The sequence below is a fragment of the Silene latifolia genome, chromosome 8, assembly GCF_048544455.1.
Source record: "Silene latifolia isolate original U9 population chromosome 8, ASM4854445v1, whole genome shotgun sequence".
Classification (NCBI taxonomy): domain Eukaryota; kingdom Viridiplantae; phylum Streptophyta; class Magnoliopsida; order Caryophyllales; family Caryophyllaceae; genus Silene; species Silene latifolia.
The window spans coordinates 43413669-43485757 of record NC_133533.1 but is presented as its reverse complement, the minus strand read 5'-3'; the positions used below and the strand labels follow the sequence as shown (position 1 = coordinate 43485757).

Genomic DNA, 72089 nt, shown 5'->3' with positions numbered 1-72089 from the left:
ATATTCAAGTCCTGTTGCGCCTATATAGCTCGATCGAGTTCTTTAGTGCTCGATCGAATGCTTACACACTCAAGGCTGGTCGATCGACAAAGCATCGGAGTCGATCGAGGATGTTCTTCAAGCAAAGTGCTCGATCGAGGGATCTTGCTAGCTCGATCGAGTGACTTAGAGTTCGATCGAGTGATCATCTTACTCGATCGAGAGGATTTCGCGTGTTTTATGTTGATTTCCGCCTAATCTTCTATGGGCTTTTGTAATCAGTCCATAGATTAGGTTTAAGACTATTTTTCAGTATAAGACTGAGGAGAACACTACGTTACTCCCATCTCCTTTACTACGCACATTTCACTTGTTACTTTTGTCACTGTTCTTTTGGGAATTCTACTCTCTACCTTGCTACTTTGATTCGGTATTATCAATTTAATTATTTCTCTATCATATTTATTGTCTTTAATTCCTTTTCTCTCTCTTGTTTTATAATAGTTCAATCGATTAGATCATTCATTATGTTTAGTTTGAATTGTTTGGTTATTGTAATTGTTAATCTGATAATTATGAGTAGCTAAATCCCTCTGCTAAGACTATAGGGGACCCATGATTTGAAGGGAGAGTAATCAATCTACTAGGTCAATACCGGTATCGTCTTTGTTGTTTAAATGCTACAAATAACTGTAATTGCCTAATTGAGTCGACGCAATTAGACCCTTATTCTTAGTGGACCTTGACCTGGACCGAAAGGTTGGAAGAGGGAGACTAGTAGCGTACAATAGAGTATTGCAGCGAGGGCGAAAGTTAAACTGTTTACGCTTTAGGGTGAATTAAGGACCGAAAGGCGACGTTCGCTACCCCTTAGACCATACTGCATTGACCTGGGACCTAGATTACTCGACCAGATAATTGTGGCGAACCGCTTGTCTTAGCTATTCCCTTTTATCTGTTAAACTCCTGCCTTTTATTTCTCTTTCCCCTACTCTGTTAGTTTAGAATTCACAATTTAAAACCCCCAAATTGGTTACTTAGACGAGCCTAGTTTTAGCAGACAATTCCTACCTCTCTGTGGATTCGACCCGACTTCCCTAGCTATATTAGTTAGTTGGAGTCAGTTGGTTTATTTTTGACAGGTACGCGACAGACGTGTCATTTAGCATTATAGAATAAGACAGATTTTTACACTCTGAGATGGTCCATTCTTGCAAAAAGTATTACACTTTAGTAGTAACACAAATTATTGAATAAAATGATCTTACATTGTCTTTTTACTCAATGAAACCATCCAACACAATTATTCACAATATTATAGTGAGGTGGTAAGTCGGTAACTCAATGAATAAGGAGAAGCATGCCAGTTAATGTTGTGGAAAATAGCTTTGTAAGATTGTTAGTATATATAGGTTAATTGGAACATAAAAACTTTAGGAAGATGATATCTTAATAGCGTTATTTTTTATTTCTCCCACTAATTTAGTGGAAGACGGTCACTCAGGAGACCTTTTCTGAAAGAAACGTTACTTTTTGAAAAATAAGGGGCCAAAAGTCAGATATACTAACCTGAACAAATAATATATATATATATATATATATATATATATATATATATATATATATATATATATATATATATATATATATATATATATATATATATATATATATATATATATATATATATATATATATATATATATATATATATAGTCGGGATCCGGTGAGAACCACTAACATAATGAGTATATATATATATAGGAATGGGATCATATGAGTATGGCTCATATATTTGAGGATTTAGGATTAATACCATCCATTAGATCTAAGTCATCTAACGTCCTATATTCGGGTAGCGGCTCATTAAGGGTAAAGATGTCATTTCATCTTTCAGCTATATAAACTCTTTTCTGAGGCAAAAAAATCATTCTCATCTAATTTTTTTTATCTCTCTCTCTCTATATCGTCTTTCTTCATTCTCTCACTTGTTCTTCCATTAAAACCTTGTTCTTCTCTTCGTGATTTTTAGTTTTTTGATCAATTATCAGCTCGATCTCATCTTCAATCGTAATTTGCGTTGTCAGGTATGTTATTGTTGTTAATTTTCAGCTTATGTTCTCTTTAATTTGTAATTTTTCGCTTTAATTCAAATGTTTTTTCGTTTTACCCTACATATATTTGGGATTTGTACAGATCTTACCGCGTTTCTTCAAGTTTTCTGTTTCAATTTTTAATTTTATGTTGCTTTATTCTTATTTTCGCCTTTATTTCGCTAAATTTGCTACGTTTGCTTCTTTATTTCTAGGTTTTCAGCTCAATCTCAGATCATATCTCTTTTTCTCATCACTTATTATTCTATTTCGATCATTATCCGATGTCAGGTACGTTATTCTTCTTAATTTCAGTTTTATGTTCTCTTTATTTAGTAATTTCAACTTTCAATCACATGTTATTTTCTTTTTCCTACATCTATTACCAATTAGTAGTCATCTTATAATTTTCGTACCTAATTTAAATTTTATGCGTATTTTAATTCTTATTTTCAGCTTTATTTGATGTTTTTCGATTTTGTTTGCCTTAACATTAAGTTGTCATATTCATATTCTTCCACAAGATGATAGTTGTCGTATGATTTCTAAGGTTTAGCAAAAGTTTATATTTTTTAGCAAATTGTGTGATATTATTTTGCAGAATATCTGATATTGTTCAGCAGAATGTATGATATTGTTTTACACAATACGTGATATTGTTTTACTGCATGCTTTAGTATAAATGACAAGTTTCACATGATTCGTGTCAAAGTAGGGGATAGTTGTAGAATTTATTCGTAATATAATTTGAAAGCTCAATCAACTCAATTAATTAAAATGTTGCTTGATAAAGCTGTATCTCCGTACAAAGTCAAGAGATTAACTACTCCTTTTACTCGTGGTTATCTGAATGAATCAAATTCCGATCTTTACTTTGTGGAGTATTACTCAAATATTATGCTAAGTTCAAGATCTTTCCTCCACAAATGTGAAAATGAAAATGCGTTATTAATGTTGTTAGTATGTAGTTTCTTTTAATGTCACGTATGTTGTCGTGGTTATTTACTATGCATTTGATGTACAGAGGACCTAATTGCGGAGAAGATGCTGAAGATCATGGACATCAGATCAAAATAAGGCAACTACGATACTTGACCGTTGCAACTCTTAAGAATAGAGGTAGAGGTAGAAGAAGTAATTAGAACGACAACTAGATATGTTGGACAAAAAATTGTAATTGGAAGTACATGGATGTAATGCTGGTAGAACTTATTTCATTCGTTACTCAATTATTTATGGTGTAGTTGATATTGTATCTCGAGATTACAAAGGTAGTTATGGCTAAACAATTTCTTTTGGCTCTGATATAATTCTTGGTAAGGTGTGATATTGTTACAAATATCATGTGATATTTTACTTTAATGGTTGAGATATTGTTACTCTTATAACAAAAGTGGATAGGGATTTAAAATCCATTTTACTTCAATATTGTTTTATATATATTGTGATAATGTTTTATATACAATGTGATATTGTTCCTAAAATTGGAGACTCCTTTTACAATACTTTTAACCGTGATATTGTTTTGTATACAGAGTGATATTGTTTATAAGTACATGTGATATTCTATAACAATATCACACAAGGGGTATTATCTACAATTAAGCGTGATGTGATGATATTGTTTTGTATATAGTGTGATATTGTTTCTAATGACTTGTGGTATTTTATTTACCTGGTTGTGATATTGTTTCACAGTAGCACAAAATTGGAGACTCCTTTTAAAATACTTTTAACCGTGATATTGTTTTGTATACAGAGTGATATTGTTTATAATAAGTACATGTGATATTGTATAACAATATCACACAAGGATGTGATGATATTGATCTGAATGACTCATGACCATAATGTCTCTACTGAGTTTAAAACAACTAGAGTTCGAACTGACCCATACCCAAATTGACTCAATGACAGCACAATTTAAATGATCTGAATGACTCGCTTGCTAAGTCGTCTAAATTGTTGGTAATAAGTGAGGATGTAATATTAACCTCTCTATATCTGCTTTTGGTGCTTTTTATACTTGACCCTCCTGAATCAGTAGTCTGGCTAGTACGACTCCAGTAGCTTCCAACACTACCAGTGATAGGCATGTCATCCGGACTGCGACCAGGTGACTTTCTTGGCGTTGAAGAAGCCGGCATCTGCCTGATTTCCTCTACAGTCAAAGCTCCCAAAATAGGCTTATCCTCAAACTTGTTAGGTGTAATTGGTTTCTTCCTGTCTCACTGAGAATTCCCAACTGAAACTAAACTATTTCTACTGTTACTTATCTGAGATCCTCCCTGTTCTGACCCCACCAGCCACGTCGAAAGACTCGTATCGACTGTTATCTCCTTATTACCCTACAATGTCTCTTTTTTAACAGGAAAGCTGAAATCTTAGACTGAATTACAGTTCTTCTTCGGTTCATCTTTCGACATTACCCTTGACCTAGCTTTAAGATCCTTCCATTGTGTAACATTCTCAACAAGGTTCAACACAGAATCGCCATACTTTCCTCTATCAAACGACATTCTGAAACCGTCGTAATAATCAACATCTTTATACTCACCATCATCAGAAGATAATGAGGGTGAATATAATGATTAGCCTATTTTCTAGACAGAATATAGGGTAAGGAGTTCGTCTCATATGACCCTCCTGAATTGTTTTACATCAATTCTAGACTTAAATCCATCTTAAACTCTACCATAAACAGTTAAACTAAAAAATCTTACAAAATTGAACTAAAAATCGTAATAGAATGGCGATGAATTCAGATTTTGCAAAATCAAACCCTAATTTAAAAACAGGATATTAATTAAATGAAACAAGGAAATTAATAACCGAATTAATCATGAATATTGAAGAACAAACGCAAAATCATAAATTTAAATTGACAAAATGGAGAGATGAGATCCAAATATACTTGTTTCAAATTTTCAATATTGACCTAAAAGATGAATTGCGTCAAACTCAATTTCTTCATCTTTTAATTGTTGTTCTTGATGTTGAACTTAAATGGTTTCTAAAAATTTTGAAGTTTGAATCTCTTGAAATTTTGCAGCAATGAGAGAAAAAAATAAGGAGGTGAGATCAGTTCAGATCTGTTTTTCTAATCCCGCGTATGTTTGCATTGTTGATTAGTTAAAGCTAGTTGACGGCTCACTTTAATCCTCAATCCTCAAATATTTAGGAGTTCTCACCGGATCCCGACTCTCTCTCTCTCTCTCTCTCTCTCTCTCTCTCTCTCTCTCTCTCTCTCTCTCTCTCTCTCTCTCTCTCTCTCTCTCTCTCTATATATATATATATATATATATATATATATATATATATATATATATATATATATATATATATACATATATATAATAAAAACTCTATCGTAAACTTTTGTCCTCCTTAATTTAAAGATATGCTTATGTCATTAATAATGACATTTTTGTTCTGCATGCTAGGTTCTTCTAACTTATACTAGTCTTAAACCCGTGTAAACTGCACGGGTATGCTATTTCAAATTTTGTTATTATAAATAGATATAAATATTTAAGGTTAATTTTTATATTTATTAAATATCTTCTTTTAAAGTTAATTATCTTCATAATAAAGTTTTCAACGAAAACAACAAAATCTTTCTACTTTTTGTAGAAATGTTATTATTGAATTATAAGGTCATTTTTAAGTTTTTAGACTTGAATTTTAAATTTCATGTGCAATTAGCAAAAAATAATGTAATGGCGTCAATTAGCTGAGTAGCTATTATAGTATCATATATCTTCTTCTTAGATAAATATTGTATGAGTTTCTATCTTTTCTTGTTACTCAGACGACTTAGAAAAAAAAAGACAAACTTATATATGAAGCAAACTATTAGGATAAAAAAGAGTAATAAATTAGTAAAATTGCTAAATACTATAAACCCGTGCAAATCGTTGAACCTGTTTTCCAATAAAAGTCAATCTCGTACACGTTTGAAGAACATCTGCATGGGACAAAATGAAATTTTTGCCACGTAGACGTTTGAAATGAAAAGTTTGACACTTTTTTTCATTTAGTATAGATTAGACCTATCAAAACATGACTTGACCCCTAAATCAAACTCGACCCGACCCGATTTTCTAGAACCAAATACCCGTAAATTTTCACCCGTGAACCAAAATGACTTGTTATATTAGGGTTGAAACCCGATCCGTCCCGTTCAATCTGATGGGTCAAAGACAAATTAAAAATATTATTAAAATATTAATATTTTTATATTATATCTGAAATAATAAATATGAAAAATATTATTTTAATATTTTATATTTTAAAATTAATTTGGAAGACAATTTTATATAACTTTTATATCATTAAATAATAAAATAATTAGTAGAATAATGAGTATAATAATATTAGTAATATTAAATATGGTTTAATTTTTAAAAGGGAAAATGCACATGGTGCCCTTGAGGTTTGCCATTTTGCAAGAAATACCCAAAATTTTGATCCGAAAAACTTTAAGAAGTCATAACTCGGGTCTATGAGATCGGAATGTGACAATTTTTTTTTTTTCAAATCAGTCGTCTTTTCGAGAACTATGATTTGAAAAAAAAATCGAGTTTTGGAATTCGTTACCAAGAGATATGGTCACTCAAAGTTTGTTCGGTCAGAAAAATTTTGACATACAAAAACTCCTAGCCACAGATCGTAGTTCTAAAAAAGACGATCGATTTGAAAAAAAAATACCGATTTCGATCTCGTAAAGACGAGTTATGACATCTTAAAGTTTTTCGGATCAAAATTTTGAGTATTTCGTGCAAAATGGCAAACCTCAAAAGCACTGTGTGCATTTCCGTTTTTAAAAAGTATGTTTTTTCGGCTGAAAAATGATAAAATAAAAGACGCCATAAACCTTTCCCTTTCCTTACATGTATTATAACCCTAACCCGACTAGAGAACTATATGACCCGACCCGTTTGACAGGTCTAGTACAAATTGTTAATTAGTGAACATGATAAAATGAAAATTTTAGTTATTTCAGACGAAAATGGTCCGTTTTAAGGGAGACTTGCTGATAAATAACGGCACACTGTATATGGGATACTTGAAACAAAGGTGTTATATGAGGTTTTTAATTTTAGTCATTACTTTTCGTATTATTACTTTCACTTTATTCATTTTAATAATAAATTCTCATATAAGACGAGTCAAATATTAGACATAAGACAAACCTTACAAACTAGCTTAACTCGTACTTACAATTATCAACAAGTCTCATTAGAGACGGAGGATATCCGTCTATAATGAGAGACGGATCAGATCCCTCTCACAAAGAGGCAAGTGGGAGGCCAAATGGTAACCCACTTGGTTTTCCACTTGCCCTCCCACTTGCCTCTTTGTGAGAGGGATCCAACCCGTTTGTTATTATAGATGGATATTCTCGTCTACAATGAGAATTTGTGACAATTATAGTAACAAATAGCTCATTTCACAATAAAAGTGAACTAAGTCAAACCACTCCTACTAATCCCAGTTCCAAGACTATATAACAGCATGTACAATGATATTGTATATCCAAGGTTATTTTACTTTTTTTTTTTCAAATATTTTTGTAAAAAAAAATGTAACGTAATCATATCTTCAATCCAATCATCCTTCTCTCTCTTACTTCTTCCATATTTTTATAAGTCCTCTTCATCTTCCTCTATCATCCAGTTAATGAATCATCTTCTATTCTCCACCCTTATTTAAATTATTATAATTAATTGACTATGCGGAACAAATCATATGACGTGACTCGTGAGCATCATCTTGAAGGGAATTATTTTATCCAAAATTTCTAATGCATGAAAATAGTTGAAACTCGTATTATTTTTACATTAGTTGGTATTCTTATCTTAATAACTCGTATTCTTATGTGCTCGTATTTTTAAGTTCGTGATCCTTTTAAATTTGTATTCTTTTTATATTAGCTCGTATTCTTATCTTAATAGCTCATATTCTTATGTGCTCGTATTTTTTAGCTCGTATTCTTTTAGTAATAGTTCGTATGATTGATGTAGAAATTTACCTCAAAGTTTCGTTAGATGCATTTTTCCTTCTTGATGATGTAAATTGTTTCTCGTTCACCGAAATATGGTTAGATGCGTTTTTCCTCCTTTATGATGATGTCAATTATTTTCCTTTCACCATTTTAGAATCAGGATTATGGAGAAGGGAGATTTTTCGACTGTCGTTTAAGATAAATTTAGAGAAGAGAAAGAGGAGGGTTTGTCGACCGAAGAGAAATCAGAAATTAAGAAAAAAGGAGATGTGTAGAATTTTTTTATAGATAGTTTAATATATAATATATAGGCTTGTTGTAAAATGCTACTGTACAATAGGTTGTATAATCCTATTTGTGTACTAATCCACTTAAACACTACATAAACGGGCTTGGCTTAGTGTTGACAATTGAACCCTAAAAACATATCCCTCTACTCTATGTTTCACTTTATCCCCACTGTCACTGTAAAACCCCCTTCTTACCCGGTCAAGGTAATTGGGAGATGTTACCATCTCGGTTTCCCGAGACAGTGAATCGGAAATACAATCAAGAAACATTTATTATAAATAAAGTATGTAGTGAATTACATAACCATTAATGAAAAATGAAATAAATGATACAACTCATGACTATTATACTCTTCTAATGAGATGACACTCGGCTCCAAGTCCAAAGCTCGTCCCGTCTCCCAGATGACATCAACTCAACATGCTCCCCATATGATCAAAAATATCATATGGATCGATACAGGCCACCCCAGAAATAGGTGACAATTACACAGACACACAACACGTCAATTTCAATACTTTAAAGACACAACATAATAAATAAATATGCATCATGCCAAGATGTAAATGAGATACAAATATCATGCCGGTACCGGGACACGCCCAGACATACCCATAACCATCGGTGCCAGAGACACGCCCACGACACCCCACCTCACCATAAGGTACCGCGACAGGCTCAGATGTACTGGGTCCAGAAACCAATCGGATCCCCTGTCAGACGTCGTGACTCAACCCACACGAGTCCCTCCTATCTCAAGCCATTAATGTGCACATCCCTCTTGGAGTGGGAAGCTCCAAGATGCGACCCAAGCGTAAGACGGTTTCTCAACCGTCTTACGTCTTCTCAATAACCAAGTACCACCACCAATTGTCTCCAACACAACACAACAATAATCACATTTGACAATGGAATACAACACTAAGCATATGACCAAATTATGAGTTCAATCCCAACATGTCATGAATAACGATCCCTCAAATACTAACATAATATATATACCAATCGATTCACCATACAATAGTGATGAAAGACACACAAATATGCACACAAAATATTGAACCCGAGTAGGATAAACCTACCTTTTAGCATCCTTAACAAGCAACTCGAATCCCATATAATTCCGTCTCGCAAGACCGTCTCATTCCTAAACAAACCATGTAATACTATCACCAAAACATCCTACACTATTATACAAAACAAAACCCTTATTATTATCCACTAATTACCCATATTACACATACTAATTACTAACTAATTAGCCCAAGTGAAAACCCCCAAAATTGAGATTCGCATAAGACAAAGGAGAAAGGTGGGATTTCAACTTACGAAGGTAGATCGGGAACTATGAGGGATGTTTCATATTCAATCCAAGCTTGAAGGTCATGGGAGAGGTTTAGGGAGAATCTAGAGAGACGGGAGAGTGTTTAGAGTAAGAAGGAAGTAGAAGAAGAATGAAAGGGATAAGGGGTTTGGATAAGGTGTAATCGAAATATCATTTATCGGGTACTGCACATTACCACTCGTCGAGTGACCAGTTCACTCGATCGAGTATATGCTTTACTCGACCGAGTGCTAGCCACTCGATCCGTTGGAAATTCTACTTGGTCTACTGGAAGTCTACGAGATCTAGTTTAGATCTTACTTGATCTAGTGTACGATCATCCTTTACTTCTGAGTATACGTGAGTCCCCTTACGTGTCCCGAGGTCCTTCGTAGCCCCCAAAATATCTGGGTATTACAGTCACTCTCCTAAGAACCTAAAAATATGAAGAAAAAAAAATCAAAATCGACCTCATCTCACTCTCATTCTCAATCAAAATAGATCAAAGTTTTCCAACCTTAAATCAAATCTATAAATCAAACTTAATGTGGTGATATATGCAATCAATTATTGAAGTAATTCTTCACGATAAAAAAAGATCGAACTTATAGTATTTTTGTCTATTACTTTTTGAAAAATTTATATAATTCTTTTCGTATTTTACTACTTTTTTTTTCTAATTTCAAATTACTATTTCACTAAGACTCTAATTTTAATTTTTCTTTTGTTATTGAGTAGGTCTTCTGAGAGACGTTCTCTCAATAAATTTATTGAGAGACTATTTTACAATTTTAAGAAAAAGTGGTACTAAACCTAATAAAATAGGTACAAATCATGACTAAAGAAAAAATGTGTACATTTATTATGTAAATAGGTACGAAATTACTATGTCACAATCAACAATAAAAGGGTCACAAAATACAAATAAAAGAGTATGAAATATTGGCCTCTCAATAACTTATTGAAAGATCGTCTCTCCCAAGTTTTAGTGTTTGTTATTTTTGACACCTATTCTATATATTACAGTTTTTCAAAAAAAAACTCTTAATATAATAAAGTTAGATAAATTATGAAGGTCTTAAGGAGATGAATTGATGAGGTCTTAATCAATGTTGAAGCTCTTGATTAAACAAATTATTGAATAATATTTCATTAAAAATTAAAAGTTATTTGCTTTTTCCTTAAGTATAATTATTATTTTAATTTAATTTTGTTCCCTAATATATCTGATATTAGAAAATTGGAGTACACTTGTCTGATTATTTTAATAATTATTTCAATTTTTTGTTAATCATAAATTGATCATTAATTGGGTTTTTAATAAGATCAGGTTATAAAAAATGTAATTTGTATAAACATAAGTCATATCTTATATATATATATATATATATATATATATATATATATATATATATATATATATATATATATATATATATATATATATATATATATATATATATATATATATATATATATAAGCGGGTTGAAACGTTGTGGATGCGCCACGTGTCAACCCAGACTTAAATACACGTATTAATTACAGCTGAAATTAAATACAAACATAATAAATGCTGTATAAATCTCAGCAAAATATTAATTATAATTTAATAAATTTTATTATAAAATTATATTAAATAATTACGGTGATTTGATTCAAAATTTACTAAAAGGTTATTTTGATAAAAATTCTAAAATGTAAATAATTATGTTTATTGTGAAAAATGCTTTCAATTGAGTATAATTTTCATTATATTTATTGAAATATTTATTTTGATATGTAGAGATGATTAAAGTGAGTGACTCACAATGTTTTACATTTACGTAAAAAAATATTTTGAGAAAGTTATTATAAAACTTAGACTATTAAATCCATTAAGAAAAATATATTTGGATCGGAAGAGTCATTGTTTATATTAAAAACACAACTTTAAAAAAACTACTAAGAGATACGTTTTTATAGTCTGGGAATCAAAAAATTATATTGGACAATTGAATACATATGAGATTTTGATAGGTTTCAATAGTGTGATAACGAGTGTTTGTACAAGTGTGTATGTACATAGTGATCGCGAGTGCATTTGAATAATCAAAACAAAAGTAATGATTATTAAGTAATATAGTATTATAAATGATATGAAAAAGTAAAAAAGACGTTACATTTTTCTTTAATATTTTTAATTAGATATGTATAATCAAATATAAAATATTGATTATGACAAACAAATACTCCGTATTACTTTTAGTTAAATATTTTATATGTTATCTTTTAAATACTTTGAAATTAAACATCAAAAAATAATATTTGAGAAAGTTCAACCTATTATATTTACAGGTAATAAACTCTTAAACATCATTATATATAATTGTTTAAAAAAATAAAAGGTGCAAATTTCTTATAGATATGTTTGACACATATCACATGCAAGACACAATCAAAACATTTAAATAAGTTGAGTTTGAACTATATATGTTTGATAGATAAATGTCACATGTTATACATAAAAAATTAAAAATTACATAAAATTATGTTGACATCATTTTGAATAAATATTAATTGATTTGAGACATAAAGTATCATGAAATGATATAATTTGAGACCTTATTGTTGATTGTTGTATTATTCGAATAAATTTTATTTTGATTAATATGATATTTCACCTGTCACAAATTTATTTATAAAACGTTGATCATGCATAATTAATTATCACTTGTTAGTTTTAATTAAAACTCTTATGTATTTTATTTTAAAACATTGAAGTTAAATCTAAAAATATTAAATTTGAGAAAAAATTATTTATAAGAGAAAATATTGAAGGTCATATATGAATCATATAATTTTTCTTCAATTATAATCATAAAATATTAAAACAGGCCACGCGAAGCGCGTAATACTACCTAGTATATATGTAAAACTGGATTGAAACGTTGTGGATGCCCCACGTGTCAACCCAGCCTTAAATACACGTATTAATTACTGCTAAAATTAAATACAAACATAATAAATGCGGTATAAATCTCAGCAAGATATTAATTATAGTTTATAAATTTTATTATAAAATTATATTAAATAATTACGGTTGTTTGATTCTAAATTTACTAAAAAGTTATTTTGATACAAATTCTAAAATGTAAGTAATTACTTTTATTGTGAAAAATGCTTTCAATTGAGTATAATTTTCATTATGTTTATTGAAATATTTATTTTGATATGTAGAGATGATAAAAGTGGGTGTCTCACAATGTTTTACATTTACGTAAAAAAACATTTTGAGAAAGTTATAAAACTTAGACTATTAAATCCATTAAGAAAAATATATTTGGAAGAATCATTGTATATATTAAAAACACAACTTTAAAAAAACTACTAACAGATAAGTTTTTATAGTCTGGGAATGAAAAAAATTATATTGGACAAATTGAATACCTATGAAATTTTGATAGGTTTCAATAGTGTGATAACGAGTATGTGTACGAGTGTACGTATATGTACATAATGATCGCGAGTGCATTTGAATAATCAAAACAAAAGTAATGATTATTAAGTAATATAGTATTATAAACGTAACGACATGAAAAAGTAGAAAACACGTTACATTTTTATTTAATATCTTTAATTAAATATGTATAAGCCAAATATAAAATATTCATTATGACTATCCAAATACTCTGTATTACTTTTAGTTAAATATTTTATATGTTATCTTTTAAATATTTTGAAGTTAAACATCAAAAAATAATATTTGAGAAAGTTCAACCTATTATATTTACATTTAGAGGTAAACTCTTAAACATCATTATATATAGTTGTTTAAAAAAAATAAAAGGTGCAAATTTCTCATAGATATGTTGACTCATATCGCATGCAAGACACAATAAAAAATTTTGAATAAGTTGAGTTTAAACTCTATATGTTTGATAGATAAATGTCACATGTATTACATAAAAAATTAAAAATTACATAAAATTATGTTCACAACATTTTGAATAAATATTAATTGATTTGAGACATAAAGTATCATGAAAATGATATAATTTGAGAACTTATTGTTAATTTTTGTATTATTCGAATACCTTTTATTTTGATTAATATGATATTTCACCAGTCACAAATTTATTTATAAAACGTTGATCATGCATAATTAATTATCACTTATTAGTTTTAATTAAATCTGTTATGTATTTTATTTTAAAACATTGAAGTTAAACCTAAAAAAAATTGAGAAAAAAATATTTATAAGAGAAAATATTGATGGTCATATATGAATTATTTAATTTTTCTTCTATAAACATAAAATTTTAAAACAGGCCGCGCGAAGCGCAGGATACTACCTAGTATTAACGTCAGAAATGTTGTTGTTGTTGATGTTGATGTTATTGTTGTTGTTATTTCTGACGTTAATATTAGAACTGATTTTTACCTTTTTTCCGTATAGGCTTTAGGAGCTCGAAACAGCCTTGTCTTCAAAAGGTATGGCTTCTAATTGGAAATGGATCCTCTCCATTTCCTTTCTCTCCATTTCCTCTCACAATCTATTTAAATAATAATTACTCCTTCATTCTTATTTCTCCTTTATTTTTATGCGTAAATTTATAACCGTTAGATGTTACTAAAATACGATCCGGACCCTTCATAGGAACTTGTCTCTCCATTTCTTTTTAGGAAATGGAGAGAAATTGGGCTCCTTCTAATTATCTTTTCACCTGAGCCAATTTTTTTACCTCTTTGTTTGGGCATTTGTAGTGTTATTATTATTGCTATATTACTACTTTGGGTGTTATCCTTTCTATTACTATATTTTTCTTATTACTATTAGATATGTTATATGGGTGCTAATTACTGTTGTTATTGTGATGCCATCGGACTTCTTGCCCTTCCTTTATTGAGTGGTTTGTCTTTGTTGTATCTGCAGTTTTGTGGGCTGTAGAGGTTAGAAGTACAGAGTTATGACGGCCCCTGATTTGTTAGTGTTGCGTTCTTTGTTAACGAGGAGCGGTAAAGAGAAGTCTAGATGTAACTATAAGGTGAGGGCTCAAACATTATAATTCCTGCATTGTGTACTTTCCACCGCCAGAGGTTTGCTGTTGGTAACGTTGGTAATTGGGTGACCGTCTAACGCTTGTCTGTTTCCTTCAACTCTCCTGTCTATTTTTTTTGCCTTTTTGAGAGTTTTTTGCGCTTTGTTCCTTTGGGTTTCATGGATTTCCAGACAGTTACCCTTTCCAGATACCGGTTTGTGTTGTGGGCACCTAGCGGCGTTGCCGGCTTTCAATACGGCTGCCACTTTTATTGTGAAAATGAGTCTGGGATAGCTTTATTGATATGAGGAGTTAATGCTTGTGTTATTGTATGGCATATCATATTTATAAATTGTGCGAAAGCTGTGCGCAAAATAAGAGGAATGTTTTTGGTGCATTTGGAAGTATTATTGTGTGAATAAAGTTATTGGGTTTGTAGTAGGAAATAGAAGTGCTAGATTTCGATAATTTTTTAGTGGATATTAGGGTTTCTTGGCTTTACATTTTTTTATTTTTTTTATTTTCTAGAAGTCAGTTCTCTTCAGCTCTAGCGGAACTCGTATTCTATTTGACTAATTCCGATTCTATCTTTGTTGGGAATTTTATGGGTATTTGGTTTGTACGAAAATTGTTGAGGCGGTGTGGTGTTGGAATTTCTGATTAGGGTCTCCTGAACAGGGGGATTCACCATTCGCAGTTATACATTTTCGAATAACCTCTCTAATTAATCGTTATGGGTTTACTTAAGATTCCAATAGTGCCTTGACGTAATGCACCTTATTGACCATGTGATTTTTTCCTGTGAGTTTAACCTACACCGCCTTTTACTTTGACGCTTTATTCTTTCTTTTTGGGGGAAGTTTACCGGTGTGTTTTGGAACGCGCAGGGAGGTCGACCCTTAACGTCCGGATCAATGGCGGATGCCAGGCTTGCACTGAACGACTCGCTAACCAAAAGGTTCTTACCTTGTAATAATAGCAACCCAGCGAGTATCCTGGGAACTTTACTGAGGTTTATGTAAGTCAACAAACAACATTCTTCTCCTTTCTATCTCCCATCCCGTCCCCCCCCCCCACGCGCCACCGCCACCGTCCATCTCCATCGCGCGCCTCCACGACATTCAAAAGAGATAAGGATAGTATTGGGTGAAGTATTAATTGTGGCAGAAACTGGTACTTTGTGACTACCTTGCTTGGTAATTGGGCGTGATTCGGAATATCTGTGTTTATTGATGATGTTTAGATGATTATATACATAGTAATTGTAGAAATTTTGATGTTTATTCGTTCTGAGATTGCGCTGTTTAGCTGTTAATTTGTTCTGAAGTTTTAGTTAAGTACCAATTATGGCCGAAACTGTTAATTTGTGAAGCTGTAAATAGGCGATGACTAAAAGAGAAGAAAATTTCAACAAGCAGCATTCATTCAGTTTGCTGCTTGTTGGGTTTCTCGGAATTAGTCGGGTTTGATAACTTGTTTGTTACTGGCTTTGCATGATAATTGGCTCTGATTCAGATTATGAGCTGAAACAATTTATTTCCTCTTGCATTGTTTTCGAAGAGTATTGATTCATTTAGTTTTGTGAGCTGAAACAATCTGTATTTTCTGAAGCTGAATTCCCGTCTTGGATTTCTTTTCAATTTTGTAATTTGACCTTGAATTTTATGCTGTCTGGTTTCATATGTATCACTGAATTGGTGCGTGCAGCGAGTGTAAGATGCCTTATACGATGCATATATCACACTACTAATCTGTAGCGCCCTGTTATTATGTTGCAGTGCATCAGGTTATAAAAGGCATCCTGACAAAGCTTGCTTTCAAATGAGACTATCTTTCAGTCCAGTCGCTCACTTCTGTCTTTTTCTTGTTCAGTGGGCTGATTGTAACCTTGCTGGTGCTCTTGGATTACTCAGAATTCTTATTTACATGGTATTCATCTCTTGCCGGGTTCTGTCTCTTTGATTCTTTTCCTCTACGTCAGTAGCATCCTTTCCATATGCTTACTGTATCGATTATCGTTTTGGTGGGTGCAGACTTATTCAGATGGGAAAACCACAATGTTTGTCCATGAAAAGCAAGCAAGCATTAAAGAATTTTACGGTGAGTTTTGATTTAAGATGTTTACCGTTACCCACCGATAATTTTACTGATGCCTCGTCCTTTTTACTAGGTGTGATTTTCCCTTCACTGCTGCAACTACAAACAGGAATAACAGAATTTGAAGCAAGGAAACAAAAGGAATTATGCTCTTCAAAGTATAGAAGATATGGTCTTCATGAAAGGCGTGAATTCACGAAACTGGAGAAAGAGCTAGAAGAGGAGTGTGGTATATGCATGGAGATGAACGCAAAGGTTGTACTATCAAATTGCTGCCACTCGCTGTGTTTCAAGTGTTACCAAGACTGGCGAGCCCTCTGTTTGTTTTTATACGAAAAGCTGCAATTTTCACAAATTTTCTGCATAGACTGTCAATCAGTTATATAGGGTTAGAAGGTTCGTCTGTCAGACCGTTGACACCGCTTCAGAAGTTTTTGTGAGTCTCATGACAGATCTGTTGCCTGCATTTATATCCTTTTGAAGTCAGAAATTAGCGCAAATGACTGAATGAGACTACGACATGCCTGCAGAATTCAGACCGATAGAATGTTTTCTTTCCTGCAATTAATTGCAGGCTTGCAGCAGTACTATTGCATTATTAAGGTTTTTGACTTATAACACTGAGAGCTGAACTCTTGTACTTTTATTTCAGGTATGCTCGGTCCCAATCATGTCCCTTCTGTCGAGATGCTCTCAAACACGTAAAATCAGATGATCTTTGGATTTACATCGATGACAAGGACATTGTTGAACAACAGTTTTCATGAAGGAGAACATGAACCGCCTATTCACTTACTTCGACAAACTACCACTCACAAATTCCCATCCTTCCTCCATCCATCACGCTGAACAACCATGCTTGGTACATAACTCTATAAATATTTATTAGAGTACCGCTCATTAGTTTCTCACATATTCTTTTACTAGGTCTTTCACAAAGGATTCAGCCGAGCTTTTGTTTGGTTAATCATTTTATTTATAAAAAACGGGAGTAATGGTGCACATTGCAGGTGTTATGCTTTACGACAGATGTTGGACGCAGCACGAATTTCCGCACACCTGCATAGTCTATAAGACTATTGGGCGCGGGGCCCTGCGCCACCCGGGGCTTAAAGTACAGCATAACCCATGCAATGTTTTTGTGTTTTGTTTGGTGTTATATGTGATTTAAAGTTGTGCGAATCGAAATGTCGGAGGATAATGTCGTCTTATGTGTATTATTAGCTGAAGAATTTTTGTTGTTTGATGTGAAGGTTGTGGTTTAACGTTTTGTGTCTGAGATTCAATATTCTGACTGACTTGTCCTCATTCTCCCCAATCTCAGCCAAAATTGACTAAAAAATGTTGATTATAATTATTCTCAGTTCATTGATCTATGAGAGTGACATTAAATAGTTTAGATATATCATATATGGACAGTTTCGAGATATACTTTGTTGTGACTATGTTTGTGATGGTGTTTTGTAAATTGGTTTATTGACTTCTTATTACTTACGTTGGTGTTCTGCTGCAGCTCGTTATGAGACCTTTAAGGAAGTACATTAGAGAATTCTCAGGCTCAACTGGTCCCTACACTATTAAAGCGAGAGTCATCGAAATAACAAATGTGCATTCGGCATCAATTGGGCAACCTTTAGAGCTTCAGGAAATAACATTCGAAGATGAAGAGGTACCTTTTTGAAAATTCAGTTATGCTTAATGGTTATCGATTTTCTTTACTTCCTGACCTATCACAACATAATGCATAGACTGCCTGCTTACTTTAGGCATGCACACAAATGTTGTTGTTTGCAAGAAAGCACAAAATAAATGTAATATATTGCTTTGTTAATCTTTTGTTGAATGCATACGATATTTAGAAGCCTAAACATTTGCGACTTAGTATATAAGTGTTGGACCATTAAATCTGGTGTATACCACCAAATGTTTCTGGGTTTAACTACCCACAAAAAAATATCTAACCAGAATCTGGCCCGATTGCAAGTCCAAATTATCGAGTCAAATATAATCAGATGTTCTTTAACTTGTCCCGAGACATATAGACGCTTCTATCATTGCACGTGTACACTATACTACGTCTATCATCATTTAGAGTTGTTAATAAAAGAACGACTTGCCCTAATACGGACAACTGTACGATAGGTACCTTTTCCGTGGTCTCAAGTGTACATCCTGGCGTCTTTTTAAAAAGGGCCTTATAACTAATCCTGACAAGTTTGAGAACACACTTCCCGTTACTCAAAAACGCTATAATGATACAAATTAATAGTCCTTGCACCATTACGAAAACTGAAATCCGGATTAGTGTACCACAGTACCTAAGCATTAGTCTCCTACTGCAGGGTACTAAAATGAAGACCTACCTCTTCAATGAATCCCTAGAAATATTTGAGGATGTTATCCAGGAAAACATGGAATATGATATTTATAATGCTAGCCTCAAACCAGTCTATGATGATCCCTCAGGGCGTTCAGATCATCCAGTTTACGAATTGTTTTTCAATATCAATACCATCATCCAACCTGTTTCTGATATGGAAGCTCCTGAAATGCCTAATTACATCTTAATTGGATCTATCCCTAGAAAAATATCACTCGATGATCGTTATGGTAAGCTCCAGTTCAATCAGTTGTGTGCTTCAGTTACAAATGTTCTAACACAAAAACACCACCACCAACACACAAAATAAAAATTACAAAATCAAAATAAAATAATCAAAGGAAAACTGTCTGCCGTCTAACTTTGTTTATATTTTCAGATGTCTTAGGAGTGGTCATATATGTGGACCGATGCTGCCAGGTTACTAGCTACAACGGCCTAACCTCAGATGTTTGTGAGGTGGTAATTGTTGATCACAGGTAACCTATATCTAAAACTGCCTGCTTAACCTGTCAAATTTGTAGTAGAGCATCCATACCAAAACCTGACTTTACACTTTGCTCTTTCCGAGAATAGTCATCATCAGGTGATGGTGATAACAGCCTGGTCAGACCTGGCGATTAAAGAATGTGCAGCATTGCACTCCATTGCAACAAGCTTTCCAGTGGTTGGCTTTACAGCTCTTATGCCATCTTACCAAAAAGGTTTATCCCTTATTGTGGGCAACAAATTATAGATCAGCGAAAAACAAATAAATTTGCTGTCATCAAAACGTACTCTTTAAACATGTAGGTTTCTCGCTTACAACAACGCATGCATCATTCGTAATCCTAAATCCGCAAGGCGAACAGGCCGACAAACTAAAGGCTTGGTAAGCGCTCATATACATTACTAAGTGCTAACTTTGCTAATTTAACACAACATGCTATTTAAATTAATACAGGGCCAGGGAAAACAAGGACATGCTTGCTGAAAAAAATCATAAGGTTTTCGAATTGCGTCTGCCAGTCCCCACACGCAGAATAACCACTATCGAAAGCCTCCTCGAAAAGAACGTAAGTTCCCTGTTCAGGCAACCTGCTTATCACATAGACCAATTTATAAAAGCCTATCCATAGTCATTCTGGTTTATGAACCTAACACCAAAAAATCACATGCACGATGAATATCACTAGCACTGCAAAAGGCTGCATTTTTTAATTAGTTTACTCTATCAGCAACGGGCATTACAAAGTCTCGTTTAATGCTTGCTTCAAATGACAGACTACCAACACTTTACAAGGGGAGAGCCACTGGCTACATGTGAAGCTGAATGACTTAAGCAGATATGATGTGCACTTGTACCTTGGCTGTAGCCTATGCGGCGCTAGCAGCGTTCAAGAAGAAGGGGTTGCATATATTTGCATATATTTGTACCACATGTTTAACAGAAAACGTAAAATCCACTCCAAGGTAATAACCTAACAATACAAATCCCAAGCACCCGAAACTTAGATCCTTACCTGGAGAATGGTTTGTGTATACAGAATGACAATAACATTTGAAGCGGTAGATGCGTCGGGAGAGTACACTCTCACAGCATGCACTCACAATGCAGAGAGACTCCTGGAAGTGGAAGCGACCGTCTTGTACGCGATGCCTGCGCAGGTAATCACGGTGGACATTTTATACAATAAATATAACACTTGTAGACCTGGGACACCTATGGAAGGTATAGTGTGCTGTGTATGCACTATGCAAAATGTAGATATGCTGCACAAACTAAATTCAACAATGTACAATATATCTACATGTTGTCCTGCAGGAAAGAGAAAGCTACCTCAAAGATAATGAGACCAAATTACAGAACGCAAGGTTGTATGTACAGGTAGTGTCTAGCACAGCTCTTTCCAGGGCACAACAGCTGGAGTGGGTGCTCAAGCAGATCTCTCTAAACTAAACACCAAGATTCTATTAAGCTACCTTAGCAAGTTTTGAACCGGTTTTGAAGGCGCTGAATACCTACCAGTGTAAGGACGCATAATCTAATGTTAGGTTGGCTTTTTAAAAAACCGCAAAGGAATATGAACAATTGGCTCCTGGCAGTAGCGGTTAATAAGTAACCAACGACTATTAGATGCACCCTAGATATTGTGTATAAGTAACTATCTTTTCTGCAAGACTATGTTGTTCTCTTTATATATATATCTTCCACTTTGGCACATCGTAATCTTGTATAATATGCTAGACTAACGAGTTACTGGGGTCCTTCTTTGGATGATGTGCACCCACAAGAAGGCCTGTCGGCGGAAAAGTAAATTAAGCATAGCCACAACACATACACGAAACTCCTCTCGGGTGTCCGAAAACAGAAGAACAAATTGGGGCTCCGCACCCGGGAGGGCGCGGCGCAACAACTAGTTATATTAAAATGGTAGATCAATTGCGTAAGTGTTTTCAATTGAGGTATTTTGCAATAACCTAAGTGGTTCAGATTAGATTCATTTTTTAGGGAAATTTTTCCTCCCATGATTTATGAGTCATTTTTATAAGAAAGGTATAAAATGTCTAGATATTTGAGAAAATAGAAGCAAAAAACTCGAGCTTCTTAATTCTCATTTCAATCCGCCTTTACTACTAAGAGAATAAAAAGGCATCTAGCTAAATAAGGTAACAAGTAAAAAAAAATCATTACATTATTATCTTTTCAATTAATATATTCTTATAATTAAACTCATCTTTCAATTAAAATTTATATTTATGATTTTTTTCATTAAAATCCATAATTTATTATTTCAATCATTTCCATTTTCATAGATATTATTCTTCATCAGTAACACTCTAAAATTACGCAAATCTGCTTCTTATGCAGTCTTTAACATAATTATTGTCATCACTTACACCCTAAAATTACGTAAATCTGTTTCTTATATTATCAATCATCAGTTACACTCTAAATATGGTATATATTTTAAAGAACGTAACAATTTTTTTGTATTTTTTTTAATTAAAAAAAATATTAGTCTAATTATTCGTAAATCGTCTTTTTAAGTGCGTGGTATACTGTTTTTACCTGTTTTTGTTATAAGTTTTATACGCGTTTTAATTAGATTATACATTTTTACATCACTTAATTGTAATTTAATGTCGTAAATTAGTTTCATGCAATGATATAGCATTAGAGTTAATTTTTATAGTAAGGTAAAAATAGTTTAAGACAAAAATAACTTAACTTAAAGTGTTTTTTTTTATAGTAATAAACCTTCATTTTCTACCTCTTACTAAGATTATATTAGTACATTATAATATTAAAGTTACAGTTAATTTAAACAATTAATTTAATGAGAATGACTCTTTATAAAACAAAACTAAAAAATATCGTGCTGTAGCACAGGGATCTACACTAGTTGTAAAATAAGTGGTTAAGACCGAGTTATTGTGGATAATAGGTTTCAGGTTTGAATCCCCTCCTTCCTTCTATTGTAACGCTATTAAGTGCGCGTTTTGTTAGACCGAAAAAAAAAATATGTACTACTTGCCAAATAAGGTTGGAACAATAGGTAGATATATCGTTTGACTCATTTCAAAATTTTATTAAAGAAAACTATTTAAAAAATTTAAAAACACTTCGGTGAATTTTCACGGGTATTCAATGGGACAAAATAGTATATTTCACGTTAGTTTTAATACACCGTGTGGAGACTACATGTCTACAGGTTATTATTGAAGACGACGATAAAATAGATTGAATAAGCTTGACTCGCAACTCTAATCCTGCCATCCCCTGGGGTCAGTTATCCTTCCAAGTTTTTAGGCCGGTCAGCCTTAGCTTGGTTTAGCTCTGGTTTGAATCCAATATGTACGACACAAATCCTTACTCTCCATCCTTGGTCTATATACCGCAGTGTCGAAGATTCCACCAACATGCTTCAGGTTTATTGGCTAAGCGTCACCTGCAGAAGCAAGAATTGATGCTGGTGATAACCAGGCAAAAGGAAAGGTAAAATTTCTTGGGTGGAGTGGCGGACTGGCGGTGTACTGGTGTTGACAGCATTCAGTCGATAAGTCAAAAAACAACCTTAGCCATTCCATAACTGACTATGCTTCCAAATACATTAAAATTGGTACAATACTGAGAAAACACATACATAGGATAGAGATTACCCTAGGATAGAAAACCCTACTCAACCAGCTGAGAGGCTCGCAAACTTACTGAAAGTGAAGACTGACTTAACGGGAAATAAAGAATGTACTTTGTTCTAAAGGTGTCATCCTATTATTAAACTTACATAATGTGCAAACATATGTACTGAATGTACCAACAGCAGAGTCTCCATCATTTCTGCTATTTAGAGATCTCATTGAGACGACGATCCATGATCTGAGACACGGTTTCCATGAATGTCACTTCAGATATGGCAGGGAGAACGGCCTCGAGCGCCTCTTGAACTATCTCCTCAATCACGGATTTCTTCCTCACTGTCTCACGGCACATGATGCTTCCAATTGCATATGGGGTCCAACCTCTCTCCACCCCTTTCTTAAGCAGCATGGTCGAGATGCGTAGAGTACGTGCACTGTCAACCGACATGTCCCACCCATAAAACTTCAGAAGAGCTATGTCTTCCTTGGCATCCAGCGATTTGATGTACTCAACAGCCTCTCGAGAGTATGGTTGCTTAGCTTGCGGCCAGTACAGCCAGTCAAATGTGCAATCTTCAAACTACATGGAGGACAGATAACTTGGCTTGATTAGTTGAATTATACAGTAGCAAATCATAAGCACCAAGTTAACTAAACAGGACAATATCAGTAGCAAGAGATGAAGCAGCTGGAAAACATTCACGACTTTCCAGACAAAAACAAAAATGCATGCTTCGTAACCGAGTAATAGAGCATCATTATTTATAAGACAGGCATCATTATTATAAGATGTAGTACGCCTTGTGTCAGTGTTGTAGGGCAGGCAATGCTCATGTCAAGGTGAACTATGTACCTACTATCCAAGCAAACACAAACAGACGAACACATTGATTTGCTCCTATTTAATATTCTCGGTGATAAACCGTCCCACTTATATTCCATTGTTCCCAGCAGAATCCATAACAGTCAGCACATAATCTCACAATGCATTACAGCATAACAAGTTAAAAGCACCGGGAAGGCGGGAAGAGGTGCAATACAAAAAGTAGAGAACAATGACACTTACACTCTCTGGCAAGCAATACCCATGATCAATAGGTATCAGGGTGGTTCGCCCGGTTTCACTATTCTTACTGAACAATATATTTCCAGAATGCCTATCTGCATTCGCCAACCTCATGTCCAGCACAGATATTTTGTGCACCTCTTCCACTGGGAAAGCCCCAGGACCAATATCCTCACAGCTACCATTGTTTTTCATGAACTTCTGCAGGGATCCATACTTCTCATTTATCCCATTGGGGTGGTTGAATCCCTCATGTAAACACTTGACCATGCCAGTGGGAGGAACCCCAGAAAAGCCGATTGCCTCTCCAGATTTCCCACGCCTACCGTTGATTGGATGGTCCAACAGGTACGCTGCAACTTCCCTAAATGCTCCTTCACCAACTCTTGTACCCCTCTTCAACCCTTCACCACCTGCGGTTAAGGGTAGCCCACGAGGGTTGTTCATTGCTTTAGGCTCCTCATCGATAGGCTTAAACACAGAAACATACTCTGATCCCGTCGAATCCAACATAAGGTACGCTCCACCTGACCCCTCAGTCGACATGATAGGGAAATGTCCATTAGCTAATCCATCTTTAGTCATCGCTATTACATCCAATATGGCTGTCGGCACATCACTCTTTGGGTTACCAAAAACTGGCACCAAAAAGTCTTTCGCTGGCACCAAATCACATCCATATTCATACTTCTTACTAACAACATCGGACGCATCAACTGACAACTCAAAGTCCTTCCCCACAGGCATAAACCTAACCTTGGCCGACTTCCTGATAATCAAAAGAATCACGCCATGGTCACCATGCTTAACGATATCATTAATTTTCTTCTGATCATCAAGCTGCTCCCCCTTATAAATAAGCTCATGACCGTCCTCACCATCCAACTCCTTCACCTCCTTCGCTATCTTTTTCTTCACAGACCCAACATCCTGAAACCGCCCCACGCAGAAACTCAGCTCCTTGCCACATACCGTCCTAACTTTAATCGCCTGTAAATCCGTCAGCTTAACCACAATGTGAAACACATCCCCATTCGAAACATCATAATCCCGAACAAGCGAATCACAACGAGACAATTCCCTCCCACCATACACTAATTTCTGATTCTTCACCACAAACCCAGTACTAATCTGAATCTTAAGCTTAACGGACTCAACCGACTCATACTTGAAAACCTGCAACGGAGCCCTGAACGTATTCCCCATTGCATTCACTTCTATATATATGGATTCATTCAAATCCAAATCAAGCGCACTACGGTAAAACCTCGGTGAACCTACGGATTCCTCCGTCCTAGTAACAACTAACGCAGCCGACGACATCTTTTCCTCTCAAAGTTTCGAACTTTAATCAATCTATTCCTTATTCACAACTACTTAACCTAATTAAAACTAAAAAAAACTACAAATAAATATTACAAATTCAACATGAACAGTTTCTCTATACTTTTATCTACAGTTACATAAACAGTGAGAAGAAAATCGTATCCCTGAAACCCCAAGAGGGTAAAAGGGTATGGAAACGTTTCTGAAATCAAAGTAATAGCATACCTCAAATCGAATTTAGACGACGAATTAGATCTTGGAAACCCTAAACTGAAGAAATCAGTTCAATTGATTTCCAGAAACTTTCCTCAAATGAGAGAAAAAGGGGTCAAAACCCCCAAATTAAAACCTTGATTTAAGAAATTAGTGGTGTAATTCGTACGATTTAAATGAAGGGGGAGAAAATGTAAGTTAAATTAGGGGGATTTTCGATTTTTTGTTTGATTTTTAGGGTTTGCAATAAAATAAAGGGGGAAGAAAAGAAGAAAGAGGATTAGAGGAAGATATGGTGATGGCAGAGGAGGAAGAGAGGGAGAAGGTGGGGGAAGATGCGACAATTTACGGTGACGAGGAAGTTTGATTTTATTATACGCGTTTATATTTATCGAAAGTGTGACACGTAAATGGAAGGATTTCATTGGTTCTATGATTTGGAGCTTCGAAAGTTTTTGTTTACTTTTTCTTACCCACAAATTCTCGCAAAAGATAGTACTATCTCTTTTAGCTTAAAATGAGTTTAGTATGATAAGGCTTGTTTATATTAAACAAATATATTTCTTTTTTCTATACATTTTTATATACAAAAGTGGTATATATTTAACTCATCTTAATTTTAAGACGGATAGTGCCGTCTTTAGGGAGATTTACGGTTACAATAAGTCTTATTTAAGATGTAATATTTGTCTCAAATCTTAAAACGGATTAAATACTATCACATGATGACAATAAAGACAAAACTTTTGGCATTTCCTAGAAAACTTATCATATGTTTGGTATACATTTAACGCGTATTAAATTTAGTACAGATAGTATCTATCTAAAATGATGAGAATGAACCATTTTAAGTTTAAGAGAGATATACTCATCTTAAATGAAAATTTGTGTTGGTTGAATAGTTTATTTAGATTTAGATACATGAATTTGAATGATATTGTCCTACCTCAAATCGTCTTGTTTGTGACGGATAGTGATCTTCTCATAATACGCAAGTGGGAGGGTAAGTGGGGCGCTCCATATTCGTCTCACTTGCCCTCTCACTTGCAATTGTGTGAGAGGGCAACTATCCGTCACAAGCTACAATATTCCCAACTAACAGGGCCAAGTGAAGCTAACCATTGTATACCAAGCACCATTTCACATCCTTCTAATGGCACTATCATCACATCTGCATTAAATTCAGCTTGTGACGGATAGTGTCCGTTATAAATGAAAAATTGCCATCCTAAAGATATCTGATGAAATCGGAAAAGGTACGTGGAAGATTAGCATGACTCACATGTGAAGGTATATGGATGATAAATAAAAATAGTTTATTGAAAATTTGATTAAAAATGTTATTTGATACATATGAAGATATTTTAATTATTTCTCTATTTATCTATATTATTATTAAATTAGATTTAATGCCCGTGCGATGCACGGACCTATTTTAATGCCCTGTCATGTACAATATAGTAACTTAAAAATATTTTTATGGTTGAACCTATATATTACTTTTGTTGCATGTTGTTCTATCTGTGTATGAGTTAGGCCTTGTTTTTTTGGACTTAAAGTCACTTAATTTAAGTTAAATTCAGATCCTATAAGTTCGATTCGATTCGATTCGAGATCCTATAAGTTTGATTCGAGATCATATAAGTTTGATTGATTCGAGATCCTATAATTTCGATTCGATTCGAATCCTATAAGTTGATTCGAGATCCTATAAGTTCGATTCGATTCGATTCGAGATCCTATAAGTTGATTCGGATCCTATACTCACTTAATTTAAGTTCGATTCGAGATCCTATAAGTGCGATTCGATTCGATTCGATTCGATTCGAGATCCTATAAGTTTAGTTCAGATCTTATACGTTCAGTTAAGTTCAGATCCTATAATTAAGTTCAGTTAAGTTCAGATCCTATAAGTTCAGTTCAGATCTTATAAGTTCGATTCGATTGATTCGAGATCTTATAAGTTGATTGATTCAGATCCTATAAATTTCAGTCCAAAAGAACAGGGCCTTAGTGTTCTTATCGACGAACGGAGGATACAAAACCAAAGCTTAACATCAATTAAATTTGCTAATAAATATTAATATTAAGAAAATATAAATTAAAAAAAAAATATACCCAACCCGTAACAGACCAAAGGTAACACTTATTATAAAGGGACGTATCACACCAAAGGTAACATTCCTTATTTGGCCCACAACATTACCAAGTTATCCTTATACTCATTTGATATTTACAGAAAATGTTATTACATACCCCACCTACCAACCCACAATTAAACTCACAATTACATGCCCCGCCTATTTTTTCCCTCTTTACCCTTACTTTTTCCACCTTTTCTTAAATACTCCATTTTTCCCTACGTTACCTTTGGTGTGGTACGGAGGGAGTATAAGACATGCACATGTAGGTGAGGTAATTACCACACCCCAATTCAATCGTTTATATACAATAAGCTTAGTTTACTTTGTGAGGAATCCTATTGTGCATATTAGAACTCTTTAATATTAAAATGTTTAATAACTTAATGGTGTACAAAGAGTATGAGTCCTTTAAACATTCACTCATAGTCTAACTCACTCTCTTAGATGGGTCGAATATGGAAAACGAAAAACACAATCTTGTAAACAGATTTGAAGCTAGATTATAGTTTTAGACCGTCGTGAATTGCAGCTTGGTAGGATTGAGACCAAAAGTATAACATTATTTGTTTCCAATTTTAACTTAATAACTTGAAATTTGCATTTTGAACTTTTTGGTCACACGTAAAATTTACTCATGGTTGCTCTTTGAATTTTGAGAGGCTATCCCCACAATAACTACCCCAATTCCGTAAAATTCTAAAATCAATGCATGGATAGTATTATACTATCATTGCATTAACAATAACAAATTCCTTGGTATATAGTGTATTTACCCCTTAGAGCTATGTCAATTCGTTTTATAATAAGACGATTCTTTTATATTAGAAATAATTAATTTATTACTATTAATATACTCGTATAAAGAAATCGTCTCACAGTGTAAGTCCATCTAATATTGTTTCGTTTGAAGCGTCGTACCCGTACATGTGTTCATACTTATATTCCGTACATAGCAGTATAGCACCAAAAAAAATCATAAACAAAAGTACTAACATTACATGTTTCGAGCAAGATAATAACGGACTAATTATGTAATAAAAACACTAAAAAAGAAAATTTAATTTTCAACTTTATTTTTTAATGTCTATGCTAACCCATTTGCCTCTATCTTGCCATGGCCCGACTGATATAGAGTGCTGACACAACAAACTAAGTTAATGGAAAATAAAAACACAACTCTAACGCATAGACATTTTTTTTTACAATTGGAATAAAATCTTACCTGTAAACATTAATGTTAGTTAATCGCCAAAAACCGATATGTTGAAAAATAATTACATGTATACGTCAAAATTTCAATAATAATGTCTATATTTTTCTTAGGCCCTGTTCTTTTGGACTTAAAGTCACTTAATTTCAGTTCACTTCAGATCCTATAAGTTCAGTTCAGTTTAGTTCAGATCCTATAAGTTCAGTTCAGTTCATATCCTATAACTTCAGTTCAGTTCGGATCCAATAAGTTCAGTTCAGATCCTATAAGTTCAGTTCAGTTCAAATCCTATAACTTGATTGAGAAAAATTCAGATCCTATAAATTTTGTTGGAAAAGCTATATCTGAGTATTATTTTAAAAAGACCGTTAAAAAACATTTGACATTAATCATTTGATACATACATTATTATTATTTTTTAAAAAAAATCACTCCTCTCATTAATAATTTCAGCGTCACAGTAGATTCGGGCATGTTTGATAAAAAGCGGAATAAGGCCATGTATAAGGTACGAAACATGTGAACCCCCGCGGTTATACAAAAGAATAAACATATAATTAATAGCGGAAAATACGTAAAATTTTAAAACTTCGAGGCATGGCCGCGGAGTTCACTGAAAACCTTTGAAAACTATTTAACCTAATTACTACTTTTACAAAATAAAAACATAATACGAATAGAAATATACAAGGGATCTCGGATCCCTCCAAATTTCAAAAAAATGCAATAACGAACGATAATTAAAAGGATGTATCGTTGCCTCAACAACGCTCGCTAGCCACTCATCTTGTAACCCCCAACATATAAAACCGCGTATAACACCGACCTGTCACCTGTCATTCATAAAAATGAATGTCACGGTCAGTGAAGAGTAACTCAGGTGTCTTACCAGCCCTATTACAATGTAATAACGTAAGTACAACACAAAATCTATCAGTTTATCAAACATAGAACATAGAAAAGATAAATAAATCATGTGATAACGGAACTTACACAACCAAAACGTGTCCCACTTTACTACGACCAAACACGACATCATAGTAAAGGAAGCACCGTCTGACCAAAGATGACATAGTGGACGGGTCCCAAAGTACTAATGCTAATCAATCATAAAGAATAACCAACGATCTCTCGGTAGAACGGCTAAATAGCATCACGCTCTCGGGATACAACACATACTCCGACAATCATCGAACTACAACACATAGCCGATATAAGCAGTCCTGGCTTAAGTACAGTATCGGCCTTTCGGTAACCCGACACTATACTCTCGGAATACAACACGTATCCGATTCAACGGCTACGGTAACTTCCCGTAACCCTGAGACTCGTAACCGGGCTACAACACATAACCACGGACGATTAACTTCAATCACGGTCGCCTAGTCCACGACACATGAGCTAGGATCCGAATTGAAACGATCGTAACAAATGACATTGATTAGCACTAGAACGATAAACACACACAGACCCAATGTACGCAGCGTACATATCTAGCATGGACTAACCAAACAATCCAATATGTGGTAACAACCATGCAATACGAGAATTGGAATAAACACACCTAAATATGAAAATACCACCATGTATTGGCCGACCAATCTATCTAGCATCTCGTACCTGTTCCAACATAATTAAAGTACATATACGGCCTATAATGCTTACCGTCTCACCTGCAACAAAGTACAAATATAGCAAGACAAGTCCACAAAATAATATACCATTTTCTTTTATCAAAACCGCATCCAAAACAATCCCTACCTGCCAGTATACGCCGTCTCAACTATAGTATCTGACAATCTCTACATGTAAATATAAACCGTCTCAACTATACAACGGACTAACTAGTATCCAAAAAAGATCCTTACACGCCAGTATACACCGTCTTAAATATACCACAACTAAACAGGATCCCAAATAGCATCCCAAAACAATCCCTACATGTCAGTATACACCATCTCAACTATAAAAGACACCAATTAGCACCCAAAGCAATCCATACATGTCAGCATACACCGTCTTAAATATACCACTTACTAGCTAGCATCCAAAATGATCCTTACAGGTCAGTATACACCGTCTCAATCATCTCCACATATCAGTATACACCGTCTCAACTATACAACTGACTAATTAACATCCATAATGATCCCTATATATAATTATACACCGTCTCAACTATAAAACAGACTAACTTGACTTTCAAAATACACATATTTAACAAGTAATATTGAGTAACTTGTCATCGTTACCTTTTTCCGATCGAACTAGTCCTTCATGACTAACAAATCTTATACAAGACCGTCTATCTCAGCATCTACAACCGTCTTATAATAAATAAAGCTGAAAGTATAAATTGGGTTTGTAAAAATACATGACGAAAATGAATTTCACTTACAACGGATTGACAGGAATGATGAGAGCAGCACTATGGAACGAAAATCATTGATAACGGATGACAAACGGAGTGGCAGAATCAATTTAAAATTTAAAATTTTTTAAACAGAACGAAAAAGAAGAAAAAGGAAGGGTGAAGAAGGTGATGCGTGAGAAAATGAGGGAGCAACTAGCTAGCTAGCTATTTATTATACGTACGTTTCTTCATCGTTAAGAAATTTCGCTAGTTTTTAAAACCATCTCGAGTTAAATAAAACCGATTTAAGTAAAAGTTTGAGAAATAAACGGAATCAATAATTAATATATTTACTGAGTGAAAATAAAAATAAACTCAGTTTGTTAACGGAAATAATACAAAATCGGATCGAATTGGAATTCTTAGTGATTTTTACTAAATTAGCGGAATTTAATGAAATTGGTTAATTTAGCGGAACAAACTCAAAATAGCTAACTAGACGATTCTTCTCAAGTCCGTAAAAGGAACATAATTTATTAATGATTATTAAAATTTAACATAACGAATTATAATGAAATTAATTAATTAGCTGAGAAAATAAATATATAAATCGTTAACCAACGTAATTAAATACAAAGTAGCAATTAAAATAATTTTATCCAACTTAATAAAATACGGCGTGTTACAAAACAACATAATCAAAAACATTTGGCGAGGCAATGGATCTGTTGTTGAGAGTGATAGTGATGATGAAAGTGATGAGGATTATGATAATATGCAAATAAATGGTTAGAAAAAAAGATATAATATGTGATTTATTTTTTATCGTAGTATAATGTATGAACAAACCAATGTATATAAAGCGGAAAAATGTTATTATTTTACCTTGTGTTTTAGACTATAATTTTTTTTTATCAATGTTCTCTCTTGGCAAGTAATAATAATAATAATAGTAATAGTAGTAGTAGTAGTAGTAGTAGTAGTAGTAGTAGTAGTAGTAGTAGTAGTTAAGTTAAATTAAATTAAATTAAATTAAATTAAATTAAATTAAGTTAAGTTAATTTATGTTCGGCTCCTATAAGTTCAGTTCAGAAAAGTTCAGATCCTATAAGTTCGGTTCAGATCTTATAAGTTCGATTCGATTCGAGATCCTATAAGTTCGATTCGATTCGAGATCCTATAAGTTGATTCGAGATCTTATAAGTTCAGATCAGTTCAGATTCTATAAGGGGTCGTTTGGTTCAACAAGTTGGAATGGAATGGAATGGAGTTTGATAGTATAGTAGTATGGGGTTCTAAATCCATACTCGCCTAATCTTGTTTGGTTCACCATAAATTATAGAAAGGAGGAATGGAGTTTGAATCCAAGGTAGGAGGGTGGGTATGGGATTCCAAGGGGTTGGGGTGGAGTTAGAATCCATTGGGTATCTAACTCCATTCCAAATCACCCCAACCAAACACTAGAATGGATTGAATTCATTCCAATCCATTCCAAAAGCTCCAACCAAACACCCCCTAAGTTCAACTCAGATCCTATAAGTTCAGTTCAGTTCAGTTCAGATCCTATAAGTTCAGTTCAGTTCAGATCAGATCCATTTCAGTCCAAAAGAACAGGGCCTTAATAGATGTCTCACTTAGTCACATTGCCTTGCAATTATCTTTGTTCCTTGATTTAGACTCGATTGAAAAACTCACGACATTTCTTACTTCTTAGATCCACCTTTTGTATCCTGTAAAAAAAAAAGATCCACCTTTTTTATTTACTCTAACTACCACGATAACAATATCTCAATAACTATATAGGAGTGCTTGATTAAGAGAGCACTAAAGATGCAATTCACTTGCCGATCCGATCAATACAAAATTATAAGGCATTAACCTCAAAGCCTCAACGGTGAAAATCAAAGGACTTACCAATGGGTTAGCGTAAAATTTTTCTCCCAAAATCGTGTATACATTAGTTCATTACATGCCATATCTGCCAAAAAAAAAAAACAAAGAAACAGACGGAAAATCAGTAAGTCAAGCGTGAAAGTAAAGACGTCGTATGCAGGGATGATTTATTGCATTCAGACACTATATACACATTAACTTGTTGGTGTTTCAGTTACACATGACATCTATTAAGTTTATGAGTTTAATGTATAGTAGGAGTTGGTCGTAGCAGGAAAGCACATATAATAATAATTTGCAAAATTTTATGATAAAGTTTACTTTAATTTGGTTTATTTGCTACGTGTATCAAACCGGAAATTTGATTCCTTCGCTACTTTCATTCGTAAAATTGTTCTTATGGTAGAAGTATTCTATACGGTAACTTATGATCATGATATGATAAAATTTGTTCTGCTTCCATATATAATATAATTAATTTACAACTTGATTACTATCTTTAAATGAAAATATTAGCTCTTAATAAAAAAATAGTTTAGGTAGTTTCGAAAACTTGGACTCTCTGTAATCGTTCGAAAAAAGCTTCCTTTAATAATATAGATAGATTATTAGTATTGATTGATTTTATTGTATTATACAATGATTTTTCCGAAATCAAATACAATTAGAGCATGAACAATAGAAAAGATGATAGTTTTAGGTTTGAAGGATCATTAGATTGCTCATGTCGAAGTTGTTCCATAATAGTTTCATGTTCCAAAATATATGTTGAAAGAATGGGTAATGTACAATTTTTTTTTTTTTAGTACAAATTTGTAGTGGTGCTATGGAGACTTCTTATTCGGAAAATTCACATAGTACGCCAGAAATTCGACATTTTGTACGAAATACTCAATTTTTTTATCTGAAAAACATTAAGAAGTCATAACTCGTGTTTACAAGTTCAGAAATTAACGATTTTTTTCAAATCGATCATCTTTCCGATGACTTCGATTTGAAAAAAATGTCGTATTTGAATCGCGTGACTATGAGTTTTTGTATGCAAAAGTTTTTTTGACCAAACAAATTTTAAGTGGTCATATTTTTTGGTAACGAGTTCCAAACTCGACAAATCCTCCCTCAAATCGTAGTATTAAAAAATGTCATCTTAATCTTAATTTTAATATATATATGCCGCCAATTTTTGTGGGGTAAAACTGGATTAAACGCAGATTACGTCACGCATGTCGTCGGTTGAAGCAGCCAAAACTACTACAAAGCCGGCAGTCAAAATCAACATAGGCCAACTTGGATTCAAGTTGGATGATTCGACAAAACAATACGACCAATAGTATACGGTACCAATGCCAAAATATATTCCACTTGACATAATAAATTGCATATTTATAATGCACAAAATTTCATTGAAGACGGACTATATCCGTCACAAACAATCTTATTAAAGACAGACGATATCCCTCACAAGTTTGTGACGGATACCGTTTTCTCTCACAAAATGCCCATTGAGAGGTGAGTGAGAAGCGCGTAGAGTGCCCCCACCTTGTTTCTTTCTCCTTTTTGTGAGAGTCCATGAGCTGTGTGGGATTAGCATCATCACAAGAAGTAATTGTTTGTAATATTGAATCAATAAATCTTGATTCAAACGGTCTTAAAAAAATGCACTAAATGTCACCGATTTTTTAATAGAAGGTAATTATTTAATGAAAAATATTATAATTAAAGTTGTTATTTTTTATCTTAAAATGATGGTAGCATTTTATTACTCCAATAGTAACATTTTATTGTAAAATGGCTATATTTAGCCCGTTTTATTTCAGACGAAAAATAATCCATCTAAAATAAGTATTTACGATATTAATACGGAGTATTAATGACCAAAAAAAGATCTTTGACTTGAATGAAAGATTTGCTAGCTTCTTATGTTTGAGGATGACTAGTTCCCGTTTTGTTTCAATTTTAAATGATAATGATCTCATTTATTATGTCTTAGTGACAAATTTGACTTGGTTGGGGAAGCCCCAGAGCATCATCACTGATATAGGTATTAGAGATGGATCATGGTGATCTAGCAAGCTAATTTCAAACTCGGAAATAGCAACATGATTATAATTCGGTGTTAATACCAAAAACGACTTTTGGCTGTGATATTTCTCGTATGTGGTTAAAGTCAATTACGATGGTGACCTAATTAACTAATCCCAATCCAAAAGTAAGAAATACTTCATCCCATGGTCATGGTACTAATTGAACTCAAATGAATCTATCTTACTTGCAATCCATCTTTGTCCAGCCAACCCATGATATATTTTTAGACCAATCTCAAAGCTTACACAACCGAATTGGTTGAAGAAAAGGAAAACCCATCGATCAAGCCCAATAAGCGGAAGCAGAACAACCACCAAGCTCGTCAGAAGAGAAGGCGGGCTTTCTGTAAGTTGACCATCCACTCATGAGGTTTGAGAATTATTGACTAAATGGGGGAGAATAGTCATTTCTAAGGTCCAATAATAAACTTGACTTTTAGTTACGATGATTTGTTCATATAATTATAGAGGCTTCATTCATTCATTAAGCTATATGATTGAACTAATTAACAAACTAATGCAAAAGTAGACTCATTGTTTCAACTTTCAGAATGTTCTATTCTGTTGTAGTATTGATGTAAAGTAGCAAAATGATAAAAAGGATGGCCCAGTTACAGATCATTTGAGCCAAGTGTTTGTCCGTTAGAGCAGCATTTGGACTTATTTAAGTGCTCACTAATTGCAAAAGTCATCCAACTTTTTTGAAATGATTTCTAGTGGTTTATTCATACAACGGAAATAATGCCTCCATAAACTCCCAATATGGGACGACATCATCGGAAGACATCATCACTCTTATTCGGACCCTTCCACTGATTTTGAAAATTCTTACATCGAGTTGGTTTTTCTGAGGACCCTTTTAATTTAAGATCTCACATAACCCCCAATTTTTATTTTAATCGGATGCGAGAATCGTTTTAAATAAAAAATGGTGCCCCTATATGGAATATATTGTTATGTATTTAACTGATAGCCTGATACTCTGATAGTCAAAATCACGAGATTTAACATATATATGTAGGTTTACGTTTCTTCACTGTTGCCAAAAAAAAAAAAAAAAAAGAATTGGGGATCCTTTGTTTTGTCGCAAGTCACTCATTTTGACAAGTACTCGATTCTCGTTTGTCAATAGGTCTTGGTATAGACGGATGGGGCGAACAGACGGGTAAAGACCTCTAATAAAATGGGTAGGAGGGACAAGGTGGGGCACCCTCCATGAACTTCCCACTTTATGGCAAATGGATATTTTGTGAGGAAAAATGGTATCCGTCTATACGTATAGACGGATAGTGTCCGTCTATAATGAGAATTTGTGCTCGTTTGTCAACCAAATATTTTTGGGCAACTTGAATGAATTTTCATTGATGTTTGGTACTAGTAATAGTAAGGTTGAGAATTGGACCTCCCCTCGTACACTTCAGTACACTTAATAGACATCGTGGCATTTCGAAAAGACCTCAATATGGGATGAAGATCCAAAATCAAACAAGACAGTAATACACACTAAGTAATGCATAAAGGATCAAGGGTTCGATTTACGTAATACCTTTTCTTTAATAAACATGATTGCTCCTAGAGACGCGTAACGATATTTGTTCAAAAATTGAACCGAACACTGCTACTTCAGAATTATAAAGAACATACTGAAGTAACTTGATTTTATTTCATCGTAATTCGGCAAGTGTTTACCTTGTTAGAGCTGGAAAAAGTTTGACAGAACTAGTTTTGACGCCACTAAGTAATCACGAAAACATCAAAGTTTTCATTGAATCATTCCTGTTCAAACCACAATTTGCTCAGATCATCAAGGTGTTTCACCTAGAGCACAATCTAAACCCCTACTTTCGAAACAGCTATTAGCAATGTGATGACTTATCTGAGCTCTGCAAAAATGGCACATCGCATTGATGGGGTTAACTAGACATGACTACAAGAGTACATATTTACATGCCACTCTATTCGCTCCAAGCAATGCAGATGGGCATCTGAACCACAAAGAATGCACAGAAGTAGATCAAATCGGAACCAAGCAACTCTGGCAACAATAACCAGCCACTGCAATGCCGAGGAGAGCTCCAGCGACGACCTGAGATGGAGTATGGCCGAGAAGTTCCTTGAGCTTTCTTTCACTTATGGGATGTCCTTGGAATAAATCCTCGATGATCTTATTCAGAACCTAATCAAGCAGACAGGAAATCAAAAGGTTGTTTTGTATGCTAAGTATACAGTAGACTATTGCTTGAGTGCTTGACAAACGGGTCACTCAAGTTAGATTTGCATTGGGGTCATGTTTTTGGGTCAAGGTCCTCTCAAGTCTGTGCCTATAGGTCATCAGGTCGTGGCTCTTTGGGTTTTTGTTTCAAGTTTGTCATCACGGGATCAGTCAATGGGGGGTTTTAACTATGGGTTTAGGTCAAGTGTACATCTGATGCAGATTTTAGACATGCTTGGCAACACGCATAAGCATATGATAGCTAGAAATCCTTCAGACATACATGATCGCAAATTTAAGTAGTTAAAGTGAATTCTAACACGTATATGCACCAAAAAGCAACTCACAAGCTAGTATCATCAGTATTATCACCCCCTCTGAAAAATAACACACTTTCTAACAAGTTCTAACAAATTTTAAGGATGACTATTGGAAATTGAATGTGTGAATGGCTGGCTAAGAGGAAACGTTACATGTAGAAGTCAATCAGGGAATTGTATTCATTCATTTGTAGACCTTTGCCAAAGTATCAGACTCAGAACTAAAGGTTCATGTTAGGAGAATATTACGGTAATATTACCGTAATCGGAATAATATCAGTATTAAAATAATTATATTATATTGCGATATTAGTTGATACGTTTTAGATCTTGGGAGTACTATAAATGTCGACCCAATGTAATCATTCGAGATACGAACGAACAATATCAATAATACGACAATTACTTCTATGCATTTTTCCCCTCCCCATTTCTAATATGGTATCAGAGCCTCACGCTCTTGAGGCCTAAAAAAAAAGAATTTTCGTTGCCCTGCCGGAGGGGCTAATGAATTACGGTTCCCTCCGGCGGGATTTTATCACGATAATCTATTTTTTATTTGAAAAAAAAATATGATCCGAAAATTCAACTTGACTATAAGCACGTTCTCTTTGATTCTTTTGCATCAATGAGTTCTAGAAGAGATTGATCATGTATGTGGTCAATTTCCAACAACAAAATTCTTGTTACGTGGATGATTTCGACGATATTGAACATCTATTCAATTTCGTTTGGTCGAATTTTGTTAGAGTTCGAAAAAAAATGGCGTTCTCTTTCGATTGACGATTTTTGTCAGGTTCGAAAAACCGCGGCGTTCCTGACAACGACATTTCAACGAGTTCGAAAAAATCAATGTTCTCGTTTCGTTCAAATTTTGACGGGTCCGAACAACAACGGTGTTACCGCCCGACGAATTTTGTTGACAGGTTCGAAAGATTGCGACGTTCCTGTCTAAGATTTGAAGATCGAAGACCGAAAAAGTTAGCATGTTTTTCTCATGTTATCGATATTGTGCAAACCCATGGAAATTTTACCAAATTACCATGGGTTTGAGGGGGGGTGTTAGGAGAATATTACGGTAATATTACCGTAATCGGAATAATATCAGTATTAAAATAATTATATTATATTGCGATATTAGTTGATACGTTTTAGATCTTGGGAGTACTATAAATGTCGACCCAATGTAATCATTCGAGATACGAACGAACAATATCAATAATACGACAATTACTTCTATGCATTTTTCCCCTCCCCATTTCTAATAGTTCAGTTGGAAATTGAATGTGTGTGGATGGCGGGGGAAACTTTTGCTACATGAACAGGGGCGAATCTACAGGGGGTGATGGGGGTGAACCCTCACCCCCATTAATCTTAGAAAAAAAATTAAAATAGTTAAAAAAAAATATTACCAATTGTATTTTAGTGATGAAGATGAGCAGATGATAGAGGAGATACAAGGATTTTATTTTAGTGATCTTTTTTAGGTTTGGGTGGGGAATTTTTCCGGGTTGGAGTTACTGGGGATGAAGACGAAGGATGATGATGAACTTTGTTTTCTGTTTTAGTATAGGGTGGGTCATGATTTTTTTATGAATTATTTTTTTGTAATATTCTTTATTGTTTAGTGGTGGGACCGTGGAGGTTCATGGGTAGACAAATGGATAGTGTTTTTTTTTTTAACAATAGGTCTTGGTATAGACGGGTGGGGCGAACAGACGGATAAAGACCTCTAATAAAATGGGTAGGGGGGACAAGGTGGGGCACCCCCATGTGCTTCCCACTTTATGGCAAATGAGTATTTTGTGAGGGAAATGGTATCCGTCATACGTATAGACGGATAGTGTCTGTCTATAATGAGAATTTGTGTTTTTTTAACTAGCTTGTTTTTTACATTCTTATTAACTAGTATTGGTATCCGGGTATGTCTGGATTACCTTTTTTTAGTATTAAAATTTATTTTCAATTAAATAAAACTATTTAAAGTTGCATAATCATAAATTTATTATTAATATATTTTTCTACGACATATCTTAAAATTACGATCAAATAAATTATGAGACAAATTCACTACTTTTGCTATTAATATTTTACCTAAATTGATTAGCTAATTTTTTATCATAAAAATCCTTGAGTAAATCATTTGTAGATCGAATTTGTGCTGATTGTGAGCATTTTAATTTTATGAATATATCTAAATAAAAGATTATATCCATTTATAGTTCAAGATACACCTATAGAATATAGAATAGACTATAATAATAATTAATAAACCCCAAGTCTATATTCTTAAACTTTACGCGGGAAAATTTGGAGATTTACCTATTCTTTTAGTAGATAGGGAATTACTATATGGACCGAGATTTTTATCATACTATTAATAACCTTGTTTTACCCATATTAGACATAATATAACATTAGAAATATATATAAATAAAAATATAGCCAAAAAACCTTGTAAAACAAAAATCGACTGCGACGAGCGATTTTAGTCCGCGACAAGCAGTTCGGGAGCGATTACGTGACACCGCAATCGCGACCGATACCGAGATTTAAAACCCTGACACCCGTCACCCCCATTTCATAAATCCTAGATTCGCCACTGTACATGAATATGATAGGTACATGTAAGCAAGAAGTTTACGGAAGTTAGAGCCTTAGAAGTAATTAATCATATATACATGTATAATTTATAAAGCTAATCTATGTATGTATCTAAGGTACGTTCATTGTAGTATAATCATTGTATAAAGGGGAAAGGGATTTTAAGATGTGTTCTAGGTGTGTGAGAGATACCACTACAAAACAAAAACAAAAACAAAAACAATTTTTGGGACAGCCGGACGGAACTTTACTACGGACTACAAAACTCGTTGGCGACAGAAATTACCTTTAGTGACGGAAGTAAAGCATGAGAATGTGATATGAGTGTGTAAGCTTGTGAGCTGGACCGAAATATGCGGGGATTGGGTAGAGTGAGTCTTCATTTTCGCGATCGACTATATCTGTCGCAAATCCTTACATTTTCGACGGACCATATCCGTCACAAATTTGGGGTTTTTTGTGCCTAAAACAAGTGAGGTATCTCCATCTAACATCCTTTGAGTGAGATGTGTACTCGGGGTGGTTAGCATTTTGCTTTGTGACTAATATTTTATATATGATATCTAACATAGTGGAAGTAGCTTTCAACCCAACTAAAATCGTCTTCTTGTAATTCTTAATTTTTTGAGCATAAATAATGTCCCCAACAAAATGGCATACAAATGATAGGTTCGTGAACACCAGAACTACAAAAGACAAGTATGTCATCTTCCTAGGCAAGATTGCAGAGAAGAACATTAAATAAACTCCTCTACACCCATCACATAGTTCAACACGTCTAGCTTAACCGAATGTCTTGAGTTCCATGCCTTAGGAGTTAGGATGCAACAAGGTTAAAACTGAGGGAGTTTTGCTAGCCTCATGGTCCTACCCGCCTTGAAGGCCAAAAACTGAAACCCAAAAAAAACATTATCGTCGCTTCTTTAGCCAGCCTCAAAACTAAAACTCTACGTTGACATCTTATATGACAGGAACTAGATTGCTTGTGTTAATCAAAAGTCAAAACTCAGCATCAAGAATCAAGCCACGATACCTCACATGCTAAGCAGCATCCAACTTACAACAGTCAAGCTTAAAACTTCTATTAATGATAACACCCCAGCTAAGTAGACACAGACACACTCTTATAGTCTGTTTCATTGATTTTCAGTAAGTGCCATGATTGAATATGCCCAAACTGATTCGCACGATTTACTGGTGATCACGTAAATCCAGTAGCCCAGACACATACCTCAAGCAAAATAACACAGTATACATTTATCATCCTCCAGTACTTCACTAATCAACCATTTCACTATAAGCCTTCAGCAAACGGTTGGCAAGCCCAATGGGAAAACATCTAACAACCAGTAACAAAGTACTTACTAAACGTAGCCAGCAACAAGGTCAACAAACCTAGAGTCCCATCAAACCTCTGGCGGAAAAATATGAACCATTATAAGGAATCGATGTAACCTCAAAATATGTTCAAATGAAAACTGTAGTGTCAACTTTGAATAAATACAATGTTCGACTAATAAGAATCGCCATATTTCTTTTATTTTCTCTTGTAGTATCAATTCATGTACATACAGATACAGCCCCACACCTCAAACCTTACATTTTTCGCCCCCAAGACCTTATTTTCTGGTTGTGTCACTACATGAACTACAAATCCTACTACTCCTAACTAACATTTGGTCTTGCTTAAGATCGTCTTAACTTAAGACCTCTACAACCTCCTTTTATTTCCACCTCTATTTTAATCGAATGTGAGAACCGTCTTGAGTTAAGACGTTCTTAAATAAGAATGGCTCCCTAACTAATCTAGTAAAATTATCCATATCAACTAAATCAATTAATGTACATACTGCTACAGCCCCACACCTTACCCCAACACATTATTTTCTGGCTGCGCCATTACATGAACTACAAATCCTACTTCTCTTAACTAACATTTGGTCTTGCTTAAGACCTCTCACAATCTCCTTGTATTTCCAAATCTTTTTTTAATTGGATATGAGAACCGTCTTAAAATTATTCATATCAACTAATTCAAAGTTCAAACAAACAATAATCAGCAACCATGCACATAAGACATAACTAACATAATTTCTACAGTAATTAAACTATCCCTTCTGTCTCAATCATTTGTTTACCTTTCAATAAAATATTCTCACAGAGAATAAAAAAGTAAACAAATGATTAGGACCGAGACATTCCGAATATAAACTGCAGAACATTAAGAAAAATACCTGAGCCTGCATACCAGCATGTCTCCTAACTCCAATAGCATCATACATAACAACAAGACTAAACCCCAAACAAACCGGAAACAAAGAATCAGAAACACCATGACAAAGTGCAACTGAAGTTGTCAAAGCAGTACACAAAGCGGAATGTGAAGATGGCATACCACCTGAAGCAAACATTATTCTAAAATCCCATTTTCTTTCCACAAAAAAATTCAACACCACCTTCATAGATTGTGCCAATAATAATGCTAATAACCCACTAATAAATGTTGGATTAGCTGCTAATGATGCAATTATAGGACTAAATTTGGTTTTAGCAGTTGATTTTACTGTCAAAAGTGCCATATTAATCCCACCATTGTGTAAAAAACTGGTCTTTTTACTGTCAACTATGTTGTTTACAGATGGGGGTTGTGTATGAGATGACCCCCATGTGTAATTTGTACTGAAATTTCTGATTTTTTGCAAAACTGGGGCTAAAACAGACAGTAAATTAATGGGTAATGAATGATTATGAGGGAGTTTAGCAGATGATACATAAAGACGTAATCTTTTCTGGGATTTTTTCCTGAAAAATGTGAATGAAATGAATGAAACTGATTTATGAAAAGGGTTTTGGTGGTGATAATAAGTGTGTGAAGTTGAAGAAGGTTTGATTAACATGTTCATGACAAAATTTGCAGTCTTTTGTTTTGATTTGTTTTGATTTGATTAAGTTTCAGTTGGATTAATCAGGAAAACCCTGGAAAAGAGTAGAGAAGTGGAGTTGGAGGTTTAATTGTTGCCTGTTGGCATGAATGATTCTCAGGCAGTAAAAATTGAGTTGGAAGTCCAATAAAAAGGGGTGGACTGATTGTCCGATTGCCATATTGTAAAGAGATGCTTCTTTAATCAAAAGAACATACGGATAAAATTTTGGTCTATCTAAAGAAAGGAACTTTATTAGGAAGATGATTCTATCACATATAAATGGTACCAAACCCACTCTCTTTCTAGAACTTTTCTCTCCCCTCTCTCTAAAAAATAAACACAAAACCCTAATTAATCTTCTGAGTCACCGCCTCCCCCCCTCGTTCTCCCTCTGCCCGTCGCCGGAGTTAGGCTCTCTCCATGGTCTAACTCCGGCGAGGTCATGCCTCTCCTAGTGTTTCGCCCGTCATGCTGCGATCTTTCTCCTTCTCTTTGAAGGTTTTTGGATTTCTCTCCCGGTGGTCCGCTGGCTGCGACTGCATTCCTTTCCGATGCTCTGATGCCGGCTGTTCTTCCGTTCCCCTGTCCTGTCGTCGAAGTCTGGCATGCAACCCTCTCGTCTCTTCCCCTTGTTTGATCCGATTGTTCTTGTTTGGGTCGATCTTGCTGATGGACCGTTGTGGTTTTCGGTTGGCTGGGGTTGGGTCTTTATCCGACGGGCCCGCCTTTCCGTCCCCTTGTCCTGTCACCGTCGTTCGTGTTTCCTTCCCGGAGGTGATCCCCCATTCCCCCCCCCCCATCTCTGGGATGGCTTGCCTGGTTTTGTTCGTTTGTCTGTGTCGATGAGCATAACTCATCCGTCTGCTCTTTTGATTTTTTCTTTGTGGTCGTGATTTGGGTCAGATTAGGTGATCCCTCATTCCCCCCACCTGTCGATCCCAAGTCTTTTTCCACCTTTTCTGTAAGTTTAGGTCTGTTTTTGGTCTTGTTGCTTGTGTGGCGGTGGTCCTTAGAGGGGTCGTTTGGTGAAACGGGCCTTGTTGTTGTGTCCTCGTTGTTGTGTCTTGTCTGTTTTTTTTGTTGTCCTCTCGGCGGGGTTGATGCATGCTTGCCGATGGTCCTGGGGGGTTCGTTTGTTATCGGTTGTTTTGGTGTCTATTCCGCGCCCGGCTGTGCCTTTTGTGGTTTGTTGGTGTGTCCGTCTTTCTCTGGTGTCGGAGTGAGCTTGTGGCTGACTGGATGTCCTTTTGGTGGGTTTCAGGCGTGTTGGGTAGGGTGGAGTCGGGATTTTGGGAGTGTCGTTGGTTTGGTCGGGTGTGGTGGTTTTGTTTCTTTTCGATGATGCATTTTTCTTGTTGCTGGTTGTTGTCTTTATTTATTTTAATAATAACCACCCTTTAGTTATGGGTGTCCTGTCCCCATAATCTTTGAGGTGAATCGTAGGGCCGTGTTATTAGACCCCATGGAGATCGTTGGTTGTGACTTGTGAGGCGTGGATTGGTTTCATCAAAAGAAGTCGTTTTATGCCCTTTCTTCTTTGCACGGTGGTTTTAATGAAGGGTTGGTCCTTTGGTCAAAGGGGTCGATTTCTAAGGTGTAGGAGATTTATCTCCATCGATGGCAGACTTCGTCGTCTTGATCATCTCTTTTTATTTCTTCGCTCTTTTCGCAAGAGCGGAAGTACACCTTGTCATCCTCATTCTGCAGCTAGTTGGCATCGGCGTATTCTTAAAGTCAAGTGTGCTGCTGAAGTCGGCTTGGGTGTTCGTGGTCAATCCTCCTCTCTTATCCATCCTATCATCAAGGAGCTCGCTTATCTTATTGTTGTAATTTCAGCTTTTAAGTATTTATTTTGTATGTGTTAGGTATGACTTTGTAGTGTCAGGCTTAGGTCTAGGTTGTCTGGTGCTACTTAGTCGAGTAGCTTACGTTGTTACCTGTAAGACTTTGTAAGTTATTCTTCAGCCGTTGTCAAAAAAAAAAAAAAAAATTACCAATGTACCATTCATTTATAGATGACAATGGATCCCGGACTAGGTTGCACGGACACGCCTAATTTTGAGCGTTCCCGTGTCGGACACGGACACGCGTAGGACACGCCTCAAAACTTGTCCGACACGCGTTGGATCGTGTCTTTGGTTTAAATGTAATCACGACACGTCTTGGACACATCTAAGATACGAAAGACACGGTCCGTGTCAGGTTGTACACGGCTAATTGGAATTCTCAAAACAAAAATTAAACTCCCTCATTCACGACATTGCATTCTTTCAAGTTTCAAACTCCTCTTCGACCATACAGACGGCCGACGACCGGTAGATCTCCGACAAGTCTACCACCCAGACGACCTCTATCCTCGATCTCGCCGCCGTCCACTCCCTTAAGGTAGTTGAGAGGTTTGGTTTTCCACTCTTCCCCAAATTGAATCTAGAGTTTTTTGCTCTTGCCTCATTCAATTCGACCAACCCAACTGCTAATTACTTTAATTTATACTCCCTCCATTCAACTCCACTTTGCAACTATGCTTTTTGTGCGGGTATTAAGAAACGGATTAAAAAAACTATTAAAAGTACATAGGGAAAGGGAATGGTGGGGTTAAAGATATTAAAAAAATATAAAGGTGAGTTTTATGGTGGATTTGTGTGGGGTATGAATGGCATTTTTTGTAAATATAGATTTTCAATAAGGATAGAAATGTCTTTTACATGTCCAAATAAGGAAACCTGTAAAGTGGAGTTGAATGGACGGAAATAGAATACTTGTAAAGTGGAGTTGAATGGAGGGAGTAATACTTACCTTGTTGCCATAGAAAATGATTACATAGAAAATAAGATGAATGTAGTTGAAGGTGATGAAGATGGTTTTTTCAGTGGTGGTGAAGGAGGAAGAAGAAGTGGTTGTAGTTGAAGGTGATGAAGCTGATGGTGAAGAAGGTGGAGATGAATTGGGGGAAATCGGGATTTTTATTGGCGATTGAAGGATGCAGCAGATGAGATCAACGGAAATCAGTGAAGAATGAAAATGATAGAAGATGTCGTTTGTTATATTTGTTTTTGGCTGTTTATTTGGAGTTGTAGTTGGGCCGGTTTGAGACGACTCTTTTGAGCCTTTTAAGTCATGTACGAGGTCATAGGGAATCCTGTGCAACTCGATGTATGGTTACGATCTTATTAATATACTTACTTTTTATCGAAAAAAAAAAATAGAAAAAAAGGAGAGTTAATGATGGTTGTCTACTTGTCTTTAATTAATAGTAGATAGGCGTCAAAGATTCAAAGCTCAACCGTTTAAATTTTGTAATTTCTTTTTTTTTAATGATTAACTTTGGATCGTATTATAACTCGTATTTTAAAGATTAGTATTGGTTGTTTTACGACTTTGTGACCTTTAAATGACCAAAGTTTAGATGTTGGTTGTAATGGGCTTTAAATTCCCTTTATTTTAATATGTATATTGGTTTTTTTTTTTTGCGTGTCCCGTGTCCTAAAAAAATCGGATTATCGTGTCCGGTGTCCGTGTCGTGTCCATGTCCGTTTTCGTGCAACCTAGATCCCAGATCCTCTCCAGATCCTAGGATTCAGATCCAAAGGATCGGATTTGAATCGCAATATTTTGGATCTAAGGGATATGAATAAGATCCATATGCATAGAAATAGATTTGAATTTGGATTTGATGGTCAAAATTAAGATCCTACCCTTAAATTCATTTTTATTTTATTTTAAAATAAAAATAAAAAATAAGTTAAAAAAATGGTAAAAATATATATTTTTTTCTTAAAGTTTTTTCATAAACTAAGTTATGTTTTATTTCTCATTAACATTTTCTAATGCAAAAATACTTTGTTATCGCTCCTGTTATTTTATGAAATTTTATTTCGATATCTTTACAACTTTATTTTTAATATTTGCATTCTAATAAAAAAAACTCCCTCCGCACATAAGTTTTCACCTCATTTCTCTAATATACGTGAGAGTATTTTATTGAAATTGGGTGAAAATGGGTGTGTGGAGGGATTAGTATGTTAAGTTGGTAGTAAAACCTAAAAAATAATATTTTAATGTTTAAAAAATGATTTTTTTGTACTATGAAAAGGATACGGGATAGATCCAGATACAGTCATGATCCACGGGATCTGGATATGATCTAAGAATTTCAGATCCTGTGGATATGGAACAAATCTGGAACCACTACAAAAAAAAGGATATGGATCTGGAACCTATAGGATCCTATCCATTGTCATCTATACATGCGTTGTTTAAAATTTGGGATTTTCTACATAATACTCCTATGTTTTTGTGATTTTTACCGGGTATCCTTGTACTTTTCAAAACATACGTGATACCTCTAACATTTGTTAATAACATCTCCGTAACCCTAAATTTTTATTCCTTAAATCTTTTCTGTTAATTATTGACTTGACTGCTTATTTAACTTTTTTTTTATATGTAATTATGATTAACCTTTACTAGTATTACCTTATAACTATATTACCCCCCCCCCTCCAATAAATTTGGTTTTTTCAATGGTATCCTCGAACTTTGGCAGATTACACATGGTACCCCTCCTTTTAACTTTCTACATTTGGTACCCATAAGCTTGATTTTTTCTTTCCCAATATGCCCTTACTAACTGTAATACCTTATATTTAAGGCTTGGTCAATGGTTAGTCAACGGTAAGAATGTGAAATGTATTTTATAAATTATATTTAGGGTTTTTTGATAACCGATATCACAAGTAACTCATATTTTACCAACTGCTACCAATTTTTTTTTTTTTTTTTAAAAAAAAAAAAATGCTACCAACATTATTGGTTCAGTTTAAAACTAACTACCAAATGAGGCTAGGAAGCTAATAGAGATGATCTCAGCCATCCTTTTCAAATTCTCAACTAAGTTATATTTTTTCTTCCTCTAATGCCCTTACCCTCTCCCTTATATGTTTCTAATTCATTTCTTTATTCCATTCATCTTCAATTTCACCAATTTCAATTCTCATTCCTACTCACTCTCTCTTTATTCTATTAATCTGATTCCACTTCATATTCTAGGCTTTTTCACTATTACTTTCAGGTAATTTTTCTATCTCATCTTTTTTCTTCCTCCATTTGATATACCAATAGTATTTATCAAATTAGGGTTCTTAATGTAGTTAATTCGTTTTCTGAATTTGTAGCAATGTCGAATGAGGGCAATGGTGACAGAAATTTCAGGGCAATTAAATGTCGTTGTGGGGTGCTAGTTGCTCTACTCAGATCATGGTTGCAATACAACCCAAGGCGTAGGTTCCTTAAGTGCAAGTTTGCAAACTAAGAATCCAATCGTCGGTGTGGATATTTTACTTGGTATGATGAATTACAAAGGGAGTGACAGAAAAATGTAATAAATCAGTTGATGTTGGAGAAGGATGTTCTGAAGGGTGAATTGATGATGAGTAAGGGTGAGGTTGCTCATTTGCAAGAGCAAAACAAGAAGCTTAGGGAAGCGAATATCCTACTAAGGCACATTAAGGCATATGAGTATGTGAATGTGGACTATGAAGATATCAGGAGGAAAAGTTGCAGACTATTGTTCAGTTTGGTTGTTGTTGTTTGCCTTTTAGTTCTTGTACTGAGCATTGTGTCTCAAATGTAAGCTTATAACATGCATGGGTAATGTAGGTTAGTTGATAGGTTTTGTAGCTCAAATGATTTTCAAGTTTAACATTTAAGCCATTTTCTCATGTATGATCAGAAACCTATCAATGAAAATGTTCTCCATTTCTAATCTTAATCATGTACCTTATTTTCCTCTTATGCATGTTCTTATACACTGCTGAAAAAGTCCAGCTTTGGTTATTTCTACCTCTACCATAGCCCATGCCACAGGATACATATTATTGTTAGCATCCATACTCACAATAACTAAAATCATTCCTGGGTATAAGCCCTTAAAATAACAACCATCAATCCCAATCAGAGGCCTACAACCAACCAAGAATCCAACTTTGCAAGCCTTAAAGCACACATACATTCTCTAAAAGATGGGGGTGGATTTTCCACATTAGCCACAACAACAATAACCGTGGAACCTGGATTATAGGTCCTCAACGCATTAACATATTCCCATAACCTAGCATATTCTTCAGCACCATCACCATTTATCATCAATCTGGCCCTAGCCCTAGTTAACCAAGCTTGGTGATAACTGATTTTGACCTCCAAAGTCTTGTAACATTTTTCACAAACTTATCTAATTCCCAACCAGGGTTTTCCCTCCACTCCTCAAGGTACTTCTCAGTCACATACTTAAAAGAAACCTTAATATTGACACCTTTAAATGAGCATTTGTGAGTCAAATTCATTGACCTAATCACAATGAACTCCCTATTATTTGTTCCAGTGGCATAAAACCTTAATGGACAAAAAACATTTTACAAACACACCTAATCTTATTTCTGACCTTGTCCCATGGACATTTGCACTTATATTTGCAATAAGCTGTCACCTTTTCTCCACCATTATGTAGAAAATAGTACTCACACCTGTTCTCATTACCATGTGCTCTCAGAGATTGTCTGAGTATATCAGCAGAAGTGAACTTCAATCCAACCTCTAAATGCACGTTTTTCTTAAAATCAATGTCAGGGTTGAAGACTCTACAACCATCTTCCTCATCATCTGAACGCTCAAGACTTTTCAAGTCAGCAGACAACTCCAAATCTTCTTTTAATACCTCCATAAAGTCAGCATCGTTCTTATTGTTTCCTTCCTCCTCTTCTCTGCTTTCAAATAGATCTTCAGCCACCAAATCCTTCTCATCAACAACAAAATCTGAATCGCTCATCAATTTCTTCACCTGAGGCATCAACCTCTTCTTCTTCTACCAACACCTTCTTTCTAGTAGCCTTTTTATTTGAACCCTTGCCTTGTTTCTTGCCAATAACTTGCTTCTTACCCTTATTTTTTAATGACCACCGCTTCTTACCTTACCACCTACTTCTTACCCTTCTTATTCACTTACTTCTTACCCTTCTCACCACCACCAGATCTACCCACCTCAGAAATGCCACCATAAGTTGTATCAACCCCAAGCTGCTCAACACCAGCTCCACCAACCTCAGGATGATCAACACGAGAACCACCAAGCTCAGGCTGCTCAACAGTAAATCCACCAACCTCAGGCTTCTCAACACAAGATCCACCAAGCTCAGGTCTCCTAAATGGGATTTTTGAAGGCTTTGGGTGAATAATTTGTAATGCTGGTATGTCAAGGGAGGGTGATCACTTCAGTTTCATTAAAAGCAATAGGCCTTTGCTGCCTTAGACTCTTTCTTATTGGGATAAGATTGGGCTTTAGGGTAGAGGATGACTTTTTTTAAGGCCTAGGTTTTGATGTAGTGGCAGTAGGATTAGTTATAATACCTCATCTATTCTGATCTTTGAGTACTCTATCGAGTTAGAGGTACTCTGTCGAGTAAGTTGTATTCAAATTCTGGAGTACATTCTGCTCAGGGTGTACTCGATCGAGTAGTGGCAACTTGATCGTGTAACATCCCCATACACCAAGATGCTTTACCAAGACCACCTAATGCATGGAAGTGCTACCATCTCGGTTACCCGAGGCATAGTAATCAAAAGTGACCGCTAAGAAACATAATTTAATCATAAAGTTTAAAGTGATTACATCAAAACCAACTGTAAAGTAAAGTACAACTGTTCTAAAACCAAACTGCAACTAAAGTAACAAAAGTATTATGATAACACAGCGAAAGACTACTATCAGACTCGTGGCGACTTTATCCCCAGCTAATCCCGCGTGCATCCATAGTATACCTACTAGACAACTGCTCACCACCCCCGAATGGATCACACAGTTTTTAAAACATTTAAATGGGGTCAGTTAATGATTACACAATACAAGATAAGCAAGATAACAATATATACGATCACCAAACTCTGTCACATCCATACACCTGACTACACACTAAACTGTATAGCCCTGCCAGAATATCCATCCCAACAGATATTCCACACTGCCAGTGGGAGACCGCAACCGTTCCCACTAAATATCCGCTCATCAACTCCGAGCGAGAACCCAAGTTCCTTAATGTGCACATCCCCCTTGTGACGGGAATCACAAGGGGCAAATCAAGGGCGTGAAGCCACTCCCGCAAGTGACTCTACTCAGCCGAGGACGCGCCTCGCGAACCACTGACAAACACATCCAGCCAACTATATAACAACAATTACCAATTACAATACCAATATGATAAAGATCAACAACATCACAACCATCACCAATCCACTATCAAGTACAATGTAATCAGTAACCGAGTAGGGAAACCCTACCTGGAAAAGCAATCAGCAAGATCGTCACAATCAGCTATTCAAAACCGCTCTTCTACGAAATCACCTCCTATAATCACACAATCATATAATTACTATCTAACAATCACAATACTTCAAAAACCTCAAAATACCCAATTTAGGGTTTCAACCAAAATCAATGGAACAACATAAAAACTATACTAGGATCTTCCCCATAATGCGACGGTCTCAACGGTGTAAAGAATTCAAGATTCCAACGACACAAGCCTTGGGATTTGATAGTAATGAGAGAGAGAAGCAACGTAACTTTGTTTTAATCTTTATGAAAGTTAAAGTAAGGTCAAAGTGAAAAGAAACTGACGGATTAAGTTTATATATATTTCTCACGTTTCTATCAAAACCCGTCAAAAACAACCGTAAAACCAACTTACTCGATCGAGTAAGTCACTTACTCGATCGAATGCCCCCTACTCGATTGAGTAACGCACTTACTCAATCGAGTACCCATCAGCAGTACACTGTTTCGCACGCAACACTCACTTACTCGACAGAGTAAGCCCTGCTCGATAGAGTACCCAACAACACATAAAACTTTAGTATTACAGTCTTCCCTCCTTAAAAACGAACTTCGTCCCCGAAATTCAAACCCAACCTACAAAACATGAACTCCTAACACTAACTCCCAAACTATGCCTACCTCCACAGCCTAGCTCATGATATCGTATCAACCACATCATAGCCTCTCGACATTAACTCCATACACTACCGAATACCATCCAAAAACGCCGCTAGCTCCGTTTCACTAACATATTATCCACTATAAAGTCCAATATCAAGACAATCCACCAAGCAAGATCAACCACGAAACGGAATGTTACATTCTACCACCCTTAAAAGAACTTCGCCCTCAAAGTTTACTCACACTCATAAACATCATCACCCAACTGCCAACACTATCGAAGTATTCTTACACTCATAAATGACACACCACTACAAGCACTGCCATTACCTTTAATAGTATCAACCATAACATAAATCCATCCATTATTCTATACCAAGGCTTAAACTTCCAAATATACCGCAATATGTACAATTATCAAACTCTCTTCGTCGCATCCTACTCTTCTTAAGATAAAAGTTACGTCCACATAAATCACTAATACTAGATCCTTTGCTACACCTCCCATAATTCTCATTACCACCACATGTCAATGATAACCCATTATAACCTCAATACCTACAACCATTCCTATATCCAGGACTCTCTTTTTCTAACAGTCCTCATACCTCAATTCATTCTGCACTCCATCAACCTATACCATAAAATCCTCAGCATAACCACTATCCCAACTCTTCAACATTACCGCAAAACGACACACTTATATATATATATATATATATATATATATATATATATATATATATATATATATATATATATATATATATATATATATATATATATATATATATATATATATATATATATATATATATATATATATATATATATAGAAATAGGATCAAATGAGTTAGGGCACTTTTCGTGAGTTACCCTTCTGAATCTGGACCATTCATCTAACATAAGATATGTGGCTGAGATTTAATCTTACATCTCATATATAAAGCAATTTTTGACAATTGAATTTCTTTTTTTCCCCCATTTTCTCGTCAGTTTACTCACTCACACACACACATACATACACACACACACACACACACACACACACACACACACACACACACACACACACACACACACACACACACACACACACTCTCTCTCTCTCTCTCTCTCTCTCTCTCTCTCTCTCATACATTTGCCTCTCAAAATTCAACCGCGTTCTCCATTTTTCTTTCGTTTTTCTTCATCTTCGCTGCTTGTCAGTTATTGTGCTCAATTTTGTTCGTCCTTCTACTTCATTATCGTCGTTTTGTCTCATAAATCGTTGTTCTCAATTCGTTCGTGCTTCTCAACAGGTAATCAATGAACTGAACTAAATTTTTCCGCTGATTTTGCATTTGTCCTCTTCTTGTTTTCTACTTGATTTTCTTGTTTTTTTTTGTGTTTATTCTTCATTTTGTTTAGTATATAGTTTAATTTGTTGTGTTTTTGTTGTTAAATCAATTTTTTTCATTGTTTTCGCATAATTTTGGGGTTTCGTAATTCACTTTTTTTTATTTTTGTATCTTTTGTTGAGGTTTTTCTTCCTGTACATTCTAATGAACATAATGTGTGTGTGTTTGGAATTATTTTTGTTATTGTAATATATTGGTATTGTTATTGTATTGTATTTGTGGTAGTTATTGTAATTTAGAAAACCAGTTATTGTAATGAGTATTATTTTAGTTATTGATCTTTGGTTAGTGTTTTAAAGTCAGCTTTTAGTCAAGTCCAGTTATTTTAATATGAAAAGTTTGTTATTGTAATATATTGATGTTGTTATTGTAATATAGTGATATTTATTATTGTAATGTATTGGGATAGTTATTGTAATATAGTAATTTAGTTATTCTATATGTAGTATTATTTAGTTATCATTTAGTCAAGTCCAGTTATTGTATTACCATATCCTGATTATTGTATTATTAAAACTCAGTTATTGTATTAGTTGTTGTCATATTTTTTGTGTTTATTCTGATAATTTTGTATTCTGTTGCTCAGTGAGAAAAACAAATGGGTCCTAAACGTAATAGGAAGCCTGAAGATGGTAGTAAAGCTGATTTGAAACGCTCAAAAGTAAATTTTCCAAAAAAGAAGCTCAGTAAGGTTCCTGGAACTCCAAGATTGAACATGTGAGTATATGTGTCCTGCCCCCTGTTATGAGTTTCTGTTTATTTGTTATGTCACTCTTTTTATATTTTGCTTGATTTTCCATTTTCAGTGCTGCAAACGTTAAAGTGGGTTGTCGTCCTAATGGTTTGGTTAATCTGGTAAAACAACTTGGTCCAAATCAGAGAAAGGCTATCATTGAGATCAGATTTGGTGGTTTGCTTGATTTTAAAGTGAACAGTTTTCCATTGGGTGTTATACCATTTTTTATAAAACACTTTAATGCTACTGCTCATTTTTTTCAAGCAAGAGATGTCAAATTTTTTCTGTCAAAAGATGATGTGTATGATATTTTTGGATTGCCAAATGGTGGCAAAAGCTGATTTATCTGTCAATGAAGGTCCGGATACTATTGCGAAAGAACAAACTGGCGACGTTGCTGCTGAACTTCGTCCAAATCCTCGATCAAGTGAATCTGATACTCGATCGAGTAGCTTTTGTGCTGAAAGTCCTCGATCGAGTAATCTAAATTCTCGATCGAGGAGTGCCCAAATTGAAGATCTCGATCGAGAGACTTGTGTTACTCGATCGAGTAATTCCCATAAAGAAAGCTCTCGATCGAGTGGAAATTATGCTCGATTGAGTACTTGCAACATCGAGGATGTTGTTTTGAAGTCTAAACACGCTGCTATGTCACCTTCCCTTACTGCGGAGATGCCTTGTTTAGACAAAGGTAAAGAGAAAGTCGCAGACCCACTTATTGTTACCAGAATTCCTTATCCGGGGCGTCTGAAAGATGCTATGGTCGAGCGACAGTACGGTAAATTCATCGATGTGGTCAAGAATCTTCAGGTGACCGTTCCTTTTACCGAGCTAATTACCCAGGTACCATCTTATGCCAAATTTATGAAAGATATTTTGACGCGTAAGAGAGAGCTGAGTGAGTTTGAGACTGTTGCATTTATGGAAGAGTCTAGTAAATTAATTCTCAATAAAGCTCCACCTAAAATGAAAGACCCGGGTAGTTTCTCTATTACCTGTACCATAGGAAATGAAGTGATAGATAAGGCTCTTTATGACTTAGGAGCCAGTGTCAGTGTCATGACTTACTTTGTCTGCAAGAAACTTAATATGGGCCAGCTTAAAATAACTAATATCACCCTCCAAATGGCTGATAGATCGGTTAGACGACCCTTAGGTATCCTAGAAGACGTGCCTGTCAAAGTAGGCAAGTTCTTTATACCGGTAGATTTCATTATCTTAGACATAGCTGAGGATACCCGAACCTCAATTATACTAGGAAGAACATTCTTATGTACAGTTGGGGCCATTATTGATGTCAAACAAGGGCGTTTGACTCTTGTAGTGAGGGATGACGCCATCACTTTCAGTTTGCCTAGTACACTTGCTAGATCAATGATAGAGGATACTTGTTATTCATTTGATATCGTTGATGAGTTATTTTATGAGTTCTGGTTGGATTCCTTGATTAAGGATCCACTGGAAGCTTTGATGTTGCTAGATTAGTGTACAGATAACCAGGAAAACAATGACGCTGTGTTGGATTAGCTTGAAGCCGCAATAGATGAGTGTGAACTCGCTGATGCTAAAGCAGAGAGGGTAGAACAACTGGTAAATACTCTTTGCGCTATGGAGGTAAAGGTACCCGAGCGTAAGCCTCTTCCTTCTCATCTCAAATATGCAATTTCAGATGATATAGAGCAATACCCAGTCATTGTTAGTGCTAAATTGGATGATAAACAGCTGACCGCTTTGTTAGCTGTTCTTAAGAAAAATAGAAAAGCGATGGGTTATTCATTGGATGATATTAAGGGCATCAGCTCTGATATCTATATGCATAGGATTGAGCTAGAAGAAGATCACAAACCTTGGAGACAGGGTCAGCGCAGACTGAACCAGAAGATGCAGGATGTTGTGATGGCTGAGGTAATGAAGCTACTCGATGCAGGTATTATCTACTCTATTGGTCATTTTAAATGGGTGAGTCCAGTTCAGGTAGTCCCTAAGAAAGGAGGGACTACTGTGGTTAAGAATGACAAAAATGAATTGATACCTACTAGAGTTGTGACTGGTTGGCGGATGTGCATAGATTACAGACAGCCGAAGAAGGATCACTTCCCCCTTTCTTTTATCGATCAGATGGTAGAAAGGTTAGCCTCTCATAAGTTTTTCTGTTACTAAGATGGATACTCAAGGTTCTTTCAGATCCCTATTCATCCAGATGATCAGGAAAAGACTACTTTTACTTGTCCTCAGGGCGTTTTTGCTTATCGTAGAATGCCTTTTGGTTTATACAATGCCCCTGCCACCTTTCAAAGGTGCATGATGGGGATTTTTTCTGAGTATATAGAGTCTATTATGGAGGTATTTATGGACGATTTCAATGTCTATGGGAGTGATTTTGATAAGTGCTTGTCTAATCTTGATAAAGTGTTGCAGCGCTGCATTAAGTTTAATCTTGTGCTCAACTGGGAGAAGTGCCACTTTATGGTCAACGAGGGAGTTGTTTTAGGGCACTTAGTTTCTGATAGATGCATTGAGGTTGATAAGGCAAAGGTGCAAGTGATTCAGCAAATGCATCCTTCTGTTAATGTTAAAGGAGTGAGGAGTTTCCTTGGTCATGCTGGCTTTTATCGCCGGTTCATCAAGGACTTTTCAAAAATTGCTAAACCACTTACACACTTGTTACTTAAGGATTCCCCCTTCGTATTTACTGATGAGTGTCTTTATGCTTTTAACAGGTTGAAGCAGGCCTTGATTTCAGCACCAATTATCCAGCCTCATAACTGGGAGTTGCCATTTGAGATTATGTGTGATGCTAGTGATTATGCACTAGGAGCGGTGTTAGGCCAGCGGAAAGGCAAAGCTTTCAGTGCGATTTATTATGCGAGCCAAACTCTAGGGGAGGCTCAAGTGAAGTATACCACTACTGAAAAGGAGCTATAGCTGTGGTTTATGCGCTGGAGAAATTTCGTTCTTATTTGATAGGGTCAGAAGTTACTGTTTTTACTGAGCATGAAGCGTTGAGATACCTTCTTGCTAAGAAGGAAGCTAAACCACGATTGTTGAGATGGATACTCCTTCTTCAGGAGTTTGATCTGACAATTAAAGATAAGACGGGCGCAGAGAATGTAGTAGTTGATCACCTGTCGCGGTTACCGCAGCAGGAGGGAGAGGATCCTTTACTTATCGATGATTATTTCCCTAATGACACTTTATTTGTAGTTTTTGATAATACTAACTATGATCCATGGTATGCATATTTGGTTAAATACGTTGTCACTGGCGAGCTGCCACTCGACCTGTCTTATCAGCAGGGGAAGCAATTTCTACCTGACGCAAAGCGATATTTCTGGGATGATCCTTATTAATTTAAAGAGTGTGCCGACAGTCTCTATAGGCGGTGTATTCCATAGTGGGAGACCAAAGCAATCCTAGAAGGTTGTCATTCATCCTCTTATTATGGTCACCACGGTCCGTCGTGCACCGTGGCTAAGGTATTTCAATCTAGTTTTTTCCGGCCTACTTTGTTTGCAGATGCTAAAGTGTTCGTTGCAGCTTGTGATGCTTGCCAGTGCTCGGGAAAAATCTCTAAGAGACATGGGATGCCTCAAAACGGCATTCTAGAGGTCGAGGTTTTTGATGTCTGGGGAATTGATTTCCAAGGACCATTCCCGTCTAGTAAAGGTAACAGGTTTATTTTTGGTAGCTGTGGACTATGTGTCTAAATGGGTGGAAGCTATTGCTTTACCCCACTGTGATGCCAAGACCGTGATTAAGATGTTTAAAAAGATTATTTTTCCCCGATTTGATATCCCTAGGGTCGTCATTAGTGATGGGGGAATGCACTTTAAAGAAAAGAAACTTACACATATACTGTCTAAGGTCGGTGTCCAACATCATCGCTGTTTGGGGTATCATCTCCAAACTAGTGGGCAGGTTGAGGTCTCTAATAGGGAGATAAAGGAGATTTTAGCTAAGGTTGTCTCTAAATCACGGAAAGATTGGAGTCTTAAATTAGATGACACATTATGGGCATATCGGACTGCCTTTAAAACACCGATTGGTGCATCACCATATCGGTTGGTTTATGGGAAGTCTTGTCATTTACCTGTTGAACTAGAGTGTAAAGCTTGGTGGGCTATTCGTGAATTAAATTATAATCCTAAGTTGTGTGGTGAGAATCGTTTGTTGCAGCTAGATGAGCTGGAAGAGTTTTAGCTAATTGTCTATGATAGTTCGCGCATTTACAAAGAGAAAACGAAGAGATGGCACGACAAACGGATTATACCTCGAGAGTTCCAAGTCGGGCAGAAGGTGTTGTTGTTCAATGCCCGACTGCGCTTGTTCCCTGCTAAGCTGAAGTCCAGGTGGAGTGGCCCTTATACGGTGACTGCTGTCACCAAATTTGGGTCCGTTGAATTGGAGAATTCCGAGGAAGAGAGATTTAAAGTGAATGGCCAATATGTGAAGCATTACCATGAAGCAAATGACTTGGTTGGCAAAGTTGAAGTTCTCTACTTCGACAATCCAGATGAGCCAGATAACTGAAGTCAAAAAGTCGTGCGGGACCTCTTAAACATGCACTATCCGGGAGCCAACCCGACTTGTTATTTGTTGTACTTTTGATAAAACTTTTATCTGCTTTAGTGTGTTTTAGAAACGATAGATTGAACGTTTGGGGCTTGTTTTGTTGGTTCCGTAGTTTGTGTGTTGCATTTTTGCAGGAACCTAAAGAGAATGGTTCGATCGTGTACTTTATCCACTCGATCGAACGCTTTTGCTGCTCATCTTATTCGATCGAACATCTCTTCTTCTCGATCGAGTACCTGCAAAAGTATGCATCTCGATCGAGAGCATCACTCCTTCGATCGAGTACTCTTGCAAACCCCATCCACCCGATCGAATGCCAATTAGCTCGATCGAGTTCTGTTGCTTTGCCTCGTGTTCTGTGAGGTTATTACGGGGCTGTTTACGACCTCCCATGTTGCTGGCTGGTTTGGGGAGGTCGTTAATTCACGTCACCTTGTAAGTTTTCCGAGCTTACCCTCTTCTTTGCTCTTCAGTTTGCATTCCCTTTCCTTATTTTTGGTACAATGACATTGTACGGTTTGGTTTGGGGAGGGTATGCATCCATATCTGTGCATATTTTTCTTATTGTATTTTAGTTTGCACGTTTATTTTCGCGTGCATTGTTTATTCTAATTACAAAAATCCCATAAAAAATCAAAAATTCAACATTTCACATTTACTTTTGCATTTAGGTTGAGTCAGAACGTTAGAGCTTTTACGCTACTTTGAGTCTTTTACCCTTCCCTTGCACATTTTTAACACTTTTTTTGGCATGGTAATGTGCATAATCTACAAGTTTTTGGGTTTAAACTTATCTGAACGAATAGACTTGACTATCTTATTGGCAAGCTACATATACATTCTAAGGTTTAGAGCTTGATAAACTAGTGACATTCATGACCAGTTTCATATAGGATGTGAGTAGTACTCTCTGTAAGGCATGTAGCATCAATTTGCACGTCCATGATGCTCTTTTCTCGGTACCTGTATGTATTCGGGTTTGCGGTGGTAACACACGTGACGAGGTAACTTACAACCCTTTTTTCGTTACTACCCATTAACTTCACATTAGCCAAATTTGCCTTTTGACCCCCTAACTACATCCAAATTTAGCCTGCCCTGTCAAGCTAGTTGTATGGTTATTATGGGTATGCTGTATTCCATGTCATATTTGGTTCGCTTCGAAAGATTTGAAGTTAGTAGTGAATGAAGAAGAAGAAAAGTGAAATGAAAAAAAAAAAACAAAGAGATGGAAAAAGAATATGAAAGAAAAATGATGAAAAGAAAAAAACATATGGAAAAAGATCGTTGAATAATACTCCCATGCTTATCATTACTTTATATGGGGAGTCCTTTGTTGATGTGAGTGATGTTCTGCCACAATGGCACGGTTTTACATTTTGTATTGAGTAATGAAGCGGAATGAGTTGATTATTTGGTTATGGTTGTACTAGCTTGACTTTACCTCCACTTATCCAAATTTATTTTGCCCCTTCTTACACAATCTCTCATTATATGTAAGTCTTCGACGTGTGTCTTGGTCCTGACTGGTTGGAATGCATATGTACGGTTGGTAGAAATCGGTTTCATGTCAGCTGCATGCATGTTCTTATAGGTCGAGTTAGGTGAGTGTCTTTACTTATTTCTATCTCATACATATATACTTACCTTGTGCTTAATTTGTCTGATGAGCGACCTGTGAGAGTTCGATATATATGAGTCTTGCAAGGTCGACGGCTCAGTAGTTTAAAACATTGATTTAACTCGTTTGCACTTGACCCTTTGCTACTTTGTTATTTGTTGCATTAAAATTGGTTAGGGTGGACAATTTATAGCCGGTAAGTCGGTCACGTTCCACTAGTTGTCTTCAGTTGTATTTATAGTTTGCTTGGGGACAAGCAAATGTTTGGTTTAGGGAGGTTTGATGCATGTATTTTATATAAGGTTTTTACCCTATATTTACACGCATTTCTATGTTATTTATGCGACATTTAGCTACAAATGTCCACCAAATAGTCTACTTTGGTTTATCTTGTATTAATTGCAGGAATGAGCCGGAAGAAGCATAATCGAGCCTAAACTTGCCCCATTTTCAAACATTTTTGAGAAAGAAGAATCAGAGCCCGCATATTGTTGCCTAAGGATACGTGAGTGGTTACGAAAGATGCTTTAAGTGCACCTACGCTGATATGGTGCTGTTGCTCTCGATCGAACAGATTGGTTGTCCAAACCATTCGATCGAGCTCCTTTGGATAAAGAAAGATCTTGATTGAGTGCTTAGCTCACTCGATCGAGATGGGTGTTTGTTGAAGTCCTCGATCGAGTACTTGTGTAACTCGATCGAGAGGTTTGTTGAGTTTTGTCCTCGATCGAGTAGTTTATTTCTACTCGATCGATAGGTTTTGTCTGATACGCTATCTTTAGTTAATTTTCGGATATTCTTTTAATAGGGGAAGGACGGGTCATTACTCTCTTCTCCTCCTCCTCTTTTCTCTCTGATTCCTTCTCTTAGAACTCTATCCAAAAGACCTAATTCTCCTATTGATACTCTCTTGTATTCGGTATTTATAATCTTTGTTTTAATTAATTATTATTACACTTATTGTTACTCTTGTTCTTTTTATCCCCTTTCTCTTTTGTCTTTTCCCTTGTTTTGCCTATCAATTCATCACCATGTTTAATTCATTTGTTTTATATGTTATCTTTGATTCCTTAATAATTATGCGTAGCTAATCTTCTATGCTAGGACATAGGGGAGCCATTGTAGTTAGGGAATCATGAATAGGTGATTAGGGTTTGGTGCAAATAAGTTTTTGTGTTGTCAATCATTGCGTTTAATAGCGATTAGTTGCTTGAGTCGACGCATTTAGCTAATTGATTTGGTACACCTTGACCTAGATCGAGAGATTGGTAGAGGTAAGACCTGCAATGAACATTAGGGCATGCTAGTGAGGGTGAAAGCTAAGCTAGCAATGTTTTAGGGCAAATAGCGGACCGACAAGACCTTTTCATTACCCTACAGGCCGAGTTTATGCTAACCTATGACCTTAGATTGGACTCCTAGGAAACCATGGTGAACTGACTGTCCTAGTTATTTATCTCTTTTTGCTAAATCTCTTTGAAGCTTATTTGTCTTCCCTCTTTTGTTCTCTTTCCTTTACATCTCCGTAGTTTAGAATTAAAACAATCAAAACCCCAAGAAACAGTTACTCAGACGGACTTAGTTTAGCATACATTTTCCCATATTCCTGTGGATACAATACCCGACTTACGTCTACTATATTTTAGTTGAGCCAGTTGGTTTATTTTTGATAGGGTTGCGACATCCGTGTCAATGGTTATATAGGAGTTTCAGGACAACATGTTAGCCATGAGTTTCGAGGAAGTAGAAAAGTAAAAAGTTGGTAAAATATTTGCACGATAGGAAATTTTGTGGGGAGATAGTTGACGATGCAATTATGGATAGAATTAGAATGAATACTGAGGTAAATTTCGTTGACGGATTTTTTATTTGTTAATTGGGGATGTTAACCGAAATAGAGACGAACTGCTATATTTAGAGGTGAGTGTAAGAGGTGTGATATACGAACAGTGGTGGTGTTATGGTGTTGTCACTAGTGATTAACGGTGATGATAAATAGGAAAGATAACCATTCTAAAGAGGTTAATTGTAACACCCCCATACTCCAAGTGCCTTACCAGGACCACTCAGGTATAAGGATGCCACCATCTCGGTTCCCCGAGGCAATGATAATCATAAGACAATAACGAAACATACTTAAAAGTATATAATGTTTAAAGTGATTACATAACAAACCAACTGTAAGCAAAATACAACTGTTCTCAAACTATAAACCAACTGAATGGAACTGCCTTAACAAACACAGCGGAAGACTAAAGACTCTGATATGTGATGACTCCATCCCCAGCTAGATCCCACGCGTATCCAAGATATACCTGTCAAGCAACTGCTCATCACCCCCGAGTGGATCACCACAGTTTTTAAAACATTTAAATGGGGTCAGTACTAATCACACAATTCCAATGTATATATCAACAATAAGACATATAGACAGCTTAGCTATCACGCACACACACAACCACACCAATTCCAATCCTCTCAATCACTGATCGTCCACCTTTGGACCACCGCCGATGGGGGACCGCAGCTGCGTACCCACCAAATCCCCGCTCCACATAGTGAGCGATAACCCTGTCCATTAATGTGCACATCCCTTCTGTGGCGGGTTCCACAGAAGGCAAAACTAGGGCGTGAAGCCACTCCCGCAAGTGACCCCACTCAGCCGAGGCCATGCCTCGCGAACCATCAACAACGATCACAACCACAATCACAATACAATTATTATATCAAACAACCAAATACAATACATCAACCAATATCCCATTATGGGACTAATACTGAGTAGGAAATCCTACCTGGAACAGCAACACAATCAGACAGTCTCAACAGCTGTATAAAAAAAGCCTCTTCTACAAATCCTTCTCCTATCATACATACACATAAACACTACCAAATCACAATCTACACAAAACCCCCAAATCCCCATATTAGGGTTTAACGAAACTTGACGAAATACTATAAAATTGGTATGTAGATCTTACCCTCGACGCAAGGATCACAAAGGTATAAAGAACGATGGAATCCGACCTCTCAAGCTCCGGGATTTGTCAACAACACGGATGAATGCGAAGAACGTAACTTGAATCTCCCTTTTAATGTTATTAGGTTTGTAAAAGTGTATTATGAAAGTGACGGAAAGATTTATATATTAATTCGTGTTATTAACAAAACCCGTCGAATTATCACCCGCTAACCGAGCTACTCGATCGAGTAGCTAAGGTACTCGATCGAGTATCCTAGTTACTCGATCGAGTACCCAACAGGTCAGAAACTATTTTAAAACGCAACTCACCCTTACTCGACAGAGTAAGGCCTACTCGATAGAGTACCCAGAGACTTATAAATACGGAGTATTACAGTCTTCCCTCCTTAAAAAGAACTTCGTCCCCGAAGTTCAACCCATACATAAAACAAACATGCTAACTCGATCAAGACACAACAACGTAACTGAGAACTCAAAACAAAACTCCTACCGACCATGAACTCATAACACCAATTCCACTAACTATTCCTACCTCCACAACATGGCTCACGATATCGTATCAACTACATCATAAACTCTCCCGACACTAACACCATACATAACCAACTACATAAACATCAAACGGAATGTTACATTCTACCACCCTTAAAAGGAACTTCGTCCTCGAAGTTTACTCACACTCATAACCTCATCATCTAACTGTCAACACTATCGAAGTATTCTTATGATAGGAGAAGGATTTGTAGAAGAGGCTTTTTTTATACAGCTGTTGAGACCGTCTGATTGTGTTGCTATTCCAGGTAGGATTTCCTACTCAGTATTAGTCCCATAATGGGATATTGGTTGATGTATTGTATTTGGTTGTTTGATATAATAATTGTATTGTGATTGTGGTTGTGATCGTTGTTGATGGTTCGCGAGGCATGGCCTCGGCTGAGTGGGGTCACTTGCGGGAGTGGCTTCACGCCATAGTTTCGCCTTCTGTGGAACCCGCCACAGAAGGGATGTGCACATTAATGGACAGGGTTATCGCTCACTATGTGGAGCGGGGATTTGGTGGGTACGGCTGCGGTCCCCCACTGGCGTGGCTGGTCCAGGTGGGATCGTCAGTGATTGAGAGGATTGGAATTGGTGTGGTTGTGTGTGTGCGTGATGACTAATTTGTCTATATGTCTTATTGTTGATATATACATTGGAATTGTGTGATTAGTACTGACCCCGTTTAAATGTTTTAAAAACTGTGGTGATCCATTCGGGGGTGGTGAGCAGTTGCTTGACAGGTATATCTTGGATACGCGTGGGATCTAGCTGGGGATGGAGTAATCACATATCAGAGTCTTTAGTCTTCCGCTGTGTTTGTTAAGGCAGTTCCATTCAGTCGGTTTATAGTTTGAGAACAATTGTATTTTGCTTACTGTTTGTTTGTTATGTAATCACTTTAAACATTATATACTTTTAAGTATGTTTCATTATTGTCTTATGATTATCATTGCCTCGGGGAACCGAGATGGTGACATCCTTATACCTGAGTGGTCCTGGTAAGGCAGTTGGAGTATGGGGGTGTTACAAATGGTATAAGAGACTTATAAATACGGAGTATTACATTGATTTTGTAGAGGCCGGATTGATATGTATGGTTGCGAGGGAGTATAAGAGGTACTTATAGGAGGCAGTTGCTAGTAGTTGAGTATTAATAGTATGGTTACATTTGTCAGGAGGTAATAGTTATGCGAATGGGAGAATGTGTTATGCAGGGCATATGAGTTAAGTTCGGGCGAGAGGTAACCTTTATCAGGTGGTAACTTACGTGATCAGGATGAGTTAGTTGGATTCGATTATGAGGCTATGATTTGTGTAAGTGTTTGTGTGAGGTTCAAACCTCACGAATAGTGGTATGGTGTGATGGTAATAAAGTCGTTATCTGAGTGCCCCGCATCATATGTTGTGTACGGTAACCTAATAGAATGGTATTTAAAAATTAATAATTGAGTGATCTGGCATGGCTAGCTATACTTTTATGTGTATTTATGATATATGTAAGTGATAGTGTGATGTTTCGACGTCATGAGTATTAGTATGGATGACATTTGTAAGGTTATTATATGTTCATTCCGTATGATTGTTGTGTTGTGATCTAGTAGAGCGGTTTTAAGGAAGTTTTTTTGTCAAGAAAGTTATACTGGGTCAGTGTTTATGGGATTGTATTTGTTGCGATGACTATCGATGTGGCCGTTGTGCCTCGGGTGGTGATTCGGGCACGGTACTTTGTGTTGTAATGCGGGTATTTTCGCGTTGTGGTGCGGCTGTTGGTGGCGGTGTTGCGATGCCGTCATCGGTTGTGGTGGAGTAGGGAGGATGATTATGAGACGATTGTTCAAAAGTGTATATCAGTTACATAGATTGTTGTTTTGTAGACTGCTGTTTCCTACGAGTTTCGGTTAGGATAGACGGTTGTTTTGTTTATTGATGTTTCTTACCAGTTTCAGCTTGGGAGTGAGGGGAGAGTATGATATGGAAGAGATTTGCATATGTTTCTATTGTTGTCATGGTATAGTGATATTCTGTTAATGGGACAAAGTTGTGAGAGGTTGTTGGAGTACTTTTTCTCTTGTTTTAGAGGGGGCATTGATTGACATAATAGTGCCAAGAGATTTGTGGAACATGTGTGGTACTGAACTGGAAACTACAGGTGGTTTATAACATTTTACTGGGACATTGAGTACGGAGTGTTGGGACTTAGTATCATGTTAAGTTATGGGCGAGTTTTGTGGTAATAAAAGTAATGAACTTGAGAAGCTAATGTGGTGTGTATAAAAATTGTGGATCGTGAGTTATGAGTGGAGATGAGTGTGTGTGTCTATATATATATATATATATATATATATATATATATAGTGAGAGAGAGAGAGAGAGAGAGAGAGAGAGAGAGAGAGAGAGGCAAGATCCAGTGAGTTTGACACTTTTCGTGAGTTTCCCCCGCGTATATAAGCAAATGAGTTGACAAAACCCAATTATCAAAATTTCAGACGTCATAAAATTCCCAGCTCTTTCTCTCTCTTTCTCCCCTTTTCTCACTCGATCAAACACTGTTCATCAAAAATTCACGCGAAATTTGTTTCATCAGTTCTTCAAAATTTGATCAACAAATTCATCAGTTATTCAAAATTTGATCAACAATTCATTCATTATTTTGATTTTTTCAATTAAAACTATCAATTTGTTCATCAATTTTTCTCCGAAAGCCCTAATTCTTCAAATTCGACTGAAGGTATTGATATTTCTTCCGATTTCTGATTTAATAATCGAATAACTTCAGTAATTGAATCAAATAACAAATTCTAATTTGATTTACGTGTTTTTCCATAATTTTCAGCTTCAACGATGCTGAATTCAGACGATCAAATGCTTACTCTGCTTGATAATATTGCTGATAATCAAACAACGATGAATTCAGGTATAAATTTGTGACATAATGCTGATATAATAACTGTTGTTATTAGGTTGATAAGTTTTTTGTTAAAATTACTGATTGCATGTAGATTGTTTTCATATTGTTACTCATTTTGTCGTTATAATAACAACTACATAATATCACAGTAATTGCATATAGGTTTTCATTCATGATATCATTCAATATCTAGTATTTGAATAACTGGATTACAATAATACAATAACTGACTTACAGTATTAAAATAACTTTGATATTACATTAAAATAACTGTGATGCATTGTGCTGGACTAGGCTACCAATCTCAATAGAAAAACCTCCCCCTCTCTGATAGAATAATTGTATTTGTATAATACAATAACTGCATTATAACGTTAAAATAACTGTTGTAGCAGAAATTGTTTTTTTCATAATAAATACTATTTTATAGGATCTGACAAAAAAATCCTTACAATAACTACTCTTTAATAATGAAATAACTTTAATATTAAATTAAAATAACCGTGTGTGCATTGTAGTGGACTAGGCTACCAATCTCAATAAAACCCTCCCCCTCTCTGATAGAATAATTGGATTTGTATACTACAATAACTGCATTATAACGTTAAAATAACTGTTGTAGCAGAAATTGTTTTTTTTCATAATAAATACTATTTTATAGGATCTGACAAAAAAATCCTTACAATAACTGCTCTTTAAAAATGAAATAACTTTAATATTACATTAAAATAACTGTGTGTGCATTGTGGTGGACTAGGCTACCAATCTCACTAAAACCCTCCCCTCTCTGATAGAATAATTGGATTTGTATAATACAATAACTGCATTACAACGTTAAAATAACTGTTGTAGCAGAAATTGTTTTTTTCATAATAAATACTATTTTATAGGATCTGACAAAAAAATTCTTACAATAACTGCTCTTTAATAATGAAATAACTTTAATATTATATTAAAATAACTGCGTGTGCATTGTGGTGGACTAGGCTACCAATCTCACTAAAACCCTCCCCTCTCTGATAGAATAATTGGATTTGTATAATACAATAACTGCATTATAACGTTAAAATAACTGTTGTAGCAGAAATTGTTTTTTTCATAATAAATACTATTTTATAGGATATGACAAAAAAACCTTACAATAACTACTCTTTAATAATGAAATAACTTTAATACTACATTAAAATAACTGTGTGTGCTTTGTGGTGGACTAGGCTACCAATTTCACTAAAACCCTCCCCTCTCTGATAGAATAATTGGATTTGTATGATACAATAACTGTATTAAAACATTAAAATAACTGCTGTAGCAGAGATTGTATTGTTTTGTTTTGTATAGAATCTAAGATATTGAAATTAATAATACCATAACAGTTTTCCTGTTTTAATGTTTCCAGGCATTGAAATTAATACTACCAATGCAACAACTTTCTCTACACCTACTGTTGCGTCTGAAACAAGAGAAAATACTATCCATAATCTGGGATTGAGATATACTCCAGGTGGCAGTGAGGAGTGGAATAGGATGGTAGAAAATGGTTTCAAACCTGCTCTGGGGTTAATGTTTGTAAAGCTGGAGGAGGCAATAGAGTTTTACAATTTATATGCTGTGGCTTGTGGTTTCATACCAAGAAAGTACACACAAACAAGATTCCGTGATGGTTTGATAGACAAAAAATCAATGGCCTGCAACGACATGGATTCAAAGAGGATCGCAAAAAACTCAAACCTGTTGTTGAATTTGAAAACACAGAAGAGAAAAAGAAGAGGAAAAGATCCGTAGAGCCAAAGAAAACAAAAATAACAAGATTTGGTTGCAAGGCAAAAATACGATTTTGTGCTGTATTCAATGACCTTAAGGAGCTAATAGGGTATGCTATTGATACATTTTATGAAGGTCATAATCACAGACTCTGCTCACTCAAAGAACGGGAATTCGTAAAAACGTAAGAACACTTAACCTTTACATGAAGCAGACAATTGTTAACAATTGTAAACTCAACATCGGGGCTACCAAGACATTTAGAATTCTGGCGGAACAATCAAATGGGTATGCAAATATTGGTGCATCTCTCACAGAATTCAAGAACTTCAAAAGAAATATTAAATGTTATATAGGTGACAAGGATGCTGACATGATTCTCGATTATTTAAAGGCGCTTTCTGAATCACAAGATGGCTTTTACTATGCTTATCAAGTTGATGAGGATAATTGTTTGGCAAAAATCTTTTGGGCAGATGCACAAGCAAGAATGAATTATTCCTTGTTTAGGGACACCATCACCTTTGATCCTACTTACGGTACTAACAAGTACCACATGGCCTTCACCCCATTCACCGATGTTGACAACCACAAAAAATCAGTGACTTTTGTTTATAAATGCGTGCAATAAGAGGTTAAAAATTTTATATAAATTGCACGTATCAATGACGGAGTAAATCGACACATGGCGAACCTATTTTTAAGCTAACCTGCATATACAACAAACACCCAACAACAAAGGCACACATGCCGTCTTATATACAACGAAAAAAAAGTCAAAATGTACATCAAAGGACGGGCTCCTGCACAAAGTGACATCAAAAAGAAAATGTACAAATATACTACAAAGTGGGCCACTGTCGCCTCAAGGGTGGCGATCTCAGCGTCTTTGGTCTCGAGCTCCCTCACCAAGCGGGCCGTCTCCTCTTGGGACTGCGCCGGCTCATACTCTAGGCCACGCTCCCTCTACAAAAGAGAAATGATATGATGTTTTACTTTACTTCACAAGATTGGAGATGAGATTTAAGAAACGGGTATGAAAGGTTCATACCTGCCTCCCAGAGCCACCATCAAGGGCCTCAATGGGTGTAGCTCGCAGCCGGTTGGCCATCCTCCACGGCTCCACGGGCCTGGACGGCACCACCTTCATTTAAATACAGTGAATGTTCTAGCAAATGCATTCATATGTAAATAAAACATCAAAGTACAAAAGACAGCTAAAGATGGGGGCTTACCCTCCTCACGACGTGTTGCCACTCGACCAAGCCAACGTCGGTCACTGCCTCGCTGAAGTCGCGGATCTCTGAGATCGTCGTCATGGCCGCCGCGTCAGTGTACTCCAATGTCTCTGGGAAAGCTGGGGACTTGAAGCCCGCCACCTTGATCTCCTGCAAGGTTCAAATGATTCATTATTTTGATGATCATTCGTCATTTACCGGTTTTATCAAAAATGACAAGTAAAAATGCTTACCACGATCGGCCAGTACACCAACCTCTGGCGAACAAACTCCACGTACTCCGCGCCAGGAAGAAGGAGAGCATCACCACTCGCACTGGCTAGGTCCGTCACCCTCTCAGCCTCCGAAGGCTCCCTAAACATCGTCCGTGGAGGATTGATAGGAACCGTAGAAGCGTTGCGAGAGCACTGTCGAGCCAAACGCTCACCCAAGTACCACACATGCCCCATAAGCGTCGTCAATAGTAACCGACTTCAACTCCGAGGACGAAGAACCTCAACCACGAAATTAGGAGATCTAGTGTAACTCTCCCTGGGCGGGGGGACCCACTGAAGCAAGAGGACGGGGGGTCACTCCTATGATCGTCTCTAAATGAAGAGAAAAAGATAAAATATAAGTCAAGAACACTTACGATGTCTAAGCTCGGGGCGTTCACGCCCCACCGGGAAACGTCGTAGGAAGACCGCTGACTCTACCGATGGCATATGATCTAGTCCCTGATGACGGGGTACTCTCTCGGTACATCCGTCGCCCTCTTGGGCGTAAAACTGGGAAAGTAGGAGTACACCCACGCCTGCAGACAAATGATGGTGATTACAGCTCATTCTTTACCCAAAATGATCCTTCATATCTTCAAAAAGATAATAAAATAGATGAATAATGACAAAATGATCTTTCAAAATTGCAAGAAAGGTTCATACCTCCAACAAAAGTCCAGGACCGACAGTGGCAGGAGAGGTTCTCTTCTCCATCAACTCTGGATGAACCATGGCCCTCATGTAGCGTGTGAGGACTGCAAAGCAAGGACTAACCCAGTCCCAATGATCTAGGCTACTCAAGTCAGTGAGAAACGGAAAAAGCTTCGTCGACATCCTCTCCCCCTTGTTTCCGAGGTAAATCGAAGACAATAACCACCACAACCACAAACGGGCCCTCTGCTCAGCAGTACAAGGAGGCGGAGGCACTACGCGTCCGTCAATCCTCACCGTCGCTCGGGCCCTACCGCCGAAGTAGTCCCTCACGTAGGAACTCAGCACTAAACCAATAACATGGGCCGCACTCGCAGCCACGTTCTAGCCGATTAGACTCCTCGCCTCCGCCGAGTCTACTCTCATGGCCGTCGACGGTCACACCACCAGGTTCTCTCCACACGACAGACATGAAATCATACCGTTATCCTCTAAAGTGACCCGATCTCTCCAAAAGGCATATGAAAAGTCAAGGTCGTGTCCCAAAACCAATCAAGAAAGGCTCGAATCAGGCAAAGGTTAGCCTGAATCTTTCTTTCCTTGATCTCTCTAAGCCCGCACCAAGGCACCGAAAGCTCCCTGCTCGATGATGGCCCGCTCCTCCTCCGTCAGCTTCCCGAAAGCGTCCGTCATCATCGAGTAGCCAGAAAAGGACCTCATGTTCCCAACATCCTACAATAATTCAAAGAAAAGTTTTCTTAGGCATAGCAAATGA

General features: G+C 36.0%; 4 protein-coding genes across 4 annotated transcripts; 2 read left to right on the top strand and 2 right to left on the bottom strand.

Moving 5' to 3' along the window:
* The first annotated feature begins 16069 nt into the window (after positions 1 to 16069).
* Positions 16070 to 17577, top strand: LOC141594309 (E3 ubiquitin-protein ligase AIRP2-like). Its single transcript, XM_074414414.1, has 4 exons — positions 16070 to 16642; positions 16747 to 16813; positions 16884 to 17118; positions 17463 to 17577. The coding sequence occupies exons 1-4, from the start codon at positions 16535 to 16537 to the stop codon at positions 17575 to 17577; spliced, it is 525 nt and encodes a 174-aa protein (XP_074270515.1). The 5' UTR covers positions 16070 to 16534.
* A 420-nt stretch (positions 17578 to 17997) lies between these two features.
* Positions 17998 to 21129, top strand: LOC141595101 (replication protein A 70 kDa DNA-binding subunit B-like). The gene is made up of 10 exons (XM_074415073.1): positions 17998 to 18063; positions 18324 to 18479; positions 19153 to 19420; positions 19570 to 19669; positions 19767 to 19894; positions 19983 to 20061; positions 20134 to 20245; positions 20454 to 20602; positions 20717 to 20837; positions 20995 to 21129. Exons 1-10 carry the CDS (start codon positions 17998 to 18000, stop codon positions 21127 to 21129), a joined length of 1314 nt encoding a protein of 437 aa, XP_074271174.1.
* A 2103-nt stretch (positions 21130 to 23232) lies between these two features.
* Positions 23233 to 26277, bottom strand: LOC141596778 (phosphatidylinositol 4-kinase gamma 4-like). Its single transcript, XM_074417028.1, has 2 exons — positions 24379 to 26277; positions 23233 to 23892 (listed from the first exon to the last, which is right to left on the bottom strand). Exons 1-2 carry the CDS (start codon positions 25699 to 25701, stop codon positions 23515 to 23517), a joined length of 1701 nt encoding a protein of 566 aa, XP_074273129.1. The 5' UTR covers positions 25702 to 26277; the 3' UTR covers positions 23233 to 23514.
* An 11063-nt stretch (positions 26278 to 37340) lies between these two features.
* On the bottom strand, positions 37341 to 43909 carry LOC141596777 (uncharacterized). Its single transcript, XM_074417027.1, has 2 exons — positions 42972 to 43909; positions 37341 to 37777 (listed from the first exon to the last, which is right to left on the bottom strand). Exons 1-2 carry the CDS (start codon positions 43638 to 43640, stop codon positions 37616 to 37618), a joined length of 831 nt encoding a protein of 276 aa, XP_074273128.1. The 5' UTR covers positions 43641 to 43909; the 3' UTR covers positions 37341 to 37615.
* Positions 43910 to 72089: the final 28180 nt, after the last annotated feature.

Coding starts and splice junctions, on each gene's coding strand:
- LOC141594309 (XM_074414414.1), top strand. CDS start 16,535: ATGAGACTATCTTTCAGTCCAGTCGCTCACTTCTGTCTTTTTCTTGTT. Junction 16,814..16,883: donor AAGCATTAAAGAATTTTACG/GTGAGTTTTGAT, acceptor CCTTTTTACTAG/GTGTGATTTTCCCTTCACTG. Junction 17,119..17,462: donor TTCAAGTGTTACCAAGACTG/GCGAGCCCTCTG, acceptor CTTTTATTTCAG/GTATGCTCGGTCCCAATCAT.
- LOC141595101 (XM_074415073.1), top strand. CDS start 17,998: ATGTCGGAGGATAATGTCGTCTTATGTGTATTATTAGCTGAAGAATTT. Junction 19,895..19,982: donor TATGCCATCTTACCAAAAAG/GTTTATCCCTTA, acceptor TTAAACATGTAG/GTTTCTCGCTTACAACAACG. Junction 20,062..20,133: donor GCCGACAAACTAAAGGCTTG/GTAAGCGCTCAT, acceptor AAATTAATACAG/GGCCAGGGAAAACAAGGACA.
- LOC141596778 (XM_074417028.1), bottom strand. CDS start 25,701: ATGTCGTCGGCTGCGTTAGTTGTTACTAGGACGGAGGAATCCGTAGGT. Junction 23,893..24,378: donor GGTATTGCTTGCCAGAGAGT/GTAAGTGTCATT, acceptor TCCTCCATGTAG/TTTGAAGATTGCACATTTGA.
- LOC141596777 (XM_074417027.1), bottom strand. CDS start 43,640: ATGAACATGTTAATCAAACCTTCTTCAACTTCACACACTTATTATCAC. Junction 37,778..42,971: donor ATGCTGGTATGCAGGCTCAG/GTATTTTTCTTA, acceptor CTGCTTGATTAG/GTTCTGAATAAGATCATCGA.